Below are 72,089 nucleotides of genomic sequence, written 5' to 3' on the forward strand. Positions count from 1 at the left end.
TGCTGGCTTATTTCTGTAGACTTTAGACTTGACGTAGCCCCACAAAAAATAGTCTAAAGGCGTCAAATCGCATGATCTTGGTGGCCAACTTACCGGTCCATTTCTTGAGATGAATTGTTCTCCGAAGTTTTCCCTCAAAATGGCCATAGAATCGCGAGCTGTGTGGCATGTAGCGCCATCTTGTTGAAACCACATGTCAACCAAGTTCAGTTCTTCCATTTTTGGCAACAAAAAGTTTGTTAGCATCGAACGATAGCGATCGCCATTCACCGTAACGTTGCGTCCAACAGCATCTTTGAAAAAATACGGTCCAATGATTCCACCAGCGTACAAACCACACCAAACAGTGCATTTTTCGGGATGCATGGACAGTTCTTGAACGGCTTCTGGTTGCTCTTCACTCCAAATGCGGCAATTTTGCTTATTTACGTAGCCATTCAACCAGAAATGAGCCTCATCGCTGAACAAAATTTGTCGATAAAAAAGCGGATTTTCTGCCAACTTTTCTAGGGCCCATTCACTGAAAATTCGACGTTGTGGCAGATCGTTCGTCTATTCATGATGAAATGTCTGAAATCCCACGTGATCTGTCAAATACTAATGCATGAAAATCCTAACCTCAAAAGAATCACCCTTTAGTTGTTAATGATGTAGGTCGGATGGTATTGCCAATGGGCCATAATGGTTCACTGTTACGTATAGCCCCCGTATAAACGGACCCTCAGATTTGGTTTGCGGAGCCTCTAAGAGAAGCATATTTCATCCGATCTGGCTGAAATTGGTACATGATGTTTGTATATGGTATCTAATAACCATGCAAAAATTGGTCCACATCGGTTCATAATTATATATAGCCCCCATATAAACCGATACGGCGACAGCCTTACATGTCATTTCGATACATATCAATAAGGGACTTAATCAGCCCAGGCCTTGTCACAGGACGGTCCTCGTGGCGCTTGACCTATCGAAAGCATTCGATACGGCCAACCATGCCACATTATTTGAGGACATCGAGAATACGTCCCTACCGGCAGGAGTGAAGCGTTGGGTGCTGAATCATATGTGTGGTCGCCAGTCGTACGTGGAATTCAGGGACAAGAAGTCAAAACCACGTGGAGTTAAACAGGGAGTTCCCCAGGGCAGGGTGATATCTCCGGCACTGTTTAACCTCTACCTGTCCTCGATTCCACGCCCACCTGACAGCGTCGATATTGTTTCATATGCGGATGACTGTACAATCTTGGCATCTGGGCCCAATGTTTATGACATCTGCGATCGTTTAAACGTCTACTTAGCTAATCCAGTTATTTCACTGCAAGAAACTTGAGGATATCCCCCACCAAATCCTCAGCCACACTATTCACTACATGGACGGCAGAAGTGCGCTGGATTGTTATCGTAGTAATCATCCAAACCACCATCTCATGGATGCACAACCATCACCCAGGAACGTAAGCGTTGATATACATCATCTAGAGCGCGAGATCCAGCGCTACAAAAGAGAACCTCTAGATCAAGCAGCATACCAGGCAGGTTTGAACAGGATTCATGAGGATACTGTAGCTGAAGCGGTGAGAAGCTACAAGGTTAATCCTGTTCTCGGAGTCCGTCCACCGTTCATAGCACCGGAGGAAAGAGACCTCCCACGGCAGACTAGGGTAGTTTCAGCCCAATTAAGATCAGGCAAGTGCAGCCGCCTCAATTCCTACTTATCAGTTATTGATAGCAGCGTAGCTGACGCATGTCCAATTTGCAACCAAGGGCCACACGACACGCGTCATCTTTTCTCTTGCCCAGCTAAACCAACCCGACTTACCGCCAGATCACTCTGGACGCACCCTATCTTAGTCGCAGAGTTCCTCGATCTGGCCACAAGCTGAAGTACCAAAGCGTAACATAAAAATGGATGAAATCACAATAAACTGTTACAACAACAACAACAACCGCTCCCCAGATTTGGCTTGCGGAGCATCAAAGAGAAGCAAATTTCATCCGATCCGCCTGAAATTTGGTACATGGTGTTGGTATATGGTCTCTAACGAACATGTTAAATTTGGTCCACATCGGTCTATAATTATATATAGCCCCCATATAAACCGACCCCCAGATTTGGCTTGCGGAGCCTCCAAGAGAAGCAAATTTCATCCGATCCGGTTGAAATTTGGTACGTGGTGTTAGCATACGGTTTCTAACAACCATGCCATAATTGGTCCATATCGGTCCATATCGGTCCATAATTATATATAGCCCCCATATAAACCGATCCCCAGATTTGACCTCCGGAGCCAAATTTCATCCGATCCGGTTGAAATTTGGTACATTTCGCTAGTGTATGGCTGATAACAACCATGCCAAAATTTATCCGTATCGATCTATATTATATATAGCCCCCAAATAAACCGATCCCCAATCACAGAAAAATCACGATTGCCACTCGAGCCAAAAATAATCTACCGAAATTTTATTGCCATAGAATATTTTGTCAAAATTTTATATTTCTATAGAAAATTTTGTCACAATTTTATTTCTATAGGAAATTTTGTCAACATTTTATGTCTTTAGGAAATGTTGTCAAAAATGTATTTCTATAGAAAATTTTGTTAAAATTTTATTTCTACAGAAAATTTTTTCAGAATTTTATTTCTTTAAAAAATGTTGTCAAAATTTTCTTTCTATTGAAAATTTATGAAGCATTTCACAGTTGGAAAGGAATATTTTGCAAAATCTTCCAAAACATCACGAATTCTACCAATCTACCAAACAGTAAAAATCTGCCATTTGTGATAGACTCGTGTTCATAATTGTATATAGACCCCATAAAAAGCGACCCCCATATTTCAATTCTGGCTCTGTAATTACCTCACAAAAGTTCATATCGGTTCGCAAGTATTTCTTTCCTATATACACCGGTCAAGAACTGAATATATACGTATTTAATCGACCTTTCTTTTGTCTAATATATATCCCGCATGGACTAACTTACAATTTAGAAGATGATGTTAAGAAGTTTTAAGATGCCTTGCCATCGACCGCAACCCAAGTAATTCAATTGTGGATGACCGTCTTTAGTAGAAGTTTCTACGCAATCTATGGTGGAGGTTACATAAGATTCGGCCTGGCCGAACTTACGGCCGTATATACTTGTTTTTTTTTTTGTAGATTATTTTTGCTCGAGTGGCAACCGTGGCGCTATTGACAACTGAACTTTATTTTAGTTATTCCCAATGTAAGCAAATGTTCCTTATTTGAATAATTGTTTGCTAACTTTAATGACGTGAACTAAAAATAAGAAATAAATGGCATACAAATATAGTGCACAATTTTACTAAAAAATAGAATAGTTCATATTTTCCTAAAAATAGGAGAAGTTTGCTTAAATAGAATTCATAAGTCTCGCAAATGAATAAATTTTACTAAACTTGTACCTGTCGTGAACTTCGTACAGCGCTAAAGACATTTTAACAATTTTTAAATTCAATTTTTTTTCCTTCAACATATGAAATTTTCTTTAACAACAGAAAAAAATTTATTATTTTTAATAAATTTTCTTCAATTTAAAAAAGTATTAACTTACTTGTAACATGTTGCAATTTAAAAAAGCAAATTAAATTTCTTTTTCAAGTTCAATTAGTATAAAATTCAGGAAAAATATTCAGTTAGGCTTTCGCTTTTCCAAATCCGAATTGCCGGGCCTCACGCTTGACACCTGCCATCAGATATTGTACAGCCACCTTGTCCACCTTCTTCGCCGCAGAAAGCCAGTTTGCCTTGAACTGCTGCTAGTCCTTAGCAGTTTTTTTGGTCTTCTTTAGGTTCCGCTTGACAATAGCCCAGTATTTCTCAATTGGGCGGAGCTCTGGCGTGTTGGGAGGGTTCTTGTCTTTGGGAACCACCTGCACGTTGTTGGCGGCGTACCACTCCATGGCCTTTTTACCGTAATGGCAAGATGCCAAATCCGGCCAAAACAGTACGGATCAACCGTGTTTCTTCAGGAAAGGCAGAAGACGTTTATTCAAACACTCTTTCACGTAAATTTCTTGGTTGACAGTCCCGGAAGCTATGAAAATGCTGCTTTTCAAGCCACAGGTACAGATGGCTTGCCAAACCAGATATTTCTTTGCGAACTTTGACAGTTTTATGTGCTTGAAAATATCTGCTACCTTTCCCCTTCCTTTTGCCTTATAAAACTCCTGTCCCGGAAGCTGCTTGTAGTCGGCTTTGGCGTAGGTTTCGTCGTCCATTACCACGCAGTCAGCATCGTTGTGTACAGCCTTCGGGATCGCGCTTTGGCCGTCGTATTTTGTTTATCATCGCGATTTGCAGTCACTACCTTCTTGTAAGTCGATAGTCCGGCTCGTTTTTTGGCTCGATGCACGGTTGTAGACGATACAACCACACACAAAAAATTATGACCAACATTTTTTCAATTAAACACTTAATTGAATTTGGAAACGGATTCAATTAATATGTTAATTGATTCAATTAATTATTTAATCAAATCCGAATAAAAACCAATTAAAAAAATAATTGATATTTGTTACGTTTCCAATTAAAATATTAATTGATTCAATCAATTTGTTAATCAATTCGGAAATAATTTTCAATTACAAACGTGATTAACATTTTTTCCGTTTCCAATTACACATGTGATTGATCCAATCACCTTTGTGATTGAAATTGAATAATTTTGAGCAATGGAAAGAGCGAAAAGAGAACAAGAGAATGGGTATTTATTCAACGAGGTATAACATAGAGATCAGTCTGTTGAAGTAACTCATAACGAACGGTTGGGTTTTTGTTTTTCGCGTAAATTGAAAAACATGATTGGCGACATTCTGTCTGCTGCATTCAAAATGTGTGCATAAATATTTTGAACGCAACAACATATCATAGCAAAGGGTTGAAATAAATAAAGTGTGCAACAACAAATGGCCACGTGGTAAAGGTTTGAAAAAAATATATGAGAGAACGCATTTGAAATTACCTGTGTTTGTGTTTTGTGGTATTGTAAAAATGGAAAACAATCTACGTTTATTGAAGGTAAGAAATTATGAAGTGTGAATACCGTTTTCCATTGAAGCCTGTTTACATTAAACGGCTTCAATGGAATATATATTTTTTTTTTCATTTCTTTTAGTGACCAATTTAATTTTGTGAAATTGACCAATCAATCCCATCAACTCCACCATTTTATCAAATATATAAGAATATGTTTGCAATAAAAAAGTGGGTACCGTATTGATCTTTTAAAAGTATAAATTTTTTTCACTCCTAGTTTTCTTAAAACCAAGAGCGGTATGGGTTTGTTGGAAGATTCACCTTGAAGTTGCGAAGTGGCGTTGGCATTAAATTGCATTTTTGTTTTACCTGCCTTTTTCAGTTTGAACCCAAGTAGAGAGCAGTATATCTGATATATAAACTAATGAGCTGAATTATGTAATGGTAAAAAAGTTCTTTCTTTTGGATTTAAAAATATGAAAAATATCCGAAAATAATAAAAATATGTATTTTCCATTTATATTTTTAACTATTTCCAGAATTTGCAAAGTATCATCAATATAATACCAAATAGTACATTGCTTTCCCATTATTTTTTGTCTTTGATTGGTTCAAATTTTAATAGACGATTTCAATGTGCGGAAATTTTGGAAAGGAATTGTTACTAAAATTAAATTACCGAGCTCCTTAATACACCTTTTTATGCTAAAAGACTACAACTGCAAAAGAAGATTATAAATCTGCAACCTGGAACTAAGAATTGAACTTGATATTCTATGCAGGTAATATTTAACAAAATTAACTTTTAATTGAACAAAATTAAATTCGAATTATTCTGTTTACTTTCAGAAAAACTAATTTAGCTTACAGTCTGCTGATTTATTTGAAATCTAGGCGCATCTACATATTAGAAGGAACATGCTAACATGGTTATTAGCTAATGATTTATATAATTTATTTTTTCACCCTATAGTTGTTATTGATAGTAATTGTATTTGTAAGTTATGTTAGAACAAAACACAAATGAAAAGAACCAAATTTATTTGTCTTTTGCATAATTAAAAAAATAATAAAATATTAAATATTATAAGAAACACATATTTTCTTTTATTTCAAATAAAACTAAATACGGTTTTGGGGTCGCAATATATAATTTTTTTGATCGAAATTTATAACCAATTTCAATTAATTATTTAATTGAATGAATCAAATAGTTGATTGATTTTTGTCGTGAAATTAATTAAAATTTTAATTGATTCAATTAAAACTGTGATTGAATTTTATGTTAAAAATCAATCACGTTTTTAATTGATTCAATCACACAATTAATTGATTCTGTGACAAAAGTCAATTAAATTTTTAATTGAAAATCGTGTTGGTTTTCAATCAAAATGGGTGATTGATACTATCATTTTCGTGATTGAAGACATTTCAATTAAAAAAATGATTGAATCCGCGATTTTCGTGATTGAAATCAAAAAAATTTTTTTTGTGTGCAGCTTATTTGCGGCATCTCGGAGAGAGAGGTTAGGGTTTCGCTTGAAACTACCGGCAACTCTCTTTGTCGTCTCAGCGGCTTCCGGTTTTCGATTTCCCCCCGATCCAGACTTCCTGGCTATCGACAAACGTTCCCCAAACACTTTAATTACATTTGTAACAGTTGATTTGGAAACTTTTAGCGATTTTGCCAGCTTTGCGTGCGAGTAGCTCGGATTTTCGCGATGCGCAATCAAAATTTTGATACGCTGCTCTTCTTGCTTGGACGGCATTTTGACAACTGAAGAGTGAATTCCAAAATAGGAGCAACATTCTACACACACACACCTTCAAAATGAGGGGTGTTCAGGTTTTTTAAATGCAAAATTGAAAGAAATACGTCAAGTTTATATTGACCAAATTTTGACCGTATCACCCTTTAGCAGACTACTTAAGTTAACGTTTTCCAGGTCCGCCAGTAATCTAAAGCTATATGCCCCTAAAATTCGCTTACGCCTTACACAAAATGCAGGACACTCGCACAAGAGGTGTTTAATTGATTTCTTTTCATCCGCATCATGACAGCTCATACAATAGTCATTATATTTCGCGCCAATAGTTTTTGCAAAATCGCAGGCAGCGACTCGTTATAGCAGATATCAGGAATGATATCTGACGTCTCGAGAACACTAGCAATATCTAGTGTACGCTTTAAGTTTAAATGGGGCCATAATTGCTTGGTGTCGTTACAACCCTTACAATTCTTCCATCGAACATTTGCCATCACAACAGCCTTCTCACGCAGTAAGAGCTTGCAGGTAGCCAGAGACATACCAACAGATTCTAGTTCCCCTGGAATATGTAAGGTAGTTCCTATCCTTGCTAACTCATCCGCTTCGCAGTTCCACGGAATGTTCCTATGACCAGGCACCAATATTAGGTGAATATTGTACTGCTCAGTCATCTCGTTGAGAGCTTTGCGGCTTTTTTCGAGTTAAGGAAGACAGAGTCCAAGGATTTTATTGCAGGTTGACTGTCTGAGTATATATTAATGCCAACAATTTTTGGAACATTACTTCTCAGCCAATTCGCCACCTCTCTTATTGCTAATATTTCAGCCTGAAAAACACTACTGTGATTAGCTAATCCTTTCGCTATTCGAAGTTCCAGATCTTTAGAATATACTCCGAAACCCACTTGTCCATCCAATTTGGAGCCATAAGTGTAGAAATCTATATATCTTTTATTCCCCGGGGTCTGTGTACACCACGCCTCAGAGTTTCAAACCTTTTGTCGAAAAGTGGTTTCGCCAGAGTGTAATTCACCATTTTAGTTATAATTTTCTAAAATTAATCTACATTTTCTTTCATGGTGGGTCAACTTTTTTTAGGTGTATGGAGACGACATCGGATTTTGGGTCTATAAAAAAACACTTTTGATTGAGTTCTCATAGGGACATTGGCAAAGAAAAAGAGAGATGTTTGTACAAAGATTTATTTCGGCAAAAGGCGACTATCATAAACCTTTTTTCGGAAGGTTCAAGTGTGGTTCACTTTGGGTTTAGTGAACTACCAGAATTTATTCGGATAATTGGTTGATAGTTTTGCTGCAAGTAGAGGATGCTGATGAGGAATGTTGTAATTCCGAAACGTACGTCCATCCAACCGTCTTGCAGTCTTTAGGACTTTGCCCAAATAAATTTGACAAACATTCTTTTCCTCCGTTGGTTAAGCTACACTTGTAGTTTAGTCAATGCATGGATTTAAGCTGAAATCAACAATAATGATTGAAGAATAAACCAACAATAACAAAACAAAAGAAAAATTTTATTTCTATAGAAAATTTTTTCAAAAAGTCACTTCTATAGAAAATGTTCTCAAAATTTTATTTCTATAGAAAATTTTGTCAGAATTTTATTTCGGTAGAAAATTTTGTCAGAATTTTATTTCTACAGAAATTTGTGTCAAAACTTTATTTCTATAGAATATTTTGTGAACATTTTATTTCTATAGAAAATTTTCTCAAAAATTTATTCCTATAGAAAATTTTGTCACAATTTTATATCTAAAGAAAATTTCGTGAAAATGTTATTCCTATAGAAAATTTTGTCACAATTTTATTTCTACAGAAATTTGTGTCAGAATTTTATTTCTATAGAAAATGTTGGCAAAAAATTTTACTTCTATAGAAAATTTGTGAGTAGTAATATTTTTCAAGTTCCACCAAACGTCAAAAATTCTACCAATCTACCAAGCAGTACAAAATAATTGGTAAAATTCTACCAACTGTGGCAACCGTGCCTGGATGGCTCCTTGGTGCCACCTAACAGGTTGGCTGATTAGTCCCCGGTCTGACACATATATGGCGTCGCTAGAATTAAATGCATATTATTTTATATAGTAACAACCTTCAAATGATTCGTTTCAAAATTTGGCGTCTGTAAGTCAATTAGTTTGTGAGATAGAGCGTCTTTTGTGAAGCAACTTTTGTTATTGTGAAAAAATGAAAAAAAAGGAATTTCGTGTTTTGATAAAATACTGCTTCTGAATGGAAAAAATACGGTGGAAGCAAAAACTTGGCTTGATAATGAGTTTCCGGACTCTGCCCAGGGAAATCAACAATAATTGGTTGGTATGCAAAATTCAAGCGTGGTGAAATGAGCACGGAGGACGGTGAACGCAGTGGACGCCCGAAAGAGGTGGTTACCGACAAAAAAATCTACAAAATGATTTTGAATGACCGTAAAATGAAGTTGATCGAGATAGCAGATGCCTTAAAGATATCAAAGAAACGTGTTGGTCATATCATCCATCAATATTTGGATATGGGGAATCTCTGTGCAAAATGGGTGCCGCGCGAGCTAACATTTGACCAAAAACAACAACGTGTTGATGATTCTGAACGGTGTTTGTAGCTGTTAACTCGTAATACACCCGAGTTTTTCCGTCGATATGTGACAATGGATGAAACATGGCTCCATCACTACACTCCTGAGTCCAATAGACAGTCGGCTGAGTGGACAGCGACCGGTGAACCGTCTCCGAAGCGTGGAAAGACTCAAAAGTCCGCTGGCAAAGTAATGGCCTCTGTTTTTTGGGATGCGCATGGAATAATTTTTATCGTTTATCTGGAGAAGGGAAAACCCATCAAGAGTGACTATTATATGGCGTTATTGGAGCGTTTGAAGGTCGAAATCGCGGTAAAACGGCCCCATATGAAGAAGAAAAAAGTGTTGTTCAATGCCACAAGTCATTGAGAACGATGGCAAAACTTCATGAATTGGGCTTCTAATTGGTTCCCCACCCACCGTATTCTCCAGATCTGGCCCCCAGCGACTTTTTCTTGTTCTCAGACCTCAAAAGGATACTCGCAGGGAAAAAATTTGGCTGCAATGAAGAGGTGATCGCCGAAACTGAGGCCTACTTTGAGGCAAAACCGAAGGAGTACTACTAAAATGGTATCCAAAAATGGGAAGGTCGTTATAATCTTTGTATCGCTCTTGAAGGGAACTATGTTGAATAATAAAAACAAATTTTGACAAAAAAAAAATATGTTTTTCTTTCTTAGACCGGGGACTCATCAGCCAACCTGTTATGAATGATATCCTAAGTCTCGTTTCGCCTTCCTACTCGTCCATAAAAATGTTTATCCTGACATCGATCGATAAAACTTCCATTATCGTCTATATTTCAAACGAGTTTGATGTGGAAGATCTTAAAAAAACAACTTCCTGAAGTGACTTTTCTCCACTCATCTCATATAATTGTCTACGGAAATACTATATGTATTTCTTAGTCGTCGGAAATGAATTTTGAATGATTTGGTATAGATTTTTTAAATTATTTACTTCGTCGCGGAAGCCTAAATGGCATTCACAGAATAATCTCCAGGAATCCCGCTTAACTGTTCCATAAAAACTCTAATCCTTTAATCAATTGGTACAACCCATCTAGCTTTGACACGCGTTTAATGGCTAAGGTCATGAAATAACTTCTTAGAAGTGATTGGTCTTCATTCCATCTCATTCAATTGTCTACGGAAATACTGTACAATGTCTAATAACGTTTCGTGTTGACATACATGTTGACCTAAAGGGAATTTTTTCCCCCTGCCAAAATGGAAACATGGATTCGCAGCACATTCATTATTCCTTCAGTATGACGATGTATGTTCATGCATCTCGTATGTGGTAGTTGCCACAAATACACATTGCATGCTTATGCAAGGATACGCGGTGAAATTACAAGCCGTTTTTGTTAGCACCGGATACAGCATAAAATCATACGACCTAGCTGCCTTTCAAGAGATAACACATTTCATTATCTGCCAAATGGAAACATTTAATTTGTGGCAAGGCTACTGCAGCAGTCAGTCGTCGAATCTATGATGAACTTTGTTAAGTTTTAATGAGTGTCAAGTGCACTATTATTTTCATTATTTTTTCCCCTGATTTTTTCTCAACACAACTCACACATGAATGTATTGCTGGCGGGAAATTTCAAACTAAAGAAACTTTTTAATTGAATCATTCTATGGTAGAAAAAACAACGTATGGCTGTAGGTGATATTGAAAGTTTCCTTGGTGTTTTTTTTTATTATTTGTTTGATCAATGGAGAAGTTTGGGGATGGTTAAAAAAAGTGAATATGGGCTTGTGCTTTTTGTAGGTGGGAATATTGCGGGACAAAGTGGGCTTATTTCGTATTAATGACAAAAAAAAACTTGAATGGAAAACACCATCAGTCTAAAATCATAAAATAACTTTGAATTACTTTCTATTTACGTTTCCTTAATTATTTACCTTAAGATCTCCGAAAGTGGCACGCAAGCAAGCTCTGCAAAACTCAGTAAATATGGTTAATGTTAGTTCCCATGGCATTCTTTCTATTTGCATTAATTATATGAATATAGTATGGAAATGATCAAGTTTAATTATTCATGCAATATTAATTTGTAAACAAAGGCTTGTAACCTAGAGCAACCGTTCTCAAATATTGCCTCTTAAAAATAACGATAATAATGACTCACCCTGTTGTAACAAAACCAAAAGATAACGACTCTGTTAATTTTCATTATAACGGCAAAAACGTGTGAACACACTGATAGCGACTGTCGGTAGGCGAACTTACTTAAGGATTTAATTAATAATTATGGGAGACATTTGTAACCAAAGATTATCCGAAATAACAAGATGTCTATATGCTTCCCCTTTTTTCCAATAGACTCATGAGATTAGGTTCATACATGTATGAGAGAGTTGGAAAAAAATGGGTATGATGTTACGAATCTAAAAAAGAAAAGAAAATGAAGAATTTTCAATTTGGTTAATAGGCCTGTTTCTGTACTCTTTTTCATTCAACATTTATGCCAAAAGAAATTACATCAAGTAAATTGTGTTTATTTTTATTTTGTTGGGTCTTTATTGGTACCGTATCTTTACAAATTGCATTGCCATACAAGACATAATGACTAATATGGTTTATTTATAATTATATGACGATAAAAATGGCAATTTTAACGGCTAAACTGGAAATTAATACCCACCTTAAGTCATTAAATCATTAAGATATGTCTATTATGCTCCCTGGTGTTCTTTCTGCGTTAAGTTTTCTACAGTTTTTCAGAGAAAATAGGAATTTTTACTTTACAGTTTTAATTTTGGAAACACGCCCGTAGTAGCGGCCAATTCAAAATGTTTCCCTCACAAATTATTACACATTATTGGTCCCCCGAACACAGCTATTTAGACACATGATTGTTACGAATACAATTTTAAAGAGGTGCTGCCCCAAAGACTTTGTAATTATAACAAGATGTCCAAATTGCCTCTTGTTCTTGAATCGATAAAAGTGCACGACTTTAGGTTCACACACGTTCGTTATCTATTTTGCTTGTTGGAAGGTTTCTTTGCAACATTTTCTCCAATTCCTCTTTAAAATTGTATTCGTAACAATGACATGTGTATAAATAGCTGTGTTCGGGGGACCAATAATGTGTAATAATTTGTGACTGTTAAATTTTTCGTTTAGACAAAAACACGAACAAAAAGAGATAAAAAACAACAATTGACAAATAAAGAAGTTAAAAGAGGGAAACATTTTGAATTGGCCGCTACTACGGGCGTGTTTCCAAAATTAAAACTGTAAAGTAAAAATTCCTATTTTCTCAGAAAAACTGTAGAAAACTTAACGCAGAAAGAACACCAGGGAGCATATTAGACATATCTTAATGATTTAACGACTTAAGGTGGGTATTAAGTTCCAGTTTAGCCGTTAAAATTGCCATTTTTATCGTCATATAATTATAAATAAACCATATTTGTCATTATGTCTTGTATGGCAATGCATGTATGGACCTAAACTCATGATTCTATTGGAAAAAAAGAGGAAGCATATAGACATCTTGTTATTTCAGATAATCTTTGGCGGGTACGCACCTCTAATGAAAATAACAGGGTTGTCAAAAGCATATTTTGGCAGCAAACATTTAATTTATTACAATCATTATGCGCGTAAAAGTTTTAAAAGGTCTGTAAATAACAAACAATTTATTTGAGGAATATTTGGAACATATATTAACAATTTTTAAAAGCGATTAGCTGGTTTAAAATTTGTGTACACAGCCCTGTTTTTTTTGTTGTAGACTTAAATAAATTTTTGCTACCGAAAATTTCGCGAGAGGTGCATACCGGCCTTTAAAAGCAATCAGCCCAACTATAACGATGAATATAAGAATAATATGAAACACCCTGTTGTTACATTCTTAGTTACCATAACAACCCTGTTTATGATTGGTAATTTATTTGACGGCTCTGTATCAGCTGCTTGTGTGGGCAGCAGCTGGTAACCGATGCGCCGATGTTATTACAAATTCGGCTCTGATCCAAACAAGACGTGTGTATTTTGTTATTGTATATCACAAGTCTTTTTAATATTTTAATAGTGTTTGCATTTTGTGTTTTCGGCGAGTCGTCCATATAATTATTCCTCTGTTGTGGATTTTATTCTATACCGGAAAATAATAAATGCAAATAGACATTAAATATTGGCCACATCATACTGTGTGATAGAAGAATATTATTCGCCATAAAAAAGTGGCCAATTATTACTTTTTTAAGTTTTATTAATCTACTAGAGAAATAATAAATTACGTTTTATTATATTTTATAAACAAAGGAGCTCCTGGTCACCACCACACATTCATTCGTACATACCCATAGAATAGAATTCAGCATCTCGTGAACCATGACTGATATGAAAAATGAAATGGACAGTGACTTGGACCAAAATTATTCGCTTAATAGCAATGCCGATCCAAAGAATATGCAGGAATTAACAATTTATGTGAGTATATTATTATGTAGCCGCATATTAGTATCAAATTACCGGACGTTATCAATGTCAGTCACCCTCTGGTTTATGTTCGACAACAACAATGAGCAATGAATGTATTCGCGGAAAATGTGAAAATATTCAATATTCCTGATAGTCATATGAGAATTTAATATTTTTATTAACAAATCTATAATAATTAGTTAAAAACTGTTATAGTAACTGGAAACACAGTCCTACAAACAAAAAGGGCGGAAACTTTTCAATTAATAAACGCCTCTAGGCATCTTTGTTTATCTACATGCTAAACATTTGCTTCGCCCTTTTATCCAATTAATTATTAATGCTATTGCACTCATATTTTTATTGAGGTTTTTGAAGATAGTGTGAAATCGAATTTTGAATTGAACAGGGGAATGTGATGTAGCACCTTTTATGCTGTGAATTCAATAAAATAGTGAAAAGTAAAATCAAATGTTTAAAAATCTTTAAAGTAATTTTTGAAAATTTTAAAATGTCCGAAAATATAAAGAAAATAAAAATTTGGAAAAGTTCGAAAAGGTGACATTTACTAATTCTCAACATATAAATAATGTTAAAAGTCGAAAGTACAATTTTTCAAATTTATAAAAAGGGAAAAAATTGAATTTCAAAGTTTGCCAAAAGTCGGAAAATCGAATGTTGCGAAAGCTGAATAGTCGAAAGTCAACTTTTAAATTTTTGGCGACATGCAATGCGCCTCAACTTCACTTATATTCCAACAAAATGGTTTCCATACTTAAGCCTTAAGGAAATATCTCATTAGGATCCAGGTAATGTGCTTCCAATCATCTTTGAGGAGAAGGTGCCGCCTAATTTTGCAATACATGAAAACACGAATTGTGATTTTTCTAGGCAGAAGCCTAGGGAGCCACCGTGGTGCAATGGTCAGTATGCCCGCCTTGCATACACAAGGTCGTGGGTTCGATTCCTGCTTCGACCGAACACCAAAAAGTTTTTCAGCGGTGGATTATCCCACCTCAGTAATGCTGGTGACATTTCTGAGGGTTTCAAACTTCTCTAAATGGTTTCACTGCAATGTGGAACGCCGTTCGGACTCGGCTATAAAAAGGAGGTCCCTTGTAATTGAGCTTAATATGGAATCGGGCAGCACTCAGTGATAAGAGAGAAGTTCACCAATGTGGTATTACAATGGACTAAATAGTCTAAGTGAGCCTGATACATCGGGTTGCCACCTAAACTAACCTAGGCAGAAGCCTAATAAGCGATATTCAAACAAAACGCGCACATTTGGTCAACATTGTAAAAGACATATTTTTGTACTACCCAAATGGGTTGGTTTGGATGAATTCTGCGAGACAGAAGAGAGTATATGAGATTTCGGGATTAGAGAAATACAAGTATATACGGCTGTAAGTTCGGCCAGGCCGAATCTTATGTACCCTCCACCATGGATTGCATAGAAACTTGTACTAAAGACTGTCATCCACAATCCATTTACTTGGGTTGCGCTAACACTTGCCGATGGCAAGGTATCTTCTTAACACCGTCTTCTCAATTGTAAGTTAGTTTTTTTAATACAAGGTGTGTATTAAAAAAAACCGAATAAATACGTATATAATTCAGTTTGATAAAATTTTCTAAAGAAATAAAATGTTGACAAAATTTTCTATAGAAATAAAATTTTGGCAAAATTTTCTATAATAGTAAAGTTTTGACAAAATTTTCTTTAGCAATAAAATTTTGACAAAATTTTCTATAGAAATAAAATCTTGACAAAAATTTTCTATAGAGATAAAATTTTGACAAAATTTTCCAAAAAAATAAAATCTTGACAAAATTTTTTATAATAATACAATTTTGGGAAAATTTTCTATAGTAATAAAATTTTGACAAAATTTTCTATAGAAATAAAATGTTGGTAGATTATTTTTGGAGATCGTCTATATATAACTATAGACCGATATGGACTAATTTAGATATGGTTGTTAGCGGCCATATATTAGCGCAACGTAATAATTAAGACCGGTATGGACCAATTTTTTCATGGTTGTTAAATACCATATACTAACACCACGTACCAAATTTCAGCCAGATCGGGTGAACTTTGCTCTACCAAGCGACTCAGGAGGTCAAATCTTGGGATCGGTTTATATGGGGGCTACATATAATTATGGACCAATTCCTACATGGTTGTTAGATACCATATACTTACACCACGTACCAAATTTCAACCGAATCGGATGAATTTTGCTCATCCCTGAGGCTCCGGAGGTCAAACCTGGGGATCGGTTTATATGGGGCTATATATAATTATGGACCGATGTTTGCATGGTTGTTAGAGACCATATACTAACACCATGTACCAAATTTCAGCCGGATCGGATGAAATTTGCTTCTCTTTTAGGCTCCGCAAGCCAAATCGGGGAATCGATTTATATGGGGGCTATACGTAAAAGTGGTCCGATATGGCCCATTTGCAATACCATCTGACCTACATCAATAACAACTACTTAGGACAAGTTTCAAGTCGAAAGATTGTTTCGTTCGGAAGTTAGAGTGATTTCAACAGACGGACGGACGGACATGGTGGAGGGTATAAAAAAAAGACATAATAATCGGAAATCGCTTTATTGTGTTTCAAAATATTCTCCATTAAGATCTATACTCTTTGCATGCGTTTAAACTAATTGTCGAAGCACTTTTGCCACTCTGTTTGAGGTATCCCCAAAACATGCATTCTGAAGGCATCAACTGCATGTTCAGACGTCGACGTTCAGCTCACATTTAAAAAGAAATCATTCGGTGCCAAGTCAGGACTATACGGCGGATGACCCATCAAATCGATGCTCAAAATGTGTGTGCTCAAAATTGTGATGTTTAAGCAGAGGCGTGAGAGTTTGCATTGTCGTGATCCGTCTTCGGCGTTGGGATTTCGTGATTTCTTGGAAGGCAAAAAATGGCTGCGTACCACTCTGAATTGACTGTTCGGCGTTCTTCTAGTCGTTTGATTGCAATACGTCTAGTTTAAAAAAAAAAGAACAAACAGGCGAAGGTTTGCTTAGAACCGATTTGGTTGAATGTTAGTAAGTGATGGCAACATGTGGCTTGTAACTACCAAAGATTGTAGATTTGAGGAAGATAGGAAATTGACTTGCGTCATACCAAACGTTGCATTTACCAGATTAGTTCAATACATGTTTGTAAAATTTTAGTTGTTTTTCGTTTTTATTTTTTAAATGAAAAATTTAATTTTCTTAATGAAACAATGTTAAATTTTAGGCAACAACAAACAAATTTACCCTTTATGGAAATGTATTTCGTGCACTTAATTTCTTTTTATTTGCATTTTAATGCTATGTCAATACTTGTCGCATACGCGTTTGGTTCGAGTATTAAACTAATCTGGTAAATGGTTCGATCTCCTCAGTAGCTAATTTCCTATTTTCCTACAATTTATAATCTTTGGTAACTACCTTGCATAAATGGTCCAACCCCCCAAATTTGACTTCTAGGGCCTCATCGAGAAAAAAATTTCATCCGTTGTGGTTGGAATTTGGCTCTCTAATTGCCCTTCGAAATTTGTTCATATCGGTTCATAATTAACTGAATTGACTTATATAGTTATTTATTCTTTTTTGTCTAACATAGACTCCATACAATTTAGAAGATATTGTTAAGAAGTTTAAGATACTTTGCCATCGGAAAGTATTATCACAACCCAAGTAATGACAGTCTTTAGTAAGATTCGGCCTGGCCGAACTTACGACCTTACCCACTAGCTTCTTACTTTATCTTCATTACTAAAATCACTCTATTCTCCTTATTTTTTCAGGTTCAAAATCTTTTACAAAATGTCCAGGATAAATTTCAAACAATGTCCGATCAAATAATAACACGCATCGATGACATGGGGAATCGGATAGATGATTTAGAAAAAAGTATCGCCGACCTAATGAATCAGGCTGGTGTTGAAGGTCCAGAGAAGTAGAATTAAAATCAATCAACCAATAATTGGGATGATCTCCTAAGGTGAAAAAACAACAGAATCCGAGAAGCTCAAACAAATCAACATCAATGGAACCACAACAAAGATATATCAAATGAGACCCAACTTTTTACAATTTGCATAAGCAATTTTTTTCCAAAATCAATCGAAAAATCTATTAACATAAAATCATGTAAAACCCGTTCCTTACAACATCCTACCACCATCATATTTCATTATATTTTATTTATATACTTTTGATAAACTTCGTTCATTTTTTTCAATCCTATTTTAATCATTACGATAACAGTTTTTCCATGCCATATTTTTAAATCAATATTGTTATTTGTAATTTTCTAATTTACACCAGAATGTTTGTATATCGAAGGTTATAGTTTGAGGATTTTTGTTTTAATTGTATTTATAATTTAATTTTAATTCTAAAAGTAATCAAAAAGGAAAATAAATTATGTATTGATATAAATTTGTATTTGTTTGTAATTTGTTTTCTATCGGAAAGTTTATAGAGTGGCATGCGATTGTTATGGTCTTTCCAACAAGAGGTTTTATTTTGAATTACCCGGTATTTGTGCTTTTAAAACTTTTCAAATCACGCCGTTGATAACAATGGAATGATGAATCCTACAACAACTCATTGAAATGATTAACAATCTCTATAAAAATTGTCAAAATCTCGACAAAAATTGTCTATAAAAATAAATGTTGACAAAATTTTCTATAGAAATAAAATGTTGACAAAATTTTCTATAGAAATAAAATGCTGACAAAATTTTCTATAGAAATAAAATTTTGACAAAATTTTCTATAGAAATAAAATTTTGACAAAATTTTCTATAGAAATAAAATTTTGACAAAATTTTCAATAGAAATAAAATTTTGACAAAATTGTCTATAAACATAAAATTTTGACAAAATTTTCGATAGAAATAATATTTTGACAAAATTTTCAATAGAAATAATATTTTGACAAAATTGTCTATAAACATAAAATTTTGACAAAATTGTCTATAGAAATAAAATATTGACGGCTAAACTCTAGTTTAGCTATACCTCTCAGATTTTTTTCAAAACTTCATAGATGGTAGTACTCTATGAGTAGATTACAACGATAACTTTTTTTCCTGGCGGTCGTAACCGGATAAGCGGTTATTCGGTTCTAAAGTGTAAGTTAAAAATTATTAATAAAACCGGTTCATTCTAAAACCGACTACATTGAAATGTACATCACTAGAAAGGTTTTGAGGAGACCTTTAAAATGATGTATGAACCGTTATATCAGCTACATCCGTTCCAGCTGTACAGGAACCGTTTTTTTGCAAATAAGTTAATATCTCAAAAAATACTCTATGAAAAGGTACTAAATAACCGATTGCATTGTGTAGCTAACACTTCTACCTATCCGTCAAGGTCAAAGTCAAGCTGCTAAAAATAAAGAAAAATAAAAAATTTTTTCTAAAAAATCGCGCGATTTTTTTGAAAACGTTTTTTTCCTGCGCCACTTTCATTTTCCTACGATTAGACATATTAACCGGATCCATATCCGGTGTGAAAAAAAAGAAAAATGAACAAATTTTTCAAAAAAATCGCGCGATTTTTTGAAAAAAATTTCGCCTGCGGCGCTTTTTCACTCTTACAATTTCTATAGAAATAAAATTTTCTACACTGTCCCAGAAAATTCTAGTTGTCTTACGTAGCCTCCGGGTCCAGACCCCAATATCTTCGCTTATTAAGCCAATCCTATTCAGTCTCGTGGGCAAACTTCCATCCAGTGTTTGAATTTTTGCTCAAAAATTAGCTGAAAAAACATATTGTTTTTTTCGGTGGGAACGATTACCAGTAAAATTTTTTAACGGAGCTAATATCGTCATTCTCGAATTAAAAATCGTAAAATGTAATAAAATAAAAGAATGTAATAAAATAAAAATAACCCATCTTCGAATTTGATGTGCATTATAAAAGAGAACAGAAATCAAAAACGCGAGTGAGAAAACTAGAGCTCATCTTTATTTTCTCTTTCGATAAGAAAAGAAAACATTGAGAGAGCTTCCGTTACCATCAATCAGGGATGATAAGTGATGTTGCCGAAAAAGTTCTAAAAATGTATTAAAAATGTACTTTTCGAAATCAAAAGGTGCCAAAATTATATAATATCAAATTTAAAGACTATTATAAAACTATACAACTTTTTTTAATTTTTCTAAAAAAGAAGTATTATTTTGCAAAATTTTATTTCTATAGAAAATTTTGTAAAAATTTTATTTCTATAGAAAATTTTGTCAAAATGTTATTTTTATAGAAAATTTTGTCAAAATTTTATTTCTATAGAAAATTTTGTCAAAATTTTATTTCTATAGAAAATTTTGTCAAAATTTTATTTCTATAGAAAATTTCGTCAAAATTTTATTTCTATAGAAAATTTTGTCAAAATTGTATTTCTATAGGAAATTTTGTCAAAATTTTATATCCATAGAAAATGTTGTCAATATATTATTATATTGATGTTTGAAAATTGTATTTCTATATAAAATTTTGTCAAAATTTTATTCCCATAGAAAATGTTGTCAACAATTTATTTCTATAGGAATTTTTATCAAAATTTTATTCCCATAGAAAATTTTGTCAAAATTTTATTTCCATAGAAAATTTTTTCCAATTTTTATTTTATAGGAAATTTTGTCAACATTTTATTTCTATAGAAAAAATTTTATCTAATTATACAATTATTTTTCGAGCTTTATGGACTGAATGCGTAGCACCGAGAAATAAAATAAATAAAAACACAAGGGATTTAGTTTTTCTTTTCAATGATGTTTCAATAAAACGTAATTTTATTGAATTTTTGGGAGATTATTATTTACCTTTTACAAAACAATCGTTGGACGGACGTAATCCAGTAACGAATAATAACAAAAGCTTAGACGCCGCAAGACAGTGATGGCGCGACTCGTTAGAGAAATGTAACGAATTGTGCTGAAAGCACAGAGCTGCATCCAGAGCTTAGGGTACATTTTCTAACGAGGGGGAAATTATCATTTTACAATATTTTAAGTCCCCATCTAACGAATAAATTTTGACCATACGAATTTGAACTTAAACATTCCGCCCGCCTTGCAACATCCAGCTATGTTGTAATTGAAATTCATTAATTCATAGAATATTACATATGTACAATATATTGATATCAAAATAAATATAAAATGCGTTGTCAGTATCATTTTCAAATTGAGCAATTTTTTTTTTATTAGTTCTTTAAATTTTTTCAAACTTCATGAATTCTTAACTAAATGCTCGTAGAGCCGTTGACCCGGAGGGTCTGAAGTGTCTGGGTTATTGGCCAGGATGACCTACGACACTTATGGTTGGCATTGACCTGACACTATCCAGCCAAACATCGTTAGCTGCGCCAATGGGAATCCAGGACTCGAACATATTTGTGTCTTTAGAACCCGTGCGTAGACATCGGGCCCTAGAACCAACCCCACCCCGGAAGGACGGTAAAACCTTGGGTCGGCCAGCTGGAGACACTCGAAATGTTCCCGTATCGTATCTGGAGCCGACGACGATGGGGTGACAACACGGGTCAGGTCTGTTACCCGGGCAGAAAAAACCAATTTACTTTCTGCATTGTGTCGGGAGACAGCAACAAGCGGACAAAATGCGTCATGCGACGTCATCGCTGAGACAAGCCGTAGGCTGAGAGCTAAACTACTACAAATCATACTATACCCCGCACACGGGTCGAGGACAGCTCGGACAGGAATTCGACGATCGGACAAGACAAGCAAGAGGACTATAGTGGGACCAAGCGTGACGGTTGGTTGTAGAACCAACATCGGACCAGATATGGGAGCGGTATTCGTGATACAGTACGCGGACGAGTTAACGGACGAACTTGACTTGGACTTTCTCGTCGACAAGGTTTGAGCGGAAGGACGTTGTTGCTGGTCAAATGAATGTAGCAGCGTATGGTGGCTATCTCCACATTCGCGGCACCTCTCGCGACTATTGCAGGTCTATCGCATGTGAGACCTGCCCAGACAGTTTGAACATACCCGATGCAACACTACAGTGCGCAATCGTTGCTCCAAACGCATGTTCAAAAATTTGCGACACGACCTGAGATTGTGACTTCGCCTACACAACACACAGACATTCGAGTGCACTCTTTTATTCGCACCTGAATTCTTTTGGGCAGTCCCCGTAGGGGATGACGATGGTTTGGCTACGTTGGTTGCGGATACGTCAGCGGGAGCCGTATCAGCCCCCGACGGAGGGACAACTTTCTGCGTCGGTACTACCCCTTGTGAAGAGGCGACGACTGGGGTCATCCCGACGTCAGGGACCTGCTCGATGGCTGGTAACGGCTCGCGAAGAACCGGTGCAACATTATTTTCTAAAATCTCTTTTTCCTCATCGGACATCGGGACGTCATCCTCGTAGTCAGGGAGAGTCTTAACAATTTCCCTCATATTTTCCATTGTACTGCGAAAAGAAAGATGACGCTTACTATATGATCGATCGAAAACTATTCGGTCAGTATGACCAATTTTACCACCGGTCGTCTTACAACACCGTTTGCCGTTCTCACGTCAGCAACTCTAACGCGACCGTCAGATCCCGGGTGGACGTCATCCACACGACCTAACTTCCACGATGTAGGAGGCAATTGTTCATCACGAATTACTACCAAGTCCCCTACTTCGATATCACGCTGCGGAAATTTCCATTTATACCTTTTCTGTAAGCCTTTCAAATATTCATCTTTCCACCGTAAGCAGAACTGTTGCGACAGCGCCTTCATTTTCCTAAATCGATGCACCAAATGAAGTGGTGATTCCTCCTCTAACTGTTCAGGAGGCGCCAAGATCGGAGATCCTACCAAAAAATGGCCGGGCGTAAGTGCCACCAACTCTTGAGAACTTTCACTCATCGGGCACAACGGCCTAGAATTTAAACAAGCCTCAATTCTCGAAAGAACAGTCGAAAACTCTTCAAATGTATATTTGAATCCAGATGCATGTTTCCTAAAATGCGTCTTGAAGCTTTTGACAGCAGCTTCCCAGAGACCACCCATATGTGGCGCCCCGGCAGGGATAAACTGCCAGGAAAGCTGCTGAAACTGGTATGCGGAACACACCTTATCACGTCCCTCCTTAAGAACACTTCTCAATTCTTTTTCCATTTCGCGTGAAGCGCCTACAAAATTTGTACCATTATCCGAAAAAATGGTCTTGGGACAACCACGCCGAGATATAAATCTGTGAAAGGCAGCCAGAAATGTTGTCGTAGACAAGTCTGATGTGGCTTCCAAGTGTATGGCCTTCGTCGAAAAGCATACAAAAACGCAAACATAACCCTTTGTTATCTTACATGCGCGCCCTATAAATGACTTAATTTCGAAAGGCCCCGCAAAATCAACGCCAGTCGTAGTAAACGGTCTGGTAAGTACAGTTCTCTCCGGTGGGAGAGCCGCCATGATCTGCGTACAAGACTTCTTCCTATCCAACAGACACCGTTTACACCGGTTAATAGTCGATCTAATCAAAGATGTTAAACGAGGAATCCAATACTCAATCCGAATAAGACGTAGAACCAACTGGTTTCCTCCGTGAATAGATATGTCGTGAACATATTTCACCAGTAACCTAGCGAATCTACTATTATACGGCACTATAATTGGATGTCGCTCACTATACGAAAGGGTAGGACACCTACTCAAACGACCATTCAACCTCATAACCCCCTCCTCATCCAGGAATGGATTCAATGACAACAACGAACTCCTGGAACCTAACGGTTTCTTTTCCATCAAACAACCGTACTCATCTGGATAATGAGCCCTTTGAGAAAGAACAGCTAGACGTAATCTCACTGCCTTTAATTCGGTTGCCGTCAACGTCGTGTCGTGATACACATTTCGACTAGCATGTGAATAATGGGTCCTTTGATAAAACCTAAATATATACGCGATGACTCGTAGAGCCCTATCTAACGAAGAAAATCCCTCTAAAATGTCCTCATAGTTCGTAAAAAACGATGCGTGAGTCTTGACCGCCCGTACCTCAACGTCAGTCTCAAGAGGGGTCAAATCACTAATATCCCACTGAGAACTAGCTGAGCACAGCCACTCTGGTCCATGCCACCAAAGCGTTGAAACTGCCAACTCTGCAGGCGACACTCCGCGACTTCCCAAGTCGGCCGGATTGTCCTCAGAACGAACATGGTACCAATTCTGTCCCCCAGTATTCTCCTGAATCCTACATACGCGATTCGCAACGAAAGTAGACCACGTAGATGGCGTCTTTCGAAGCCAAGAGCGGACGATCGTAGAATCCGTCCAACAATAAACACGTCGAAATTCAATATCTAACTCCCTGGCTATAGACTTGTAAAGTTCTGAGGCCAAAACTGCCCCACAAAGCTCCAAACGTGGCAAAGATATAGATTTGATGGGGGCTACCTTAGTCTTACAAGATAGCAAATGGGTGAAGATATGTCCCTGCGGCGTAACCACACGAACATATACTACCCCCGCGTATGCTTTTTCCGAGGCGTCGGAAAAAACATGTAATTCTACCTCACAGTCTGTGGAGTAATTGACCCATCGAGGAATACGAACGTGATTCACATCCTGATAGGTCTCGACAAACTTTCGCCATTGTCGCTCAGTTTGTAACGGAAGAGACTCGTCCCATCCTATCTTATCCAACCAAACCTGTTGCATAATTATCTTCGCCACTATAATAACTGGCCCCAGCCAGCCAACAGGGTCAAATAGCCTAGCTATAGCCGATAAAACCTCTCTCTTCGTAAACCGAGATTTTTGCTCAATCGGTTTCATCTCAAAATAAAACAAGTCTAACTGCGCATTCCACCTAATGCCCAACGGTTTCGAACTACTGGCCTCAACAAATGCCAGTAATTTGGCGTCAACCAAATGGTCAGCCGGAAGCGATTCTAAAATGGCTAGCTCATTAGAAGTCCACTTCCTCAGTTCGAACTTTGCCGATGATAGTACTCTAATCAATTGGTCCCTAGATTCAACAGCAGTATCCACGTCATGGTATCCTGTCAAAACATCATCCACGTACATGCACCTTCGTAGAATATGTGCCGCGTGGGGATATTCATCTTCGGAGTCATCGGCCAATTGCAATAACGTCCGTATGGCTAAATAGGGAGCACAATTCACTCCAAATGTCACGGTCTGCAGCTCATAGTCTTGTACATCTTTTTGTGGGGAGTCCCTAAAGACAATTCGCTGCAGAGAAGTATGGGCCGAATTTACCCTAATTTGGCGGTACATCTGTGTGATGTCGCAATTAAAAACGTATTTGAAAAATCTCCACCTCAAAATCAAATGAACCAATTCCAATTGTAATGTGGGTCCCACATAAAGAATGTCGTTCAGACTTTTACCATTTGAGGTCTTATGCGAAGCATTAAAGACAACTCGAAGTTTGGACGTCAATTTGTCCGGATTGATTACCGGGTGGTGTGGCAAATAACACACAGTTTGATCTGCAGGAGAAGTCGACGACACTGGTCTCATATGTCGCAAGTCCAAATATTCTTTAATCACCCCGTCATACATTAATTTCGTTTCAGGCTTTCGTAAAAGCGAAGCCTCACCACGAATAAATTGCTTCAAACAACTTGTCCGCGAATGTCCAAGCAAGACGTGTCCCTTTAATTCGGGTTTTATCGGAAGAGTCACTACGTATCTTCCATCGGAATCCCTATATGTGGTATTCTTAAAATTTTCCTCACAAAATTTATCTGCGGGAGAACAAATTGCCCGTCTTGGTAAGTCCCCTAATTCCCAAAACCGAAGAAGAGTCTTGTCAAGACCATCTTCTTCCATAAATTCAACAGTCGTTGAAAAAACCGTCACATTAGGAGTGGGAATTGAACCAGTAATGAGCCAGCCGAAGACTGTCTGTTGAGCAATCAACGACCCTAAAATACCAGACCGAACCCCCTGTAATATAATTCTGGGATACACGTCTGCCCCCAACAATAGATCAACCGGACGACTATCGAACAGATTAGGATCAGCTAAACGCAAATTCGGCAAACGTGACATATAATTCCGACTCACTTGGAAAGACGGTAAATTCCCAGAAATCCTAGGCAGGACCAACGCAGTCGCCTCTACCAAGACCGATCCATCTATGGGTGACCCTATACTCAGAGGGCAAATACCTCGAGAAGTTATCGAAACCGATTGATTCACGCCCGATATCGAAGACGTCGCACTCGTTATCGAAATCCTAAGCAACTTTTGCATTTTTTCGGTAATAAAGGAGGCTTCCGATGCTGGGTCAATAAGAGCCCGAGCTGGGTACGTCATACCCTGATGAACGATGTTCACCATAGCCGTCCCTAATAGTACCGACCTGTTCTGGGAAACATGAAATACTTGCCTGGCCGAAGTGCCAGACACGATTCCAGACGAAGTGGAAGGCTGCGGGTCAATCAAACCGCTAGAATCCGTAGGACGAGCGGCCGAAACCGTCGAAGACGTAGTCGCCACATTCGTAGAATGGGAAGAATCGCGATGAAGCAAAGTATGATGCCTTCCTTGACACTTCTCACAACTGCGAGATGTAGCACAGTTGTTAACGTCATGTCTACGAGATAGACAATTGAAACAACAGCGGTACCGTTTCACAGCAGTCAACCGATCATTCACAGAAAGATTCCTAAATTTCGGACAAACACGAAGATGATGGCTTTGTCGTGGACAAAGAACACACATCTTATCGACGGAATCTCTAGAAGAATGAGAAGTGTATTGCGAATTACGCGACCTAGATGGCGAAGATTTCGGAGCTGCATTCGTAAAATGCGTTCGCAGTTTCCTGCCATCAGTTCTCCTCGAAGCATCGATACCCTTCAAATCGCGCAGACACGTGAGTGTCTGAATCCTTTCCGTAAGAAAACGATCCATGTCCACCCAAGACGACAACGCAGACTTATCACTTATACCCTGTTCCCACAAAGTAACACTAATCTTCGGTAGACGTTGCACACACAAATATATCAAAATCGGATCCCAATCGTTCGTAGGAACGTTATTCACAGCCATCGCCGAAATACATGCATTTATACCACGCTGCAAGTTCTTCAACCCAGAACTTGTCTCGGTGTCTAAGACCGGAAGGTCAAAAAGAAGCTTCAACTGATTGCTGACTAAAATTCTCAAGTTGTCATAAGTTTCCTTTAACGTCCTCCAAGCTAACTCGAAACTCCTATCAGTGAGAGGAAATCTTCTTACAACTTCACGGGCGTCGCCACTAGTCTTTTTGAGCAAATGACACAAGCGCTCAATATCACTCAGACGGGAATTTTTTACATAAACAGCAGTAAACAAATCCCGAAATGTTGGCCAAGACTGAAAGTCACCATCGAAAACCTCAATATCGCATGGTGGTAAAGCCAAACTATGGACCGCACCATGGTCAACACCTAACAAAAGAGAATTTCCCGATACATCCACATTACCAGAACGAGCAGAAATATCTGCCACATCGGCCTGCTGTATAGGAGTTGACGCCCTAGGAACGGCTTTTAGACCGTCTATCTTCCTTTCGATAGAGGAAACAATACGAATATAGGCATCATAAGTTGCCTCATACTTGCCGTCAGCAGATTCTACCGTTCCCTTATCCGACTCTTCCTGAAGATCGTCTAAACACTCCTCATACCTCTCTTTCACTTTCGCCCATAGTGATTTCGCCTCTTCGACCTGAGCCCTTAGAGAATAAACATCTAAATTCTCCTCCTTCAAAGAGCTAACCCGTGTCCCAAACTTCACAACCGCATCAGCGGCTCTAATGAATCGCGCGAATGTATTAACTGGCATATTGAAAATAATTTAGCGTCACAAAAATTCACAAAAACTCGTAAAGTATGTGAACACGCACTTATCGACAGCGAAAACTGGCCGAAAAATCAATAAATTTGCACAAAATGCCCAAAAATGCAAAAACAAAAATGTACAAAATTTTTCTTTCAGTGTATCTGTATAAATTCTCACACTGCACCAAAATTACCACAAAATTTCTTGAAGTGTAAACAATTGTTCGTAAAACAACCACTTCAAAACTTAAAATCAAAAATTTCAAACAATTTGTAAAATATTGGACTATTTTCCTCTCAGTGTAGAAACAATTAATTTTCGTTCAGTGTACCGAATCACAAAATATTTTCCCCTTGTACAAAAAATAGGCAAATTATTCAAGTCAAATTCTAAAAATCTCAAAATTCTACTAAAATCTTCGAACTATTTCTCTCAGTGTATGAATGAATTTACGAAAATTACGCTCAGTGTACCGAAGAATACTGACTGCCGCCAATTTGTATCAAAACTTCACACACGAAATCCAGATGATCAAAAAATTCAACAAATTATAAGAAATTATAAAAAAATGTCTGTAAGACCAAATGTAGGGTGCACGGACTGTAAAATACACCTCTACACTTCCACGCCAGATAATCTCCCCAAAAAAAATTCAAAATCACAAATAATAAAAAATATAGAAATAAAAATATATATACGTAATATATACGATAAAATAAAAATTATACGATCGTACCGGACCGCCTGTAGGGTGCACAGTGACCAAAACGATAATTTTTACTAATGCGCGTAACGCTAATGGGTCATACAACACGAAAACCCAAAAAACTCAATTTCAAAAATTTTTATAATTTTCCTCAAAATATTTACGACTCGCGGCCCCGTGAGGGTTAACAAATAAACCAAAGAAACACAGCTCAAAAAAAATATGTATGTATATACGTGTGTGTATCACTGATCATACGTAGGTATGTAATTCAAACGTTGACTGCAGTGACGATTGATGTTTGTTTACAATAGTAATACGACCAACAGAGCCTTTGGAGTCTGCGTGTATTTTGTTATTGTTTTATTTACTTCAAGATAAAGGCAACGTAATTGCAAATAATGTTTTGAAGTAAATAAGCACTGTCAACGTTTAAATTCACCACACAACACCAATATATACAATAGATTTTTCACTTTTTATTTTGATTATTCTTTCACTTGAATATCATTTAACAAAACGAAATTAAACAAACGAAAGAAATGTGCGTACGTATGTAGCAACGAATGTGTGTTTTTAGAAATGCAATTTGCCGTCGGCAAAACGAAATAATTGAATCAATGTTGTAAAACGACCGCGGTTTAAATTTAAAACACTCGCGATTTGCTCAATTATTTTAATAAAACACTGACATACGCACCTGTGTGTTGATATATAATTATTTAAATAAATTTTCAATTTAAATTCTCCACAAATATGGCTGCAAACTGGCTGCTTTTTTGTTGTTGCTTCACAATATCAGCACTTTCCTTTGGAAAAGAAAAAGAAAACCCTTTATTAATTGCTGTAAGCAAGTATCCGGCTCGATTGGACCAATGAATGCGTAGCACCGAGAAATAAAATAAATAAAAACACAAGGGATTTAGTTTTTCTTTTCAATGATGTTTCAATAAAACGTAATTTTATTGAATTTTTGGGAGATTATTATTTACCTTTTTTAACAAAACAATCGTTGGACGGACGTAATCCAGCAACCAATAATAATAAAAGTTAGACGCCGCAAGACGGTAATGGCGCGACTCGTTAGAAAAATGTAACGAATTGTGCTGAAAGCACAGAGCTGCATCCAGAGCTTAGGGTACATTTCCTAACGAGGGGGAAATTGTTATTTTACAAGATTTTAAGTCCCCATCTAACGAATAAATTTTGACCTTACGAATTTGAACTTAAACATGGACAGATATAGATTAAGGAACATTAGGTGAATTCTAACAAATTAGCTTTCTAAAAATAAATTTCGTGTTGTTGCATTACTATGTAACAAAACGAAATAAAAATAAGATTAAGGGACTTGTAAGTTATATGAAAAGATGATGTACAGTGGGAGAAAAGATGATTCAATTTGTAAGAGGAAATTTCCCAAATGTTTTCTCCATAAGGAGTTAGCATAAAGGGCCCAAAATTGAGTTATCTCTCCCAGCCAGATCTATACTAAAGGCTGTGGAAAGGTTCATTCGCCCGAACCGAAACATGTACAGTCCAGGCGTGTATAGATTGGTATCTGGCGTTTTCTTTTCAATGGCTCTATTAACCATGTTCCTTAATCTATATCTGTCCATAAAGCTCGAAAAATAATTGTATAATTAGATATAATGCATTTGGACGTCAATTGCCTGTTTCGGTATCAGGCTAACATGTAATATAAAAAATTTTATTCTTATAGAAAATTTTGTCAACAATTTATTTCTATACAAAATTTTGTCAAAATTGTATTTCTATAGAAAGTTTTGTCCATTTTTTTATTTCTATAGAAAATTTTGTCAAAATTTTATTTCTATAGAAAATTTTGTCAAAATTTTATTTCTATAGAAAATTTTGTCAAAATTTTATTTCTATAAAAAATTTCGTCAAAATTTTATTTCTATAAAAAATTTTGTCAATATATTATTAAATTGATGTTTGAAAATTGTATTTCTATATAAAATTTTGTCAACAATTTAATTCTATAGGAAATTTTGTCAAAATTTTATTCCCATAGAAAATGTTGTCAACAATTTATTTCTATAGGAATTTTTATCAAAATTTTATTCCCATAGAAAATGTTGTCAAAATTTTATTTCCATAGAAAATTTTTTCCAATTTTTATTTTATAGGAAATTTTGTCAAAATTTTATTTCTATAGAAAAAATTTTATTCTTATAGAAAATTTTGTCAACAATTTATTTCTATACAAAATTTTGTCAAAATTGTATTTCTATAGAAAATTTTATCCATTTTTTTATTTCTATAGAAAATTTTGTCGAAATTTTATTTCTATAGAAAATTTTGTCAAAAGTTTATTTCAATAGAAAATTTATGAAGAAAATCTACCAAACGAATGTGGTATAGACAATATTCTTCTCAAAAATGTTGAGATCCTGTAATAAAAACTAAAATATCCTCATTTGGGAATATGTTTAATTCTTCAATGTCTGCTATTTATAATTTGTAGAGTTCAGTTGATATCTGAGAAACGTTCTAAACGTGAACTCTATATAGAGTAATTGTGATGAAAAAGTACCAAATGGCTTGCGGTCGCGTCACGGTGCTTTTGGTAGTCGAAATGTATCAAAAAAGCACAAAAGTGTAAACTTTATCAACCCTGCCATCGCTATGAGTTGCATGCGTTTAAGATCCGCTTCCTCAACTTTTTCAACAGGTTATTTTATTATCATCTAAAAACTAAACTAACAGTTCGGTTTTTATGCTCGTACCGTATAGATCGTGTTGTGTGTTATGAAAATGTGCTTATTTTTGTTGTGTTGTATGTGTGTGTGTTCTTATCTCTTCTGTGGAGTCAATAACAGTGTTAAAAAACTATACCCATGACAAACATATTCACCAAATAATTTGAATAAATCCCATTGGTGCTTTACATGTAAGTTTGTTTACTGTTCAAAGTTTTTAAAATGCGTACATAAATTTGTTGTTAATGGATAAATTGATTTTGTCGAATACATAACTGTTACGTGCTGTACTTTATTGGAAGTAGTTTTATTGAGTACGAAATTTTGCGTTATATTCTTCACACACACAAGCTTACACACATTGCTTGTGGTCTACCGTTCAACTCGATTCACCATTGCATCACAAAACAAAACAGAACATAGTGGTGAATAAAGAAGAGGATGTACAGAGCGTCAATCTCGTTGACAACAGAAGAACGAAGAAATAAATCTACATTGGTGTGATGGTCAGGGGTGGAAAATACAATTTTTCAGAAAGTACATAAAATGTGTTTTTTGAGCGAAAAAGTACTTTTCACTAAATTTCAACAAAAATTCCATTGGAAGACTATTGTCAAGAGCTCCATTAGACTGAATTAAAAAAAGTAAAATTTTGTTTGTCAACTCCTCAATTTTAAATATTTTTTTAGTTTTATATCCGCTTGCAAAGACTACCGTAGTATTGTAATCACGGTTGCCATAGTTGTACTTCATAAATTTTCTGTAGAAAAATAAAAATCAATTTTTGGAAAAATTTTTTATAGAAATAAAATTTTAAAAAATTTTCTATAGAAATAAAATTTTGACAAAATTTGTATAGAAATAAAATTTTGAAAAATTTTCTATAGAAATAAAATTTTGACAAAATTTGTATAGAAATAAAATTTTGACAAAATTTTGTATAGGAATCCAATTTTTGACAAAATTTTGTATAGGAATCCAATTTTGACAAAATTTTGTATAGGAGTCCAATTTTAACAAAATTTTCTATAGAAATAAAATTTTGAAAATTTTTTGTATAGAAATAAAATTTTGTGTAGAAATAAAATTTTGATAAAATCTAATATATAACAAGTAAGGAAAGTCTAAAGTCGGGCGGGGCCGACTATATTATACCCTGCACCACTTTGTAGATCCAAATTTTCGATACCATATCACATCCGTCAAATGTGTTGGGGGCTATATTTAAAGGTTTTTCCCAAATACATACATTTAAATATCACTCGATCTTGACAGAATTTGATAGACTTCTACAAAATCTACAGACTCAAAATTTAAGTCGGCTAATGCACAAGGGTGGAACACAATGTTAGTAAAAAAATATGGGAAACATTTAAATATGAAGCAATTTTAAGGAAACTTCGCAAAAGTTTATTTATGATTTATCGCTCGATATACATGTATTAGAAGTTTAGGAAAATTAGAGTAATTTTTACAACTTTTCGACTAAACAGTGGCGATTTTACAAGGAAAATGTTGGTATTTTGACCATTTTTGTCGAAATCAGAAAAACATATATATGGGAGCTATATCTAAATCTGAACCGATTTCAACCAAATTTGGCACGCATAGCCACAATGCTAATTCTACTCCCTGTGCAAAATTTCAACTAAATCGGAGCAACAAAAATGGCCTCTGTGGTCATATGAGTGTAAATCGGGCGAAAGCTATATATGGGAGATATATCTAAATCTGAACCGATTTCAACCAAATTTGGCACGCATAGCTAAAATGCTAATTCTACTCCCAGTGCAAAATTTCAACTAAATCGGAGCTAAAGATTGGCCTCTGTGGTCATATGAGTGTAAATCGGGCGAACGATATATATGGGAGCTATATCTAAATCTGAACCGATTTCAATAAAATTTTGCACACTTGACTACACTGTTAATTCTACTCCCTGTGCAAAATTTCAACCTAATTGGGGTAAAACTCTGGTTTTTGGGACCGTATTAGTGCATATCGGGCGAAAGATATATACGGGAGCTATATCTAAATCTGAACCGATCTCAATGAAATTTGGCACACTTGACTATAGTACTAATTGTTCTTCTTGTGCAAAATTTTAAGCCAATTAGGATAAAACTCTGGCTTGTGGGGCCATATAAGTCCATATCGGGCGAAATATATATATGGGAGCTATATCTAAATCTGAACCGATTTCTTCCAAAATCAATAGGGATCTATTCTGAGCCAAAACACATACTTGTGCCAAATTTGAAGTCGATTGGACTAAAACTGCGACCTAGACTTTGATTACAAAATGTGTTCACGGACAGACGGACATCGCTATATCGACTTAGGAGCCCACCCTGAGCATTTTTGCCAAAGACACCATGTGTCTATCTCGTCTCCTTCTGGGTGTTGCAAACATATGCACTAACTTATAATACCCTGTTCCACAGTGTGGAACAGTGTGGAACTAAATCGGAGTTAAAAATTGGCCTCTGTGGTCATATGAGCGTAAATCGGGCGAAAACTATATAAATCTAAACCGATTTCAACCAAATTTGGCACGCATAACTACAATGCTAATTCTACTCCCTGTGCAAAATGTCAACTAAATCGGAGCAAAAAATTGGCCTCTGTGGTCATATGAGTGTAAATCGGGCGAAAGCTATATATGGGAGCTATATCTAAATCTGAACCGATTTCAATAAAATTTGGCACACTTGACTACACTACTAATTGTGCTCCCTGTGCAAAATTTCAACTAAATTGGGGTAAAACTCTGACTTCTGGGACCGTATTAGTCCATATCGGGCGAAAGATATATATGGGAGCTATATCTAAATCTGAACCGATTTCAATCAAATTTTGCACACTTGACTATACGACCATGTGTTATGTTTGTGCAAAATTTCAAGCACATCAGGCTAAAATTCTGGGTCCATATAAGTGCATATGGGGCGAAAGATATATATGGGAGTTATATCTAAATCTGGACCGATTTCTTCCAATAGGGTTCTATTCTGAGCCAAAACACGTACTTGTGCCAAGTTTGAAGTCGATTGGACTAAAACTGCGACCTAGACTTTGATTACAAAAATGTGTTCACGGACAGACGGACATGGCTCAGGAACCCACCCTGAGCATTTTTGCCAAAGACACCCTGTGCCTATCTCGCCTCCTTCTGGGTGTTGCAAACATATGCACTAACTTATAATACCCTGTTCCACAGTATGGACAGATATAGATTAAGGAACATGGTTACAAGAGCCATTGAAAAGAAAAACGCCAGATACAAATCTATACACGCCTGGACTGTACATGTTTCGGTTCGGGCGAATGAACCTTTCCACAGCCTTTAGTATAGATCTGGCTGGGAGAGATAACTCAATTTTGGGCCCTTTATGCTAACTCCTTATGGCTCTATTAACCATGTTCCTTAATCTATATCTGTCCATAAAGCTCGAAAAATAATTGTATAATTAGATATAATGCATTTGGACGTCAATTGCCTGTTTCGGTATCAGGCTAACATGAAATATTTATTTATTATTTATTTTATTTTTATACCCTCCACCATAGGATGGGGGTATATTAACTTTGTCATTCCGTTTGTAACACATCGAAATATTGCTCGAAGACCCCATAAAGTATATATATTCTGGGTCGTGGTGAAATTCTGAGTCGATGTGAGCATGTCCGTCCGTACGTCCGTCTGTTGAAATCACGCTAGCTTCCGAACGAAACAAGCTATCGACTTGAAACTTAGCACAAGTAGTTGTTATTGATGTAGGTCGGATGGTATTGCAAATGGGCTATATCGGTCCACTTTTACGTATAGCCCCATATAAACGGACCCCCAAATTTGGCTTGCCGATCCTCTAAGAGAAGCAAATTTCATCCGATCCGGCTGAAATTTGGTACATGGTGTTGGTATATGGTCTCTAACAACAGTGCAAAAAGTGGTCTACATCGGTCCATAATTATATATAGCCCCCTTATAAACCGATCCCCCGATTTGGCTTGCGAAGCCTCTAAGAGAAGCAAATTTCATCCGATCTGGCTGAAATTTGGTACATGGTGTTGGTATAAAGGGTGATACGGTCAAAATTTGGTCAATATAAACTTGACGTATTTCTTTCAATTTTGCTTTTAAAAAACCTGAACACTCCTCATTTTGAAGGTGTGTGTGTGTAGAATGTTGCTCCTATTTTGATTTTGGAATTCACTCTTCAGTTGTCAAAATGCCGTCCAAGCAAGAAGAGCAGCGTATCAAAATTTTGCTCGCGCATCGCGAAAATCCGAGCTACTCGCACGCAAAGCTGGCAAAATCGCTAAAAGTTGCCAAATCAACCGTTACAAATGTAATTAAAGTGTTTGGGGAACGTTTGTCGACAGCCAGGAAGTCTGGATCGGGGGGAAATCGAAAACCGGCAGCCGCTGAGACGACAAAGAGAGTTGCCGGTAGTTACAAGCGAAACCCTAACCTCTCTCTCCAGGATGCCGCAAATAAGCTGGGTGTATCGTCTACAACCGTGCATCGAGCCAAAAAACGAACCGGACTATCGACTTACAAGAAGGTAGTGTCTCCAAATCGCGATGATAAACCAAATACGACGGCCAAAGCGCTATGCCGGAGGCTGTACACGACGATGCTGACGAAGTTTGACTGCGTGGTAATGGACGACGAAACCTACGTCAAAGCCGACTACAAGCAGCTTCCGGGACAGGAGTTTTATACGGCAAAAGGACGGGGAAAGGTAGCAGATATTTTCAAGCACATAAAACTGTCAAAGTTCGCAAAGAAATATCTGGTTTGGCAAGCCATCTGTACCTGTGGCTTTAAAAGCAGCATTTTCATAGCTTCCGGGACTTCCAACCAAGAAATTTACGTGAAAGAGTGTTTGAATAAACGTCTGCTGCCTTTCCTGAAGAAACACGGCTGTTTTGGCCGTATTTGGCATCTTGCCATTACGGTAAAAAGGCCGTGGAGTGGTACGCCGCCAACAACGTGCAGGTGGTTCCCAAGGACAAGAACCCTCCCAACACGCCAGAGCTCCGCCCAATTGAGAAATACTGGGCTATTGTCAAGCGGAACCTAAAGAAGACCAAAAAAACTGCTAAGGACGAGCAGCAGTTCAAGGCAAACTGGCTTTCTGCGGCGAAGAAGGTGGACAAGGTGGCTGTACAAAATCTGATGGCAGGTGTCAAGCGTGAGGCCCGGCAATTCGGATTTGGAAAAGCGAAAGCCTGACTGAATATTTTTCCTGAATTTTATACTAATTGAACTTGAAAAAGAAATTTAATTTGATTTTTTAAATAAACGATTTCACCGATTTACACGCGTTTTCCCTTGACCAAATTTTGACCGTATCACCCTTTATGGTCTCTAACAACCATGCAAAAATTGGTCCACATCGGTCCAGCATTATATATAGCCCCCATATAAACCGATCCCCGATTTGGCTTGCGAGGCTTCTAAGAGAAGCAAATTTCATCCGATCCGGCTGAAATTTGGTACATGGTGTTAGTATATGTTCTCTAATGACCATGCAAAAATTGGTCCACATCGGTCCATAATTAGATATAACCCCCATATAAACCGATCCCCAGATTTGGGTTGCGGAGCCTCTAAGAGAAGGAAATTTCATCCCATCCTGATGAAATTTGGTACGTGGTGTTAATATATAGCCTCAAATACCCATGCAAAAATTGGTCGAAATCGGTCCATAATTATATATAGCCCCCATATAAACCGATCCCCTGATTTGATCTACGGAGCCCCTTGGAAGAGCAAAATTTATCCTATTCGGTTGAAATTTGGTACATGATGTTAGTATATGGTATCCAATAACCACGCAGGAATTGGTTTATATCAGTCAATAATTATATATAGCCCTCATATAAACCGATCCCCAGAGTTGACCTTCGGTGCCTTTTGGAGAAGCAAAATTCATCCGATCTGGTTGAAATTTGGTACGTGGTGGTAGTATATGATATTTATTTATAATATGCCAAAAGTGGTCCATATTAGTCCATAATCATATATAGCTCCCATATAAACCGATCCCGATATTTGGTTTTGGAGCCTCTTGGAGGAGCAAATTTCATCCGACTCAGTTGAAATTTGGTACATTGTGCTAGTATATGGCCGTTAACAACCATGCCTAACTAGGTCTATATCGGTCTATATATAGTTATATATAGCCCTCAGATAAATCGATCCCATATCACACAAAAATTGGTCCATATAAAGTTCATAATTGTATATAGCCCCCATATAAGCGATCCCCATATTTCAATTCTGGCTCCCTACGTACCGTGCAATAGTCCATATCGATTCGTAATTATTTGTAGACTTACCTATACATACCTTTTTTTGTCTAATATATACCACGCATTGACTAAGTCACAATTTAGAAAACGATGTTAAGAAGTTTTAAGATACCACAACCCAGGTAATTCGATTGTGGATGACATTCTTTCGTAGAAGTTTCTACGCAATCCATGGTGGAGGGTACATAAGATTCGGCCTGGCCGAACTTACGGCGGTATATACTTGTTATAATTTGAAAAATTTGAAAAACGAAAATTAACTTTTTCAAATTTTCATCGAAACGAAAATTAAAATTTTTCAAACTTCGATTGGTATACTTTTTTAAAATTTGGATAATTACAGTTTGACTCAACAAACTTAACTGCTGGAGTAATAAATTGTAACCCGACTAATCAATTAAATTCATCTCTAATTTTTTAGAAAATTTTTATTTTTTTAATATTTTAAATTTTAACATATTTTCATCACCCGAAATTTGTCGACTACTGGCGTGTCTGCTAACAAATTTCCTTGGGTGTAGACGGTAACGAGGATATATATTAGATCTAAAATAGACAATCGTTACAAAATATTTTTTTTTATATTTTTATTTCTCTCTCAAAATTATATATAGAGTAAAATTATGGAAGATGTTGATACATGCATACATACTTATAACTAAAATAGTAAGTTTATTTATTTACTTCTATTCACTTCATTTCTAGCACTACGTGTACAATTAATAACATTTCCGATATTCTTTTCATGATTCGATTTTGATTTCTTGGTTGATTCAACAATTGTTACCTGGCGACGATGGTCCCCAGCACTACTGCCATTTTCAGAACGTGTCGAACCCCTTAATGGTGAGGACGATGTTTCTTTGCTGTTTGAATCCTCGCGTTTCTTAATCAAGCGTGGTATGCCCGTACCGGAAGCACCTGTTAAATGTTTGGTGACAAAAACATTTTTACCTTTGCCCATGGCAACCTCTCCCTTTAAAGGGGGTTTCTTGAGAACCTAAACATAATAAAGCATAAGTGGTGTACATAGGATGACATGGTAGAAAATAACAATAGGGGGAAAACTTTCTTATAGCTAATAAAAAATGTGGTTTTTTCTGATAAAGGGCCATAAATAAGACTGTGAAAAAAGTGTCTATTAAATTCAACTCATGAGTGTAGGTGGAGGCACAGTGATATCGAGCCAAGAAAAAGTGCATTTTTGCCAATTTTAGAATTTTTTTGGAGTAGGAGAAATTCAATTGAAAATATAAAAAATTGTATTCATGCTAGTGGTTCATACGGGGTAAAACGGCTACACATTTCGAAAAATTATTAAAACTTTATCACCAACAAAACTTGTTTCATATAAAATTGTTTTTTTTTTTTGTTTCTTTCTATCCACTGTTTACTGCTAAATTTATAATCTACATAAAGTAAATGTGCATAATATGTGCAAGGTTTGATTGTTTCCATAAATATAAAATTAGAATTCTCTTAAGTTTCAATGGTTTTGTTTGTTTCCAATAAACAAATATTCCTTTTTGGTTTGGTTACCATGAGCATGAATTCAAATGAAGCGTAGCATATTTCGTGCGTTTTATCAACGGTTTGGAGTTTTGCAGGTGGAAGGTTGCTAAAAAGTGGTTTTGACAACTTAATGGGCTATTAGGAGTGGCAGAATATTTGTACACCCAAAGAAATTTGTTAGCAAAAAGTCTGCTGACAAAGGAAAAGCAGTCACTTTTTGCTGAAATAGCAAACATTGTCTACTATTTATACCTTGCGCCACACTATGGAACAGGGTATTATATGTTAGTGCATATTTTTGCAATACCCAGAAGCAGTCGAGATAGATATATGGTGTCTTTGGCAATATTGCTCAGGGTCGGCCCCTGAGTCGATCTAGCTATGTCCGTCTGTCTGTCTGTCTGTGAACACATTTTTGTGGTCAAAGTATGGGTCGCAATTTTAATCCAGTCGACTGGCACAATCATGTTGTTTGGGTCAGAATAGAACACTATTGCTTTTGAAAGAAATCGGTTCAGTTTTAGATATAGCTCCCATATATAACTTTCGTCTGATATCTACTAATATGTCCCCAGAAGCTAGAAATTCAGCCTGATTTATTTTAAATTTTGCACACGGAGTGCAATTGATAGTGTCGTAAAGTGTGCCCAATTTGGTTGAAATCGGTTCAGATTTAGATATAGCTCCCATATATATCATTCGCCCGATATGCACTTATTTATATGGACCCAGAAGCCAGAGTTTTGCCCCAATGTATTTTAAATTTTGCACAAGGAGAACAATTAGTACTATAGTCAAGTATGCAAAATTTTATTAAAATCAGTTCAGATTTAGATGTAACTCCCATATATATCTTTCGCCCGATTTAGACAAATATAACCACAGAGACAGGCAGTAGAATTAAGGTTCTTGATGTGCATGCTAATTTTGGTTGAAATCGGTTCAGGTTTAGGTATAGCTCCCAAACGTTTTTTATATGTGGCATAACAGTTTTCCATGCGAAACCGTGATCTTAGTACTAGGCTATAGGTTTTACAAAGCTGGAAATGTGAAATCTCTTATTTACAAGTTTGGTACTGAGATCATGTTTTCGCACGAAAAAATGTTATACTCACGGTTGCCACTCGAGTCAAAACTAATCTACCAATATTTTGAGAACAATTTTCTAAACAACTACCAAACAAAAAAATATTTAGCAAAATTTTATTTCTATAGAAAATTTTGTCAAAATTTTATTTCAATAGAAAATTTTGTCAAAATTTTATTACTATTGAAAATTTTCACAAAATTTTATTTCTATAGAAAATTTTGACAAAATTTTATTTCTATAGAAAATTTTGTCACAATTTTATTCCTATAGAAAATTTTGACAAAATTTTATTTCTATAGAAAATTTTGTCACAATTTTATTCCTATAGAAAATTTTGACAAAATTTTATTTCTATAGAAAATTTTGTCACAATGTTATTTCTATAGAAAATTTTGTTAAAATTTTATTTCAATAGAAAATTTTGTCAAAATTTTATTACTATTGAAAATTTTGTCAAAATTTTATTTTTTATAGAAAAAATTAACAAAATTTTATTTCTATACAAAATTTTGTCACAATTTTATTCCTATCGAAAATTTCTTTAAAATTTTATTTCTATAGAAAATTTTGTCAAAATTTTATTTTTATAGAAAGTTTTATCAAAATTTTATTTCTGACAATTTTGTTAATTTTGATATCCTCTACCATAGGATGGTGGGTATATTAACTTTGTCATTCCGTTTGTAACACATCGAAATATTGCTCTAAGACCCCATAAAGTATATATATTCTGGGTGGTGGTGAAATTCTGAGGCGATCTAAGCATGTTCGTCCGTCCGTTGAAATCACGCTTACTTCCGAACGATACAAGCTATCGACTTGTTATTGATGTAGGTCGAATGGTATTGCAAACGGGCCATATTGGACCACTTTTACGTATAGCCCCCCATATAAACCGCCCCCCCAGAGTTGGCTTGCGGAGCCTCTTAGAGAAGCATAATTCATCCAATCCGGTTGAAATTTGGTATGTAGTGTTAGTATATGTTCTCTAAAAACCATGCAAAAATTGATCCATATCGATCCATAATTATATATAGCCCCCCATATAAACCGATCCCCAGATTTGAACTCCGGCGCCTCTTGGAGGAGCAAAATTCATCCGATTCGGTGGAAATTTAGTACGTGGTGTTAGTATATGGTTTCTAACAACCATGCAAAAATTGGTCCATATCGGTCCATTATTATATATAGCCCCCATATAAACCGATCCCCAGATTTGGCTTGCGGAGCCTATATGAGAAACAAATTTCATCCGATCCGGCTGAAATTTGTGTTACATAGTAGAAGTATATGGTCTCTAACAACCATGCAAAAATTGGTCCACATCGGTTCATAATTATATATAACCCCCCATATAAACCGATCCGAATATTTGGCTTGCGGAACCTCTAAGGGAAGCAAATTTCATCCGATCCGGCTGAAATTTGGTACATGGTGTTAGTATATCGTCCCTAATTACCAAGCAAAATTTGATCCACGTCGGTCCATAATTATATATAGCACCCCATATAAACCGATCCCCAGATTTGAACTCCGGCGCCTCTTGGAGGAGCAAAATTCATCCTATTTGGTGGAAATTTAGTTCGTGGTGTTAATATGGTTTCACAACCATGCAAAAATTGGTCCATATCGGTCCATTATTATATATAGCCCCCATATAACCCAGATTTGGCTTGCGGAGCCTATAAGAGAAACAAATTTCATTCGATCCGGCTGAAATTTGGTACATGGTAGAAATATATGGTCTCTAACAACCATGCAAAAATTGGTCCACAACGGTTCATAATTATATTTAGCCCACATATAAACCGATCCCCAGATTTGTCTTGCGTAGCCTATAAGGGAGGCAAATTTCATCCGATCCGGCTGAAATTTGGTACATGGTGGTAGTATATGGTCTCTAACAACCAAGCAAAAATTGATCCACATCGATCCATAATTATATATAGCATCCCCAGATTTGACCTCCGGAGCATCTTGGACGATCAAATTTCATCCAATCCGGTTGAAATTTGGTACGTGGTGTAATTATATAGTCTCTAATAACCATGCAAAACTTGGTCCGTATCGGTCCATGATTATATATAGCCCTCATATAAAACGGCTTCGGAGTTTTGAGAAAAAAAAAAAAAAAGTTTTTCAGCGGTGGATTATCCCACCTCAGTAATGCTGGGGACATTTCTGAGGGTTTCAAAACTTCTCTAAGTGGTTTCACTGCAAGGTGGAACGCCGTTCGGACTCGGCTATAAAAAGGAGGTCCCTTGTCATTGAGCTTAACATGGAATCGGGCAGCACTCAGTGATAAGAGAGAAGTTCACCACTGTGGTATCACAATGGACTGAATAGTCTAAGTGAGCCTGATACATCGGGCTGCCACATAACCTAACCTAACCTATATGGTCTTTAACAACCATACCATACTTGGTCCATATCACCATAACCATATAACCACATAAATCAATCCCCGATTCAGTTGAAATTTGGTACAATGTGCTAGTATATGGCCATTAGCAATCATGCCTAACTAGGTCCATATCGATCTATAGTTATATATAGCCCCCATATAAACCGATCCCCAATCACACAATAATTGGTCCATATCGGTTCATAATAATAAATAAAGCGACCCCCATATTTCAATCTGGCTCTCTTATTACCGCTTAAAAGTCCATTACGGTTCGTAATTATTTGTGGACTTACCTATATATACCTTTTTTGTCTAATATATACCACGTATGGACTGACTTACAATTTAGAAGACGATGTTAAGAATTTTTAACTAAGTAAGTAAGTATTACCACAACCCAAGTAATTCGATTGTGGATGACAGCAGACTTTCGTAGAAGTTTCTACGCAATCCATGGTGGAGGATACATAAGATTCGGCCTGGCCGAACTTACGGCCGTATATACTTGTTATGTGGAACAGGGTGTTATAAGTTAGTGCATATGTTTGCAACACCCAGAAGGAGACGAGATAGACACATGGTGTCTTTGGCACAAATGCTCAGGGTGGGCTCCTGAGTCGATATAGCCATGTCCGTCTGTCCGTGAACACATTTTTGTAATCAAAGTCTAGGTCGCAGTTTTAGTCCAATCGACTTCAAATTTGGCACAATTATGTGTTTTGACTAACAATAGAACCCTATTGATTTTGGAAGAAATCGGTTCATATTTAGATATAGCTCCCATATATATCTTTCGCCCGATATGGACTAATACGGTCCCAGAAGCCAGAGTTTTACCCCAAATGGGTTGAAATTTTGCACTAGGAGTACAATTAGTAGTGTAGTCAAGTGTGCCAAATTTTATTGAAATCGGTTCAGATTTAGATATAGCTCCCATATATATCGTTCGCCCGGTTTACACTCATATGACCACAGTGGCTAATCTTTTACTCCGATTTAATTGAAATTTTGCACTGGGAGTAGAATTAGCATTGTAGCTATGCGTGTCAAATTTGGTTGAAATCGGTTCAGATTTAGATATATCGTCCATATATAGCTTTCGCCCGATTTACACTCATATGACAACATAGGCCAATTTTTTGCTCCGATTTAGTTGAAATTTTGCACAGATAGTAGAATTACCATTGTAGCTATGCATGCCAAATTTGGTTGAAATCGGTTCAGATTTAGATATAGCTCCCATGTATATGTTTTTCTGATGTCGACAAAAATGGTCAAAATACCAACATTTTCTTTGAAAAATCGCCACTGCATAGTCGAAAAGTTGTAAAAATGACTCTAATTTTCCTAAACTTCTAATACATATATATTGAGCGATAAATCATAAATAAACTTTTGCGAAGTTTCCTTAATATTGCTTCAGATTTAAATGTTTCCCATATTTTTTTGCTAACATTGTGTTCCACCCTAGTGCATTAGCCGACTTAAATTTTGAGTCTATAGATTTTGTAAAAGTCTATAAAATTCTGTCCAAATCGAGTGATATTAAAATGTATGTATTTGGGACAAACCTTTATATATAGCATCCAACACATTTGTCGGATGTGATATGGTATCGAAAATTTAGATCTACAAAGTGGTGCAGGGTATAATATAGTCGGCCCCGCCCGACTTTAGACTTTCCTTACTTGTTTTAATACAATTTATTGATTTTTTCAAATGTGTTATTTTTGTCAAAATTTTATATCTATAACAAATTGTGTTAAAATTGTATCTATAGAAAATTTTGTCAAAATTTTATTTCTGTAGAAAATTTTGTCAAAGATTTTTTTTATAGAAAATTTTGTCAAATTTTTATTTCTGTAGAAAATTTTGTCAAAGTTTTAGTTTTAAAGTAAGTTTTATCAAAATTTTAGTTCTATAGAAAGTTATCAAGATTTTATTTCTACAGAAAATGTCAATTTTTTTTATAGAGAGAAAAATTGTATTTCTATAGAAAATGTTATCAAAATTTTGTTATACTGCGAAATCTTTCGAATGAAAAAATCGCACAAGGTAAATTAACAACCCAGTCTTTTTCGCAGAAACGAGCTTAGTACTAAGCAATTAAGCAAATGACAGTGGAAATCTAATTAAAATGGATTTCGGATGTGTAATGTGAATGCCGTATTATTAAAAAACAAGTATATACAGCACTAAGTTCGGCCGGGCCGAATCTTAAATACCCACCACCATGCAGCAAATATTAGGGTTTCCTTTGAAATTTCAGGAGGGCTTGAGGACTTGAGGACACTTCCCGAAGATAAATTTAAAGATTTCACCTATGAGGACTATATCAGATTCTGGATTTATAAGATCCATTTTTGTTTGAGTTTTAGAGGAATCATTAATATCTCTTGTAAGTGTGCAAGAAAATTATAAAATAACGTCTTAATTTGAAATCTTAAATCTGTGGAAGTAAAATCTGGAAAGTTTACATTGAGTTTCAAGCAATTTTCATGATCAGTGCACCTTCTACACCGTCAAGAAGTGAAGTCGGTCTATATGGAGGCATTGTCAAATGGACCGATAAAAACTTAATCCGATACACGTTTTTGTGAGCCTAAAATATCAGAATATTTACAAATTCAGGCAAATCAGATAAAAACTACGGTTTCTAGAAACCCAAGGAGTTAAATCGGGAGATCGTTCTTATGGGGGCTATACTAAAATATGGACCGATACTCACCGTTTTCGGCACACCTCTTTATGACCCGAAAATACCTCTAGAGTTCCAATTTCAGGCAAATAGGATAAAAACTTCGGATTCTAGAAGCCCAAGAAGTAAAATCGGGAAATCGGTCTATATGGGGGCTATACCAAAATATGGACCGATACTCACCATTTTCGGCACACCTCTTATGGTGCTAAAATACCTCTAGATATCCAATTTCAGACAAATTGGATAGAAACTATGGTTTCTATAAGCCCAAGACCCAATATCGGGAGGTCGTTTTATATGGGGGCTATACCAAAACATGGACCGATACTCACAATTTTTGGCACACGTATTTGTGGTCCTACAATACCTCTAGATTTCCAATTTCAGGTAAATTGAATAAAAACTGCGGTTTCTATAAGCCAAAGAAGTAAAATCGGGAGATAGGTCTATATGGGGGCTATACCAAAATATGGACCGATACTCACAATTTTTGGCACACCTCTTTATGGTCATAAAATACCTCTAGATTTCAAATTTCAGGCAAATTGGATAAAAACTACGATTTCTATAAGCCCAAGACCCCAAATCGGGAGGTCGTTTTATATGGGGGCTATACCAAAACATAGACCGATACTCACAATTTTTGGCACACGCATTTGTGGTCCTACAATACCTCTAGATTTCCAATTTCAAGTAAATTGAATAAAAACTGCGGTTTCTATAAGCCCAAGAAGTAAAATCGGGAGATCGGTCTATATGGGGGCTATACCAAAACATGGACCGATACTCACCATTTTTGGCACACCTCTTTATGGTCATAAAATACCTCTAGATTTCAAATTTCAGGCAAATTGGATAAAAACTACGATTTCTATAAGCCCAAGACCCCAAATCGGGAGGTCGGTTTATATGGGGACTATATAAAAACCTGGACCGATATAGCCCATCTTCGAACTTGACCTGCCTGCAGATAAAAGACGAGTTTGTCCAAAATTTCAGCACGATTGCTTCATTATTGAAGACTGTAGCGTGATTACAACAGACAGACAGACAGACAGACAGACAGACAGACAGACGGACAGACGGACATCGTTATATCGTCTTAGAATTTCTCCCTGATCAAGAATATATATACTTTATATAGTCGGAAATCGATATTTCGATGTGTTACAAACGGAATGACAAACTTATTATACCCCAATCACCATTCTATGGTGGTGGGTATAAAAAATTGAATGCTCTTATAATGCTTTTCTACTCTATGGTGGTTAAAAAATAAATACTGACTTTTTCTTTACGCTTTTTTTACTTATGCGGAGTTTTGGTTTTTTTTTTTTTGATTGCTTTAGTACGTATGGTTGGGGATGATCATGATGAGTAGTTTTAGGTTGAATTGAAAAAAATCAAACTCTTAAGACTGCACATTCATTTGTTTTTGCAACCTTACATGAGTGGCCGCTACCGCTTTGAAGGGATGTTTGACTTGGGGCTTAGCTAAAGGTTTCTTAAAATTAAATTTCGTTGTATTCGCTTTTAAATCGGATCCAGAGACGTCTGAATCGTTAGTTGCTTCCCCAATATCTTCGGCTTCTGTATTGGACTCATCTTCGGTTTTGGAATTATCGGTATCGTCCTAAAAATAAAATAAAAAGGAATTATTGTCGTTTTTTATACCCACCACCATAGAATGGTGACGGGGGTATAATAAGTTTGTCATTCCGTTTGTAACACATAGAAATATCGATTTCCGACTATATAAAGTATATATATTCTTGATCAGGGAGAAATTTTAAGACGATATAACGATGTCCGTCTGTCCGTCTGTCTGTCTGTCTGTCTGTCTGTCTGTTGTAATCACGCTACAGTCTTCAATAATGAAGCAATCGTGCTGAAATTTTGCACAAACTCGTCTTTTGTCTGCAGGCAGATCAAGTTCGAAGATGGGCTATATCGGTCCAGGTTTTGATATAGTCCCCATATAAACCGACCTCCCGATTTGGGGTCTTGGGCTTATAGAAATCGTAGTTTTTATCCAATTTGCCTGAAATTTGAAATCTAGAGGTATTTTATGACCATAAAGAGGTGTTCCAGAAATGGTGAGTATCGGTCCATGTTTTGGTATAGCCCCCATATAGACCGATCTCCCGATTTTACTTCTTGGGCTTAAAGAAACCGCAGTTTTTATTCAATTTACCTGAAATTGGAAATCTAGAGGTATTGTAGGACCACAAATACGTGTGCCAAAAATTGTGAGTATCGGTCCATATTTTGGTATAGCCCCCATATAGACCGATCTCCCGATTTTACTTCTTGGGCTTATAGAAACCGCAGTTTTTATTCAATTTACCTGAAATTGGAAGTCTAGAGGTATTATAGGACCACAAATACGTGTGCCAAAAATTGTGAGTATCGGTCCATGTTTTGGTATGGTCCCCATATAAAACGGTTTGGGGTCTTGGGCTAATAGAAACCGAAGTTTTTATCCAATTTGTCTGAAATTGGAAATCTAGAGGTATTTTAGGACCATAAAGAGGTGTGCCAAAAATTTTAGTATCGGTCCATATTTTGGTATAGCCCCCATATAAACCGATTTCCCGATTTTACTTCTTGGGCTTCTAGAATCCGAACTTTTTATCCTATTTGCCTGAAATTGGAAATCTAGAGGTATTTTTGGGTCATAAAGAGGTGTGCCGAAAACGGTGAGTATCGGTCTAATTTTAGTGTAGCCCCCATAGGAACGATTTCCCGATTTTACTCCTTGGGTTTCTAGAAACCGTAGTTCTTATCTGATTTGCCTGAAATTGTAAATATTCTCGTATTTTAGGTTCGCAAAAACGTGTATCGGATTAAGTTTTTATCGGTCCTTTTGGTAATGCCTCCATATAGACCGACTTCACTTCTTGAGGGCGTAGAAGGCGCACTGATCATGAAAATTGCTTGAAACTCAATGTAAAATTTCTAGATTTTACTTCTACAGATTTAAGATTTCAAATCAAGACGTTATTTTATAATTTTCTTGCACACTTACAAGAGATGTTAATGATTCCTCTAACATTATAAATCCAGAATCTGATATAGTCCTCATAGGTGAAATCTTTAAATTTATCTTCGGGAAGTGTCCTCAAGTCTTCAAGCCCTCCTGAAATTTCAAAGGAAACCCTAATATTTGGTTCATGGTGGTGGGTATTTAAGATTCGGCCCGGCCGAACTTACTGCTGTATATACTTGTTTTTTGTTATTGTTGGTTTCTTTTGCAATATTCAAATTACTGATTTAATTTTAGTTTAATACCAAATGTTAACCAAAAACTCAAGTGTTTGTAAAAATTGATGAACTATTCGTTAATATTATGGTTTGCTTCGTGGCATTAACGTACATTTTCGTTGTATTAACGAACGTCAGTCAGTGAACACCTATTATTAATATTATGATTGTTTTTTTTTTAGTGTACTATGTAAATCAATATATTACCTCATCATCCTCCTCCTCCTCGTCATCGTCATCGTCATCAATCTCATCATCATCATCATCGTCATCTTCATCTTTATCCTAAAAATAAAAACAAACTGGTAACAAGAATCCAATCCCATAAAATCCTACCACATTCACCACCTACCTTTCTATCGGTCAAATTTTTAGTTGATTTCGACATACGTCCTTTCCTTTTCAGTGGACTTAATAACTGATCACGATCCAAACTTTCCATGGACTGAGATCTTAAACTATTCGACTTTTTATTCTTTAATAATTTCTTTTCCTGGGCATCACTTTTCGATTTCATTAATTTTTGAAATTCTAGAAAATCACCACGTTCATCAATATTGGAGATATCATAATAGCTCGCAGTTAAAGCTTCCAAAGCTTTTGTGTGATATTTCATAGTGATCAGTATGAAATCACTTAAAATGCTCTTGACATCGTTAAGTTTGCGTTTTTCAAAATTGCTAATAATTTCATCGATTTCTTTATTGGTGCGATTAACTTCCATTTTGGCTTTTAAAAGTTCAGAATCGGCAGCGGACTAAGACAAACAACATTATGGCATTAAAAGCAGTTTATGCGAGGAATTTTAAGATATTTCGGTACTTACATTATTTGCCGAAAATTTTGATTTAAGATCCAACATTTGCCGTTGTTTCAAAACTTCTTTATCCCTGGCAATAACCGCAGTACGCAGATTATCTCTGGTCGTCTTGCATAAATTATCGAATTGAGCCATTTCGTTGACAATCTTAATGGGAGAAAATAAATATATATTCGATAAAATTTAGATAATATGGATTGGAAATAAATCGATTTTCTAAAATCAAATCGGCGTTTGATAATATCCGAAAAAACGGAAATATAAAAATATCGGAATATTTTTTAGACGCTAGAACTCTTTTCTGATGAGCCCGAAATTCAAAAATCTATTTATCGAAAATATTCAAAAGTCCAATATTCGAAAAACGCGATCAAGTATTATTTATGTGATGTATACTACTAGAATAGGGATTGCAATCAAACTCTTAAAGTTATTCGACTTTGACTGTTTTGAGTGGGTAATAAATTCGACATGGCCACTAAAATAAAAATAAATTTATTTGTATAGAAAATTATTTTTATAAAAGTTTGTGAAGTACCTCTTAGCTGGAGAGGACTATTCTACCACAATTTAGAGAAAATACCACCAATAAACTACCAAACAAAAAAATCTTATTGTGCAAGATTTCATTTCTATAGAAAATTTTGTCAAGAATTTATTTCTGCAAAAAATTTGTAAAGATTGTATTTCTGTAGCCAATTTTGTCAACATTTTATTTCTTTAGAAATATTTTTCAAAATTTTATTTCTATGTTATATTAAATGTTGTGAACATTTTATATCTATAGAAAAGTTTGTCAAAATTTTATTAGTATAGAAAAAATCGTCAAAATTCTATTTCTGTATAGTTTTTATAGAAAATTTTGTCAAAATTTAATTTTATTTTCTTTCTAAAGAAAATTTTGTCAAAATTTTATTTCTATAGAACATTTTGTCAAAATTTTATTTCCTTAGAAAATTTTATCAAAATTTCATTACTATAGAAAAATTTGTAAAATTTTTATTTCTATAGAAATTTTTGTCAACATTTAATTTCTATAGAAAAAATTGTCAAAATTTTATTTCTACAGAAAATTTTGTCAAAATTTTATTTCTACAGAAAATTTAGTCAAAATTTTGTCAAAATTTCATTTCTATAGAAAATTTTGTCAACATTTTATTTCTATAAAAAATTGTGCGAAAATTTCATTTCTATGGAAAATTTGGTCAAAATTTTATTTCTATAGAAAATTTTGTCAAAATTTCTTTTCTATAGAATATTTATTTCTATAGAAAATTTTGTCAAAATTTTATTTCAAAGAAAATTGTATCAAAATGTTATTACTAATTTTATTACTAGAAAATTTTGTCAAAATTGTATTTTTATAAAAATTTTGTAAAATTTTTATTACTATAGAAAATTGTGTCAAAATTTAATTTTTATAGAAAATTTTGTCAACATTTTATTTCAATAGAAAAATTTTTAAAAAATTTATTTCTATAGAAAATTTTGTCAAAATTCTATTTCAAAGAAAATTGTATCAAAATGTTATTACTAATTTTATTGCTAGAAACTTTTGTCAAAATTTTATTTCTATACAAAATTTTGTCAAATTTTTATTTCTATAGGGAATTTTGTCAAAATGTTATTGCTATAAAAAATTTTGTCAAAATTTCATTGCTATGGAAAATTTGGTCAACATTTTATTTCTATAGAAAATTTTGTCAAAATTACATTTCTATAGGAAATTTTGTCAAAATTTTATTTCTGAAGAAAGTTTTGTCAATTTTTTTTCTATTGAAAATTGTCTGAAAATTTTATTTTTACAGAAAATTTTGTCAATATTTTAATTCTGTGGAAATTTTTGTCAACATTTTATTTCATATTTGTTGTTTTGATCTCAGCTTTGTGTTGACTACAAGAGTAGCTTAACCACCAGAGGAAAAACCAAAACACGAAAATTGTATTTCTATAGAAAATTTTGTCAAAATTTTATTTCTATAGAGAAGTTTGTCTAAATTTCATTTCAATGGAAAATTTGGTCAAAATTTCATTTCTATAGAAAATTTTGTCAAAATTCTATTTCTATAAAAAAAAATTGTCAAAATTTCATTTCTACAGAAAATTTTATCAAAATTTCGTTTCTATAGAGAATTTTGTCGACATTGTATTTCTATAGAAAATTTTTTTCAAAATTTTATTTCTACAGAAAGTTTTGTCAAAATTTTATTTCTATAAAAAATTTTGTCAAAATTTCATTTCAATGGAAAATTTTGTCAAAATTTTATTTCTATAGAAAATTTTGTCAAAATTTCATTTCAATGGAAAATTTTGTCAAAATTTTATTTCTATAGAAAATTTTGTCAAAATTTTATTTCCATCGCAAATTTTATCAAAATTTTATTTTTATAGAAAAATTAGTCAAATTTTTATTTCTATAGAAAATTTTGTCAAAATTTTATTTCACAGAAAATTTTATCAAAATGTTATTACTAATTTTATTACTAAAAAATTTTGTCAAAATTTTATTCCTATACAAAATTTTGTCAAATTTTTATTTCTGCAGAAAATTTTGTCAAAACTTCATTTCTATAGAAAATTTTGTCAAAATTTTATTTCTATGTAGAAGTTTGTCTAAATTTTATTTCTAAAGAAAATTTTGTCAAAATTTTATTTCTATAGAAAATTGTGTCAAAATTGTATTTCAAAGAAAATTGTATCAAAATGTTATTACTAGAAAATTGTGTCAAAATTTTATTTCTATACAAAATTTTGTCAAATTTTTATTTCTACAGGAAATTTTGTAAAAATTTCATTTCTATAGAAAATTTTGTACAAATTTTATGCTATACAAAATTTTGTCAAAATTTCATTTCTATGGAAAATTTGGTCAAAATTTTATTTCTTAGAAAAATTTGTTAATTTTTTATTTCCATAGAACATTTTCTGAAAATTTTATTTATAATTTTGTAAAAATTTCATTTCTATAGAAAATTTTGTCAAAATTTTATTTCTATAGAAAATTTTGTCAACATTTTATTTCTATAGAAAATTTTGTCAAAATTTTATTTCTGTAGAAATTTTTGTCAAAATTTTTCTATTGAAAATTGTCTGGAAATTTTATTTTTATAGAAAATTTTGTTAAAATTTTAATTCTATGGAAAATTTTGTCAAAATTTTATTTCATATTTGTTGTTTTGATCTCAGCTTTAAAACCATTGTGCTGACGACAAGAGTAGCTTAACCAACAGAGGAAAAAACAAAACACGAAAATTTTATTTCTATAGAAAATTTTGTCAAAATTTTATTTCTATAGAACATTTTTTCAAAATTTTATTTCCATAGAAGATTTTATCAAAATTTTATTTCAAAGAAAATTGTATCAAAATGTTATTACTAGTTTTATTATAAGAAAATTTTGTCAAAATTTTATTTCTATAAAAATTTTTGTCAAATTTTTTTACTATAGAAAATTGTGTTAAAATTCCATTTTTATAGAAAATTTTGTCAAAATTTCATTTCTATAGAAAATTTTGTCAAAATTTTATTTCTACAGAAAGTTTTATCAAAATTTTTTTTATTGAAAATTTCGTCAAAATTTTATTTTTATAGAAAATTTGTACAAAATTTTATTTATATAGAAAATTTTGTCAAAATTTCATTTCTATAGAAAATTTTGTCAAAGTTTTATTTCAATAGAAAATTTTGTCAAAATTTTATTTCTATAGAACATTTTTTTCAAAATTTTATTTCCATAGAAAATTTTATCAAAATTTTATTACTAATTTTATTACTAGAAAATTTTGTGAAAATTTTATTTCTATAAAACATTTTGCCAAATTTTTATTTCTATAGAAAATTGTGTCAAAATTTCATTTTGATAGAAAATTTTGTCAAAGGTTTATTTCTAAAGAAAATTTTGTCAAAAGTTTACTTCTATAGAAAATTTTGTCAAAATTTTGTTTCTATGGAAAATTTGGTCAAAATTTTGTTTCTATAGAAAATTTTGTCAAAATTTCATTTCTAGAGAAAAGTTTGTCAAAATTTTATTTCTATAGAAAATTTTGTCAAAAGTTTACTTTTACAGAAAATTTTGTCAAAAGTTTATTTCTAAAGAAAATTTTGTCAAAAGTTTACTTCTATAGAAAATTTTGTCAAAATTTTATTTCTATAGAAAATTTTGTCAAACTTTCATTTCTATAGAAAAGTTTCTCAAAATTTTATTTCTACTGAAAAGTTTGTCAAAATTTTATTTCTACAGAAAATTTTGTCAAAATTTTATTTCTATAAAAAATTTTGTAAAAATTTCATTTCTATGGAAAATTTTGTCAAAGTTTTATTTCTATAGACAATTTTGTCAAAATTTCATGTCTATACCAAAGTTTGTCAAAATTTTATTTCTGTAGAAAGTTTTGTAAACATTTTTTCTATTGAAAATTTTGTCAAAATTTTAATTCTATGGAAAATTTTGTCAAAATTTTATTTCTATAGAAAATTTTGTCAAAATTTTATTTCTGTAAAAAATTTTGTCACATTTTTATTTCTACAGAAAATTTTGTCAAAATGTTATTTCTAAAGAAAATTTTGACTAAATTTTATTTCTATAGAAAATTTTGTCAAAATTTTATTTCTATAGAAAAATTTTGTAAAATTGTTATTTGGATATAAAATTTCATTTTTATAGAAAATTATTTCTATAAAGATTTAGTTTTTTTTTTTTTTTGGAGAAGAATGTTTTGCGAAATCTAAAAAAATATATAAAGAATTCCACCAATCTACCAAAGAGTATACAAAAATTCTCATTTTTGGTACAATTCGAATTGTGGCAACCGTGTATGCAACACCTTTTGAATAAGTTGTTTGATCTGAAGCCATTGAAGTTCCAAAAAGTGCAAGAGCTCACCGATGTACAATAAAGTTAGAAAGAGGTCTCAAGCGCCACTGATGGTAATAGTGTGGGCCGCCTTAACTGCCGATGGTCGCTCACCGCTCGTATTTATCGAGCGTGGAATTAAAATAAATGCCGAATATTATTGGCAAAACGTGTTAAAGCCAGTGTTGAATCCCCAGACAGACAAACGAGCGTGTCAACCAAGAATGGCTAAAATGGAAGTTCTTCATTTCCACCAATATTTCTGGATCTCAATCCGTTTGTATTGGGGTAAGGTTGGCACTAAAAAATACTAAAGTGTCAATCTTCTCAAGACTTCGGGAGTGTGCCATACACGCAGAGAAGGAATATGATCACCTGAAACATGTTTCAAGAGCAAAATGTTATTTTTGTATGGTGACCATGTAACATGTTTGTCACTAAAATGTTATTTTCTCGTCAAATATAATCTGCTTGCCGAAATCAAATACATGATTTCCGAGAAAATAACATAGTTGCGAAAACCATGTTACATGGTCACCACCCAAAAATAACATTTTGCTCTTAAAATATATTTGAGGTGATCATATTCCTTCTCTGGGTGTAATACTGCAAAGCCACTTTCGTGTGGCGTGTGATGGCTACTGCACCAATTCGTGGGATGTTCATAGTCTTAGCATTTTTTTCCATTATTTGTTTGTTTGTTTTTTATTTTACCTTAATTTCCATTCGATGGACATTCAAATCCATATAATCTGCTAGAATTGTCAAGGCATTGGTAAAATTCTTTAAACCTTCACTAAAACTCTCATTGATTTCTTCCTCATCGGAATAGTTTTTAAGACTTTTCGATAATTCATCATAAGAATCACGGAATCTGAAAATAACAAAAACCCATTTGATTTATTTGATGCTAAAAAGTTGCTTCACAAACTTACTTGGCCATTTTCCTGGTACAAAGAGAGAATGTAGAACACATTTCCATTAAATGTTTTTCAGTTAAGTTGATACGTTCGTTTATGATTTTTATGCGATCATCTTTGGTATTGAGTAAAGCTAATTTGCCACGTCTAAACATTTTCAGATTTTTAGAAAATTAATATCTTTTATTTTTTGCTGAAGAAAAATCTATTAAAACTTTTGTTATTTTGTTCTTTTTCGCCCTGCATTGACAGAAAATCAAAATATTATCGTAACCTTGGTAACGGAAAAATGATAACAAAAATAGGGTTGTTTGGCAGATAGCTTTATTAAGACTAAATCACACTCTAAGATATATCGTTCAACTTTATGGTAAATATTACCAAAGGATACACAAACAATGCGGTTTAATTTCCTGCTGGTTAGATGAATCTCAAACTGAATGAATTGTTTTAATTGTGATAATCATAATGTACCGACAACGAATTTCAGGCAAATATTCGTTTTATTGGCCAACAAATCCTCTAGTGGTTCTAATAAATAATAAACTAAATTAGTACATCAAATTATGCGGAAATTATTTGATATGGCAATTCTCCACTGAGTTTTGTGTCTTTGTAAGCAGATAACAATAACTTCAAAAGTGATATATAGATGTCACTATGTTTGTCGTTGCAGAAAGATTATATGAATCTACAAACAGATTTCAATTGACGATGGCACTAAAGTAGTATTGGAAACATTATGCATCAAAACAAAATAAATTCACGACAATTTTTCCAACTTAAATCTTAATTGAGTTTTAAAAAATATTCAAGAAAATTTAATTGATTCAACATATTTTTTAATTCTAACAAAAATCGATCACACAATTTGTATGAATTATTTTTTTAATTGAATCAATTAATTTTTGTTTCTATAGAAAATTTAGTCAAAACTTTATTTCTATAGAAAAATTTTCAAAAGTTTATTTTAAATGTTGTCAAAATTTTATTTTTTTATTTGTCAAAATTTTATATCTTTCGAAAATTTATTCTGATAATTGGTTGATAGTTTTGCTGCAAGTAGAGAATGCTCATGAGGAATGTGGTAATTCCGAAACAGCTGTACATCCAACCATCTTGCAGTCTATAGGGCTTTGCCCAAAATAAATTTGACAAGCATACTTTTCCTCTTTTGGTTAAGCTACACTTGTAGTTTAGTCAATGCATGGTTTTAAGCTGAGAGCAAAAACAACAATATTGATTGAAGAGAACCAACAAAACGAATATTTTATTTCTATAGAAAATTTTGTCAAAATTTTGTTTTGATAGAAAATTTTGTCAAAAAATTATTTCCTTAGAGAATTTTGTCAATGTTTTATATATAACATTTTGTCAAAATTTTTTTCTATGGAAAATTTTGTCAAAATTTTATTTCTATAGAACATTTGTCCAAAATTTTGTTTCTATAAAAATTTTTGTTACAATTTTAGTCCTATAGAAAATTGTGTCAAAATTTTGTTTCTATATAAAAATTTGTCAAAATGTTATTTTCTATAGAAATTTTGTCAAAATTTTATTACTATAGAAAATTTTGTCAAAATTTTATCTCTATAAGAAAATTTTGTCAAAATTTTATTTTTATTGAAAAATTCTGTCAATTTTTTTTCTATAGAAAATTCTGTCCAAATTTTATTTCTAAAGAAAATTTTGTCAAAACTTTATATCTATAGAAAATGTTGTCAAAATTTTATTTTTATAGAAAATTCTTTAAATTTTTTTTCTATAGAAAATTTTGTCAAAACTTTATTTCTATAGAAAATTTTGTCAATTTTTTTCTATAGAAAATTTTGTCAAAACTTTATTTCTATAGAAAATTTTGTCAAAACTTAGAAAATTCTGTCAAAATTTTATTTCTATAGAAAATTTTGTCAAAATTTTATTTTTATAGAAAATTCTGTTAATTTTTTTTTCTATAGAAAATGTTGTCAAAACTTTATTTCTATAGAAAATTTTGTCAATTTTTTTCCATAGAAAATTTTGTCAAAATATTATTTCTATAGAAAATTTTGTGAAAACTTTATTTCTATAGACAATTTTGTCAATTTGTAGAAAATTCTGTCAATTTTTTTTTCTACAGAAAATTTTGTCAAATTTTTTTTTCTAAAAAAAACTTTGTCAAAATTTTATTTCTGTAGAAAATTTCGTCAAAATTGTAAAGAACCCAGCAAAAAAACGTCGCCAACAAAGTAGTGAAAATGTTCTTTTTGGATCCGGAAGTGATGCCAAATTGACGCAGAAGCAATGAATTTAACATGGGCTTGTCATAGGACGGATGTCTACCATTTCAACAGCAGAGGCACTGAATTTGCATCACTTCTTAGGGTGTGAGGTGAGTGAATTCAGTGATTTTTATGTGAATTAAGAAATGTGATATTTTGACAAATAAATAATTTTTAAATTTTTTGTTATTAATTCTTAATCTCTTTTTAACCTATTTGAAAAAAAAAAAATAACTTTCCCATTAAAAATATGAAAAAAAGCGAGTTATAAACAAGTATATACGGCCGTAAGTTCAGCTGGGTCGAAGCTTATGTATCCTCCACCATGGATCGCGTAGAAATTTCTTCTAAACACTGCGATCCACAATCGAATTACTTGAGTTGCGGTAACACTAACCGATGCCAAGGTATCCTAAAACCTCCTAACACCGTCTTCTAAATTGTAAGTAAGTCCATACGTGGTATATATTAAATTAAACAAGACCGATTAAATACGTATATAATTCAGTTTGACAAAATTCTCTATAGAAATCAAATTTTGACAAAATTTTCTGTAGAAAAAAAATTGACAAAATTTTCTATAAAAATAAAGTTTTGACAAAAATTTCTATAGAAATGAAATTTTAACAAAATTTTAACAAAATTTTCTATAGAAATAAAAATTTGACAAAATTTTCTATAGAAATAAAATTTTGACAAAATTTTCCATAGAGATAAAATTTTGGTAGATTATTTTTGGCTCAAGTGCCAACCATGATTATAAACCGATATCGACCAATTTTTGTGTGATTGGGGATCGGCTATATAACTATAGACCTAAATGGACCAATTTTGGTATGGTTGTTAAAGGCCATATACTAACACCACGTTCCAAATTTGAACCGGATCGGATGAATTTTGCTCCTCCAAGAGGCTCCGGACGTCAAATCTGGAGAACGGTTTATATGGGGGCTATACATAATTATGGACCGATGTGGACCAATTTTTGCATGGTTTTTAGAGACCATATACTAACACCATGCACCAAATTTCAGCAAGATCGGATGAAAGTTGCTTCTCTTTGGGGCTCCGCAAGCCAAATCTGGGAATCGGTTTATATGGGGGCTATATATAATTATGGACCGATGTGGACCAATTTTTGCATGGTTGTTTGCGACCATATACCAACACTATGTACCAAATTTCAGCAAGATCTGATGAAATTTGCTTCTCTTTGAGACTCCGTAAGCCAAATCTGAGAATTGGTTTATATGGAGGCTATATATAATTATGGACCGATGTGGACCAATTTTTGCATGGTTGTTTGAGACCATATACCAACACCATGTACCAAATTTCAGCAAGATCGGATGAAATGTGCTTCTGTTTGAGGCTCAGGTAAGCCAAATCAGGGAATCGGTTTACATGGGGGCTATATATAATTATGGACCGATGTGGACCAATTTTAGCACGGTTTTTAGAGACCATATACCAACACCATGTACGAAATTTCAGCAAGAACGGATAAAATATGCTTCTGTTAGAGGCGCCGCAAGCCAAATCTGAGGGTCCGTTTATATGGGGGCTATACGTAAAAGTGAACCGATATGGCCCATTTGCAATACCATCCGTCCTACATCAACAACAACTACTTGTGCAGAGTATCAAGTCGATAGCTTGTTTCGTTCGGAATATGGCGTGATTTCAACAGACGGACGGACGGACATGCTTAGATCGATTCAGAATTTCACCACGACCTAGAATATATATACTTTATGGGGTCTTAGAGCAATATTTTGATGTGTTACAAACGGAATGACAAAGTTAATATACCCCCCATGGCGGAAGGTATAAAAATATTTTTGAAAAACTAACTATTCTCTTTCATTGATAGGCTAAGAAGTTTCCGAACCGCCCTCGTACATAGCTATCGAAAAAACTTTTGCAAAGTTCCCTAAAAATTTCTTCAGATTTAAATGTTCGCCATATATATAGCACTCAACACATTTGACGGATTTGATATGGTATCGAGAATATGGATCTACAAAGTGGTGCAGGGTATAATATAGTCGGCCCCGCTCGACAATAGACTTTCATTACTTGTTTTTAGTTTACAATCGAGCAAAATTTTATTCGATATTAAAATATTGTTAGAAGACTAATTTTATCGTTAAATAAATATAAAAATAAATACAGTTTAATATTTATTTTTGCAAATCTAATTTCTATACAAAGTTTACGATTCATCTGAGGTTTTGCGTCATACGCTTGCTTTGTTCTTTGTTTTGTTTTTGTTTTTTATTAGCTATTGATGATCGGTTTAAAAAATACATTTTATGATGCAGCATTTCAGAAAATCTATTTAACAATTTTACCACCTCAATGATTAATGGCCATTTTTTTAAAATACTAATTTTTGCCTGCCAGTGCCTTCATATCCATTATCGTACTCATGAGGTTTGTTTGTTATTAGCAATTATTAGATTTAAAATATTTTTTCCACGAAATTTAATAATATTCTCTATTTATATTTCAAAACATATTATTTTTCATTAGTTTTTCTTTTTCCGAGAAATTAGAAAATAAATTTGACAAGATTCGGTTAATAATAATTTTTTTCCAAAGACACAGTTAATTTTCGGGTGAAAATTTCAGTAATGAATTTTTGACAGAAAGTGTGGTAGAAAAATGAGTAGATTTCCTTTTATAATCGTAGCTGAAACAAAGTGTCACCGAGTCCATACTGGCATATCTGACAAACGGCCAATACATGATATTTGTTGTACAGTGAAACCTCTTAAACATGGACACTCTGAAAAGCGGACACCCTCAAAATTTTACAATTTTCTTGAGACGTTTGGTAAATTGTCACATTACAATTAACCTCTTAAATGTGCATAAATTCCAAATTTAGACAGAATTTAGGCTACCACCTCGGAGAAGTTTTACTGTATATTGTTTATAAACCACTAAAAGCATTTGTTTGAATTTATTTAAAAATTGAGTGATTCGTGATAATTTGAAAGCTCGACTGGAGCGTGGCCACGCATATCGTGGATGTACAACATCATCATGAAAATCAAAAAGGAATAAAAATAGGATATCGTCCTACAATATCACTCACACAGTCCCATTTCTCAGAAGCCTTTTCAATTGGGGCTATTTTAGATCACAAGGTATAGACTAAAAGTGTGCAATTATAGATTCTCTGAAGGACGGATGATGAGATCGCTCATCATTTGCATTTAATTTCTAAACCGCTTGTCTGACAGTTGACAGATTTATTTCAGCGATAGTTTATTTTATTGTTTACAAGCTTACAGAAGCATTTTGAGCTATTGCATTCAGAATTGATGTTATTCGTAATGGTATTCAAGCGTGATAGTGTGATTGCTTTATATTTGGATAGAAAACCACCAAATATTTTTTCGTTGATTTTTTATGACAAAAAAAAATCGATTTTACACCCAAAATTACAGGTTTTTACAAAAACCGGTTATGCCGGTTATTTGTTTCAAACACACATCATCCACGGGCTTAGGAAAATAGTCCTACTTTTTTTTAACGAAGATAAAAGACTTTCAAACACCCTGATTTTTTTACTCTACTCTAGGTATAGTGTAGTCGTCTTCGTCCGACTTTAATTTCTTCTCACTTATTTTAGTCTCACCATAGCCTATTTATTGATCTACACATGATTTTCTTCACCCAATTTATTGACCACTCATTCAATGAAGATGTTTCCTCAATGCATTATATCCCTGAAAAAAAGTTTGCGTGAAAAATAATTTTAATTTCAATACGCATTACAAAAAAAAAAATCGTATAAGGAAGTACATTGGGAATTAATAAAATTTCCAACATGCGAATGTGCATACCACCCATAAACCATGCTAAAAGCATTCTATATTGCTTGCAACTTATATTGCCGATAATATAAAAAATATATAAATATTTGTCGTATGAAAATGAAAGTGAATCATCGAAACTGAAAATGAAAATTCTCCCAAAAGACATGCTCATTATACCCTTCACCACTACATGGTGTTGTTACATGGTATTATAAGTATATGCATTTGCATGTAACATTAATAAAGGAGCAAACTGGGATACGGTTGCCACAGTTGGTAGAATTCTACCAAAAATGGTCGATTTTTTACTATTTGGTAGATTGGTAGAATTCTTGATGTTATGGTAGATTTGCAAATTATTCCTCTCCTCAATTTTTAATGGAAATAAAATGTTGATAACATTTTCTATAGAAATAATGTTTTGACAAAAATTTCTATAGGAATAAAATTTTGACAAAATTTTCTATGGGAATACAATTTTGACAAAATTTTCTATAAGAAATACAATTATGACAAAGTTTTCGTTAGAATTAAAATTTTTACAAAATTTTCTATAGAAATAAAATTTTGATAAAAATTTCTATAGAAATAAAATTTTGACAAAATTTTCGATAGAAATAAAATTTTGACAAAAATTTCTATAGCAATAAAATTTCGACAAAATGTACAATAGAAATACAAATTTGACAAAATTTGTAATATAAATACAATTTTGACAAAATTTTCTTCAGAAATAAAAATTTGATAAAATTTTCTATAGAAATAACATTTTGATAAAAATTTCTATAGAAATAAAATTTTGACAAAATTTTCTATAGAAATAAAATTTTGACAAAATTTTCTATAGAAATAAAATATTGACAAAATTTTCTATAGAAATAAAATTTTGACAAAATTTTCTAAAGAAATAAAATTTTGACAAAATTTTCTATAGAAATAAAATTTTGACAAAATTTTTGCAATAAAGATAATATTTTGACAAAATTTTCTATGGAAATAAAATTGTGACAAAATTTTCTGTGGAAAAAAAAACTTTGACAAAATTTTCTATAGAAATACAATGTTGACAAAATTTTCTATAGAAATACAACGTTGACAAAATTTTCTATAGAAATACAATGTTGACAAAATTTTCTATAGAAATACAACGTTGACAAAATTTTCTATAGAAATAGAATGTTGAAAAAAATTTCTATACAAGTAAAATTTTGACAAAATTTGGCTAAAGAAATAAAATTTTGACAAAATTTTGTTAGAGAAATAAAATTTTGACAAAACTTTGTTATAGAAATAATATTTTAACAAAATTTTGCAATAGAAATAATATTTTAACAAAATTTTGCTATAGAAATAAAATTTTGAGAAAATTTTCTATAGAAATAAATTTGGGACAAAATTTTCTATAAAAATAAAATTTTGACAAAATTTTGCTATAGAAAGAAAATTGTGACAAAATTTTCTAAGAAATACAATATTGACAAAATTTTCTAAGAAATACAATATTGACAAAATTTTCTATAGAAATAAAATTTTGACAAAATTTTGCAATAGAGATAATATTTTGTCAAATTTTCTGTAGAAATAAGAAAAACAGACAGCGAAGTAACAAGGCAGCGGAGAAAATCCTTGGAAACGGTTCTGACGAAGTCAACCGAAATATCGGAAAATAAAAAAACAAGAAACCAACAAAATTTTCTATAGAAATAAAATCTTGACAAAATTTTTTATAGAAATACAATTTTGACATAATTTTCTATAGAAACAAAATTTGACAAAATTTTCTATAGCAATAAAATTTTTACAAAATTTTCTATAGATATAAAATTTTTACAAAATTTTCTATAGATATAAAATTTTGAAAAATTTTCTATAGAAATAAAATTTTGACAAAATATTCTATAGAACTAAAATTTTGACAAAATTTTCTATAGAAATAAAATTTTGACTAAATTTTCTATAGAAATAAAATGTTGACAATATTTTCTATAGAAGTAAAATTTTGACAAAATTTTCTATAGAAATGAGATTTTCTATGGAAATAAAATTTGGAGAAAATGTACAATAGAAATAAAATTTTGACAAAATTTTCTATAGAAATAAAATTTTGACAAAATTTTCTATAGAAATAAAATTTTGAAAAAATTTTCTATAGAAATAATATTTTGACAAAATTTTCTAAAGAAATAAAATTTTTACAAAATTTTCTAAAGAAATAAAATTGTGAAACAATTTTCTATAGAAATAACATTGGGACAAAATTTACAATGGAAAACAAGTAAGGAAAGTCTAAAGTCGGGCTGGGCCGACTATATTATACCCTGCACCACTTTGTAGATCTAAATTTTCGATACCATATCACATCCGTCAAATGTGTTGGGGCTATATATAAAGGTTTGTCCCAAATCGATTTGGACGAAATTTGATAGACTTTTACAAAATCTATAGAGTCAAAATTTAAGTTGGCTAATGCACTAAGGTGGAACACAATTTTAGTAAAAAAATATGGGAAACATTTAAATCTGAAGCAATTTTAAGGAAACTTCGCAAAAGTTTATTTATGATTTATCGCTCGATATATATGTATTAGAAATTTAGGAAAATTAGAGTCATTTTTACAACTTTTCGACTAAGCATTGGCGATTTTACAAGGAAAATGTTGGTATTTTGACCATTTTTGTCGAAATCAGAAAAACATATATATGGGAGCTATATCTAAATCTGAACCGATTTCAACCAAATGTGGCACGCATAGCAACAATGCTAATTCTACTCCCTGTGCAAAATTTCAATTAAATCGTAGCAGAAAAATTGGCCTCTGAGGTCATATGAGTGTAAATCGGGCGAAAGCTATATATGGAAGCTATATCTAAATCTGAACCGATTTCAACCAAATTTGGCACACATAGCTACAATACTAATTCTACTCCCTGTGCACAATTTCAACTAAACCGGAGCAAAAAATTGGCCTCTGTGGGCAAATGAGTGTAAATCGGGCGAAAGCTATATATGGGAGCTATATCTAAATCTGAACCGATTTGGCTGATATTTTGCAAGTTTTTCGAGACTCATAAAATATTCGGATGTACGGAATTTGAGGAAGATCGGTTGATATACACGCCAATTATGACCAGATCGGTGAAAAATATATATGACAGCTATATCTAAATCTGAACCGATTTTTTCCAAAATCAATAGGGATCGTCTTTGAGCCGAAACAGGGCCCTATACCAAATTTTAGGACAACCGGACTAAAACTGCGAGCTGTACTTTGCACACCAAAATACATCAACAGACAGACGGACAGACAGACAGACAGACTGACTGACTGACGGACATCGCTAAATCGACTCAGAATTCAATTCTAAGACGATCGGTATACTAAACGATGGGTCTCAGACTTTTCCTTCTTGGCGTCACATACAAATGCACAAACTTATTATACCCTGTACCACAGTAGTGGTGAAGGGTATAATAAAATTTTGACAAAATTTTCTATAGAAATACAATTTTGACAAAATTTTGCTATAGAAATAAAATTTTGCTATAGAAATAAAATTTTGACAAAATTTGGCTATAGAAATAAAATTTTGACAAAATTTTCTATAGAAATACAATGTTGACAAAATTTTCTATAGAAACAATATTTTGACAAAATTTTCTATAGAAATAAAATTGTGACAAAATTTTCTAAAGAAATAAAATGTTGACAAAATTTTCTATTGAAATAAAATTTTGACAAAATTTTCTATAGAAATACAATTTTGACAAAATTTGCTATAGAAATAACATTTTGACAAAATTTTCTATAGAAAAAAAAAATTACACAAAATTTTCTATAGAAATAAAATTTTGAGAAAATTTTTTATAGAAATAAAATTTTGAGAAAATTTTCTATAGAAAGAAAATTTTGACAACATTTTCTATAGAAATAAAATTTTGACAAAATTTTCTGTAGATATAAAATTTTGACAACATTTTCTATAGAAATAAAATTTTGACAAAATTTTCTATAGAAATACAATTTTGATAAGATTTTCTATAGCAATAAAATTTTTACAAAATTTTCTATAGAAATAAAATTTTGACACAGTTTTCTTTAGAAATAAAATTTTGATAAAGTTTTCTATAGAAATAAAATTTTGAAAAAATTTTCTAGAGAAATAAAATTTAGACACAATTTTCAATAGAAATAAAATGTTGACAACATATTCTAAAGAAGTAAAATTTTTACAAAAAATTTCTATAAAAATAAAATTTTGACAAAATTTTCTATAGAAATAAAATTTTGATAAAATGTTCTATAGAAATAAAATTTTGACAAAATTTTCTATTGAAATGAAATTTTGACAAAATTTTCTATAAATATAAAATTTTGACAAAATTTTCTATAGAAATACAATTTTGATAAAATTTTCTATAGCAATAAAATTTTGACAAAATTTTCTATAGAAATAATATTTTGACGAAATTTTCTATAGAAATAAAATTTTGACAAAATTTTCTGTAGAAATAAAATTTTGACAAAATTTTCTATAGAAATAAAATTTTGACAAAATGTTCCATAGAAATAAAATGTTGACAACATTTTCTATAGAAGTAACATTTTGACAAAAATTTTCTATAGAAATAACATTTTGACAAAATTTTCTATAGAAATAACATTTTGACGAAATATTCTATAGAAATGAAATTTTGACAACATTTTCTATGGAAATAAAATTTGGAGAAAATTTACAATAGAAATAAAATTTTGACAAAATTTTCTATAGAAATAAAATTTTGACAAAATTTTCTATAGAAATAAAATTTTGACAAAATTTTCTATAGAAATAAAATTTTGTCAAAATTTTCTATAGAAATAATATTTTGACAAAATTTTCTATAGAAATAAAATTTTGACGAAATGTTCTATGGTAATAAAATGTTGACAAAATTTTCGATAGAAATAAAATTTTGACAAAATTTTCTATAGAAATAAAATTTTGAAAACATTTTCTATAGAAATAAGATTTGAATAAAATTCGGCACCTATCGACTTAAGACTTTCCTGGCTTGTTTATTAAAACTATCAGCACTAATTAACATTGTAGAAATTTCTTCTGTTTTGAGTGTATGTTGTTTGAGTGTTAATTAGTCAAACATTTTCTGAAAAAAAAAGATTTTGCATTTTCCTTTCTTCGCATAAATTAAATTTCTAGCTACTTAAAAACGATTTGAATGCAATCCCTCTCGCATATTCTGACAAATGCGTGCCTCTTCACTTCAATTTGTACAATTAATCGCTGAAGTTAAATCTTAATGGAAAAATTATTGCACTTACATGACCTTGACATCCACTAGCACTGCTTAAAGAGCTGTAGAAGAAAACCAGAAACTTCATTGGCGGAGAAAAAATTTTAAATTGCCTGGCACTTTCAATTGAAATGTGATGATGATACATTCTGCTTTAGTGCACAGAAATACGTCTGACTAAATGCGGGTGCTTGGCTCATACACTGAATGCTTCAGACAAATCCGGTTTTAGGTCCCGGACAATGTCTCACCGTTGTGCGTTAAAACTGTGAATTAAGCCATTAACTAAAGTGCGATTTAAAACAAAACCACAGCGACATAAAAAATATCCTCAACAGAAAGAAGCATTAAAATGTTGCAATTTATGGTCGAGAAGCGTTAAAAGAATTTTTCCAAGACTTTAAATAAAATGCAACGAACACAACAAAACTGCACAAAAAATACAGACAGATTAAAATGAGGCAAAAAATAAAAACAAAATGTATATCCCCATGAGCAACAAAAGTTGAAAATATCAAAAATACATCAAAACTCATAATAAAAATTCGCCAACGTAGAAATGTATCCGGCCACAAAAACCAAAGAGATTTTTGGATTTTTGCCCAGTAGAGGTGTATGAATTGACAGGAGATAGATTCAATACCATTGACAGACGGACATTATGTGATAAACGATGTGTTTGTTTAATACAAAAAGAACTAAAATGAGTCACAGTGTTTCTACGATACAAAAATTGAAATGTAGAGGACTAATAAATTAAGTTAATAATTTTGATAGCGGAAATTGATTTTAAGTTTAATCACATGACGACAAATAAAATCTGACTTTAAAATTTCAAATATTTAATAAAAAAATTATTTTTTTTATATATTATGGGGGCTCTATATATGAATATATCTCGGCCAATTTTTGCAGAAAACATTTTTGAATATTGTCAAAGTTTTATATAGAAAATTTTGTCAAAATTTTATTTCTATAGAAAAATTTTTCAAAATGTTATTTCTATGGAAAATGTATTTCTAAAATTTTGTTAAAATTTTCTTTCTATAGAAAGTTTTGTTAAAATTTTATTCCTTTCGAAAATTTTGTTAAAATTTTATTCCTTTCGAAAATTTTGTCAAAATTTTATTTCTCTGGAAAATTGTTGTTGTTTTTTTTCATTTCAGCTTAAAACCATGTATTGACTAAACTACAAGTGTAGCTTAACCAACAGAGGAAAAAAATGTTTGTCAAATTTATTTGGACAAAGCCCTATATACTGCAAGATGGTTGGATGGACGCACTTTTCGGAATTACACTATTCCTCATCAGCATCCTCTACTTGCAGCAAAACTATCAACCACTCCAAAACCAAAATCTCTGGAAAACTTTGTCAAAATTTTATTTCTCTGGAAAACTTTTTCCATAATTATATATAGCCCCCGTCCATAATTCTATATAGTCCCCGTTCCATAATTATATATAGCCCCCATATAAACCCATCCCCAGATTTGGTTTGCGGAGCCTCTAAGAGAAGAAAATTTCATCCGATCCGGCTGAAATTTGGTACATGGTGTTAGCATATGGTCTCTAACAACTATGCAAAAATTGGTCCACATCGGTGCATTATTATATATAGCATCCATATAAACCGATCACCAGATTTGAACTCCGTGGCTCTTGGAAGACCAAAATTCATCTGATTCAGTTGATATTTGGAACGTGGTGTTAATATATGACCTCAAACACCCATACAAAAATTGGTCGAAATCGGTCCATAATTATATATAGCCCCCATATAAACCGATCCCCAGATTTGACCTCCGAAGCCTCTTGGAAGAGCAAAACTCATCCGATTCGGTTGAAATTTGGTACGTGATGTAAGTATATGGTATCCAACAACCATGCAGGAATTGGTTCATATCAGTCCATACGTGGTGGTAGTATATGATATTTAACAACCATGCCAAAAGTGATCCATATCAGTCCATAATCATATATAGCCCCCATATAAACCGATCCCGAGATTTGGTTTTGGAGCATCATGGAGGAGCAAATTTCATCCGAGTCAGTTGGAATTTGGTACATTTAGCTAGTATATGGACGAAAACATCAAAAAAATCCACAAAATGATTTTGAATGACCGTAAAATGAAGTTGATCGAGATAGCAGAGGCCTTAAAAAGAAACGTGTTGGTTATATCATTCATCGATATTTGTATATGCGGAAGCTCTGTGCAAAATGGGTGCCGCGCGAGCTCACATTTGACCAAAAACAACAACGTGTTGATGATTCTGAGCGGTGTTTGCAGCTGTTAACTCGTAATACACCCGAGTTTTTCCGTCGATATGTGACAATGGATGAAACATGGCTCCATCACTACACTCCTGAGTCCAATCGACAGTGGGCTGAGTGGACAGCGACCGGTGAACCGTCTCCGAAGCGTGGAAAGACTCAAAAGTCCCCTGGCAAAGTAATGGCCTCTGTTTTCTGGGATGCGCATGGAATAATTTTTATCGATTATCTTGAGAAGGGAAAAACCATCAACAGTGGCGTTATTGGAGCGTTTGAAGGTCGAAATCGTTGCAAAACGGCTCCACATGAAGAAGAAAAAACTGTTGTTCCACCAAGACAACGCACCGTGCCACAAGTCATTGAGAACGATGGCAAAAATTCATGAATTGGGCTTCGAATTGCTTCCCCACCCACAGTATTCTCCAGATCTGGCCCCCAGCGACTTTTTCTACTTCTCAGACCTCAAAAGGATGCTCGGAGGGAAAAAATTTGGCTGCAATGAAGAGGTGATCGCCGAAACTGAGGCCTATTTTGAGGCAAAACCGAAGGTGTACTACCAAAATGGTATCAAAAAATTGGAAGGTCGTTATAATCGTTGTATAGCTCTTGAAGGGATCTATGTTGAATAATAAAAACGAATTTTGATAAAAAAAATGTGTTTTTCTTTGTTAGACCGGGGACTTATCAGCCAACCTGTTATATAAAAATTTGTCAAAATTTTATTTTCTATAGAGACATTTGTCAAAATTTTATATCTATAGAAAATTTTGTCAAAATTTTATCTCTATAAGAAAATTTTGTCAAAATTTTATTTCGGTAGACAGTTTTGTCAAAATTTTAGTTCTATAGAAAATGACATCAAAATTTTATTTCTATGGAAAATTTTGTCAAAATTTTATATCTATAGAAAATTTTGTCAATTTTTTTTTCTATAAAAAATTTTGTCAGAACTTTATTTCTATAGAAAATTTTGTCAAAATTTTATTTCTATAGAAAATTTTGTGAAATTTTCTTTTTTCTATAGAAAAATTTTGTCCAAATTTTACTTCTATAGAAAATTTTTTATTTCATTTTATTTCTATAGAAAATTTTGTCAAAATTTTGTTTCTATAGAACTTTTTGTCAAAATTTTATTTTTGTAGAAAATTTTGTCAAAATTTTGTTTCTATATAAAAATTTGTCAAAATTTTATTTTCTATAGAAATTTTGTCAAAATTTTATTTCTATAGAGAATTTTGTCAAAATTTTATATCTATAGAAAATTTTGTTTCTATAGAACATTTTGTCACAATTTTATTTTTGTAGAAAATTTTTTCAAAATTTTATTTCTATAGAAAATTTTGTCAAAATTTTATTTCTATAGAAAATTTTGTCAAAACTTTATTTCAATAGAATTTTTTTTCAAAAGTTTGTTTCTATAGAAAATTTTGTCAAAATTTTATTTCTATAGAAAATTTTGTCAAAATTTTATTCCTACAGATTTTTTTTCGCAATTTTTTTAGTATTTCTATAGAAAATTTTGCAAAAAATTTATTCCTACAGAAAATTCTGTCAAAACTTTGTTTCTATAGAAAATTTTGTCAAAATTTTATTTCCATAGAAAATGTTGTTCAAATTTTATTTCTATAGAACATTTGTCGAGAATTTTGTTTCCATAAAAATTTTGTTAAAATTTTAGTCCTATAGAAAATTTTTTCAAAATTTTGTTTCTATATAAAAATTTGTCAAAATTTTATTTTCTATAGAAATTTTGTCAACGTTTTATTTCTATAGAAAATTTTGTCAAAATCTTATATCTATAGAAAATTTTGTCAAAATTTTATTTCTATAGAAAATGTTGTCAAAACTTTATTCCAATAAAAAATTTTTTCAAAAGTTTGTTTCTATGGAAAATTTTGTCAAAACTTTATTTCTATAGAAAATTTTTCCAAAATTTTATTTCTATAGAAAATTTTGTCAAAATGTTATATCTATAGAAAATTTTGTCAAAATTTTATCTCTATAAGAATATTTTGTCAAAATTTTATTTCTGTAGACAATTTTGTTAAAATTTTAGTTCTATAGAAATTTTGTCAAAATTTTATTTCTATAGAAAATTATGTCAAAATTTTATATCTATAGAAAATTTTGTCAAAACTTTATTTCAATAGAAAATGTTTTCAAAAGTTTGTTTCTATAGAAAATTTTGTCAAAACTTTATTTGTATAGAATTTTTTTTTTCAAAATTTTATATCTATAGAAAATTTTGTCAAAATTTTATTTCTATAGAAAATGTTGTCAAAATTTTATCTCTATAAGAAAATTTTGTCAAAATTTTATCTATATAAGAAAATTTTGTCAAAATTTCAGTTCTATAGAAAATGTCATCAAAATTTTATTTCTATAGAAAATTTTGTCAAAATTTTATATCTATAGAAAATTTTGTCAATTTTTTTTTTGCTATACAAAATTTTGTCAGAACTTTATTTCTATAGAAAGTTTTGTCAAAATTTTATTTCTATGGAAAATATGGTCAAAATTTTATTTCTCTAGAAAGTTTTGTGAAAATTTTATTTCTTTTGAATTATTTTGCAAAATCTACAAAAAAAAATCAAGAATTCTACCAAATAGTAAAAATCTACAATTTGTGTAGAATTCTTTCTACCAATCGTGATTACAAATTGAATGACAAAATTAGTATACGCCTATGACAGTGTAAAGAGTATACATAATAAAAAAAAAAAACTTATCGCTGTACGTTGATAGATTACATATGTATCACATTACACCGTGGTGCAATGGTTAGCATGCCCGCCATGCAAGGTCGTGGGTTCGATTCCTGCTTCGACCGAACACCAAAAAGTTTTTCACCGGTGGATTATCCCACCTCAGTAATGCTGGTGCCATTTCTGAGGGTTTCAAAGCTTCTCTAAGTGGTTTCACTGCAATGTGGAACGCCGTTCGGACTCGGCTATAAAAAGGAGGTCCCTTGTCATTGAGATTAATATGGAATCGGGCAGCACTCAGTAATAAGAGAGAAGTTCACCAATGTGGTATCACAATGGACTGAATAGTCTAAGTGAGCCTGATGCATCGGGCTGCCACATAACCTAACCTAACCTAACCTAGTCCTATAGGAAATTTTGTCAAAATTTTATATCTATAGAAATTTTTGTCAAAATTTTATTTCTATAGAAAATGTTGTCAAAACTTTATTGCAATAGAAAATTTATTCAAAAGTTTGTTTCTATAGAAAATTTTGTCAAAACTTTATTTCTATAGAAAATTTTTTCAAAATTTTATTTCTATAGAAAATTTTGTCAAAATTTTATATCTATAGAAAATTGTGTCTAAATTTTATCTCTATAAGAAAATTTTGTCAAAATTTTATTTGTGTAGAAAATTTTGTCAAAATTTTAGTTCTATAGAAAATGTCATCAAAATTTTATT

General features: G+C 33.0%; 4 protein-coding genes across 9 annotated transcripts; 1 reads left to right on the forward strand and 3 right to left on the reverse strand.

Moving 5' to 3' along the window:
• Window positions 1-13,277: 13,277 nt before the first annotated feature.
• LOC142226764 (uncharacterized) lies at window positions 13,278-18,279 on the forward strand. 2 transcript variants are annotated; one of them, XM_075296957.1, is made up of 3 exons: window positions 13,278-13,369; window positions 13,652-13,819; window positions 17,643-18,279. In XM_075296957.1, exons 2-3 carry the CDS (start codon window positions 13,721-13,723, stop codon window positions 17,796-17,798), a joined length of 255 nt encoding a protein of 84 aa, XP_075153072.1. In that variant the 5' UTR covers window positions 13,278-13,369; window positions 13,652-13,720; the 3' UTR covers window positions 17,799-18,279. The 2 variants fall into 2 exon arrangements, with proteins under 2 accessions (XP_075153072.1, XP_075153071.1); XM_075296956.1 differs by lacking the exon at window positions 13,278-13,369 and having other exon boundaries at window positions 13,397-13,819.
• A 2,324-nt stretch (window positions 18,280-20,603) lies between these two features.
• On the reverse strand, window positions 20,604-29,613 carry LOC142226763 (uncharacterized). Of its 4 annotated transcripts, none has more exons than XM_075296953.1 (3): window positions 29,380-29,613; window positions 29,088-29,196; window positions 20,604-22,298 (listed from the first exon to the last, which is right to left on the reverse strand). In XM_075296953.1, exon 3 carries the CDS (start codon window positions 21,647-21,649, stop codon window positions 21,170-21,172), a length of 480 nt encoding a protein of 159 aa, XP_075153068.1. In that variant the 5' UTR covers window positions 21,650-22,298; window positions 29,088-29,196; window positions 29,380-29,613; the 3' UTR covers window positions 20,604-21,169. The 4 variants fall into 2 exon arrangements, with proteins under 4 accessions (XP_075153068.1, XP_075153070.1, XP_075153067.1 ...); XM_075296952.1 differs by having other exon boundaries at window positions 29,088-29,613.
• On the reverse strand, window positions 22,342-27,684 carry LOC142225177 (uncharacterized). Its single transcript, XM_075294955.1, has one exon. It carries the CDS (start codon window positions 27,682-27,684, stop codon window positions 22,342-22,344), a length of 5,343 nt encoding a protein of 1,780 aa, XP_075151070.1.
• An 8,394-nt stretch (window positions 29,614-38,007) lies between the features above and the next one.
• Fam92 (CBY1 interacting BAR domain containing protein Fam92) lies at window positions 38,008-55,267 on the reverse strand. 2 transcript variants are annotated; one of them, XM_075296959.1, is made up of 7 exons: window positions 55,019-55,267; window positions 54,798-54,957; window positions 49,238-49,378; window positions 48,764-49,168; window positions 48,619-48,696; window positions 46,595-46,780; window positions 38,008-38,437 (listed from the first exon to the last, which is right to left on the reverse strand). In XM_075296959.1, the coding sequence occupies exons 1-7, from the start codon at window positions 55,156-55,158 to the stop codon at window positions 38,114-38,116; spliced, it is 1,434 nt and encodes a 477-aa protein (XP_075153074.1). In that variant the 5' UTR covers window positions 55,159-55,267; the 3' UTR covers window positions 38,008-38,113. The 2 variants fall into 2 exon arrangements, with proteins under 2 accessions (XP_075153074.1, XP_075153075.1); XM_075296960.1 differs by lacking the exon at window positions 38,008-38,437 and having other exon boundaries at window positions 46,431-46,780.
• Between the last annotated feature and the right edge of the window lie 16,822 nt (window positions 55,268-72,089).

Source organism: Haematobia irritans, chromosome 2 (assembly GCF_050003625.1).
Source record: "Haematobia irritans isolate KBUSLIRL chromosome 2, ASM5000362v1, whole genome shotgun sequence".
In the NCBI taxonomy this organism is placed as follows: domain Eukaryota; kingdom Metazoa; phylum Arthropoda; class Insecta; order Diptera; family Muscidae; genus Haematobia; species Haematobia irritans.

What these genes read in the sequence shown, in the direction of transcription:
- LOC142226764 (XM_075296957.1), top strand. Translation starts at nt 13,721, where the DNA reads ATGACTGATATGAAAAATGAAATGGACAGTGACTTGGACCAAAATTAT. An exon ending in TGCAGGAATTAACAATTTAT is followed by an intron (nt 13,820 to 17,642) that starts GTGAGTATATTA and finishes TTATTTTTTCAG; the next exon opens with GTTCAAAATCTTTTACAAAA.
- LOC142226763 (XM_075296953.1), bottom strand. Translation starts at nt 21,649, where the DNA reads ATGTTGGTTCTACAACCAACCGTCACGCTTGGTCCCACTATAGTCCTC.
- LOC142225177 (XM_075294955.1), bottom strand. Translation starts at nt 27,684, where the DNA reads ATGCCAGTTAATACATTCGCGCGATTCATTAGAGCCGCTGATGCGGTT.
- Fam92 (XM_075296959.1), bottom strand. Translation starts at nt 55,158, where the DNA reads ATGTTTAGACGTGGCAAATTAGCTTTACTCAATACCAAAGATGATCGC. An exon ending in TCCATCGAATGGAAATTAAG is followed by an intron (nt 49,379 to 54,797) that starts GTAAAATAAAAA and finishes TCTCCCATTAAG; the next exon opens with ATTGTCAACGAAATGGCTCA. An exon ending in AGGAGGAGGAGGATGATGAG is followed by an intron (nt 46,781 to 48,618) that starts GTAATATATTGA and finishes TTTTATTTTTAG; the next exon opens with GACGATACCGATAATTCCAA.